Source organism: Crocodylus siamensis, chromosome 15 (genome assembly GCF_052110815.1).
Source record: "Crocodylus siamensis isolate JL-2025a chromosome 15, ASM5211081v1, whole genome shotgun sequence".
Lineage (NCBI taxonomy): Eukaryota > Metazoa > Chordata > Crocodylia > Crocodylidae > Crocodylus > Crocodylus siamensis.
The window spans coordinates 49,875,102-49,937,517 of record NC_143409.1 but is presented as its reverse complement, the minus strand read 5'-3'; the positions used below and the strand labels follow the sequence as shown (position 1 = coordinate 49,937,517).

The 62,416-nt window shown below is 48.6% G+C and overlaps 1 protein-coding gene across 4 annotated transcripts; it reads right to left on the bottom strand.

Moving 5' to 3' along the window:
• Nucleotides 1-4,741: 4,741 nt before the first annotated feature.
• Nucleotides 4,742-47,897, bottom strand: LOC149852695 (uncharacterized). Of its 4 annotated transcripts, none has more exons than XM_090029789.1 (5): nt 47,531-47,897; nt 46,885-47,023; nt 35,140-35,235; nt 9,013-9,107; nt 4,742-7,419 (listed from the first exon to the last, which is right to left on the bottom strand). In XM_090029789.1, the coding sequence occupies exons 4-5, from the start codon at nt 9,013-9,015 to the stop codon at nt 6,139-6,141; spliced, it is 1,284 nt and encodes a 427-aa protein (XP_089885915.1). In that variant the 5' UTR covers nt 9,016-9,107; nt 35,140-35,235; nt 46,885-47,023; nt 47,531-47,897; the 3' UTR covers nt 4,742-6,138. The 4 variants fall into 4 exon arrangements, with proteins under 4 accessions (XP_089885915.1, XP_089885914.1, XP_089885916.1 ...); XM_090029788.1 differs by having other exon boundaries at nt 35,167-35,235; XM_090029790.1 differs by lacking the exon at nt 35,140-35,235.
• Nucleotides 47,898-62,416: the final 14,519 nt, after the last annotated feature.

Genomic DNA, 62,416 nt, shown 5'->3' with positions numbered 1-62,416 from the left:
TCAATTTAGTTGCAGACTGACTGAGCACTGCAACTTTATTAGCCACTGGGCTTTTTGGTTCGGGATCGAGGAGGTGATGTTGGAAAGGAATGCAATGACAAGTTTCACTTACAAAAAAGAATGAATTTTACTTATGACAACAAAAGATATAGTTTGCACATTTAGTAGTTAATAAAAATGTTAAGCTAATAAACAGACAACATAACAATTCAGATTAAAATTGACAGTGATAATAAAACAGATAAAGAAATTAACCAGGAGTTCCCACTTGGTTAGTAATTTATCGATAGTCCCTTGGTTAGAAGATGCACGTCAAGTTGAATCAGCGAAGTCAGACGTCTCTGAACTGGGCTGCCCGAAGGATACCGGGGGAGGCCCCTCAGTCAGGATCTGGTCCTCGCTCTCACAGGGAGTAAGGCAGATCCGTGGGGTACGGGACAGCAATGACCCTCCTGTTCCGTCCTTCCCCAGGGTTACTTTGACATGCAGGTTCTTTTACATCCTAATTATGCTAATTTTTGAGTTATATTAAAAAATTCATTCATAATATTATTTTACAGCTGTTATCCTATGGGGTTAAAAGGTGTTAGAAATCATTATAGTAAGTGACTGCCCAAGCTTGGGTTTATCCAATAAGCAAATTGCAACACAGCATCTTCAGGTTTGAAATGAACATTACCCCACCTAAATCCAGCCCCTTCAAACTCTCTGACTGTGCTTTTTTGAGATGTCAATTCTTGAAATGTATGGGATAAGCTGGGCAGCTGAATCCAGTTTTTATCATCATCAAGGCTAAATTCTGAGCGAGAAAGAACTGCTAGGTCGGCTAATTTCACAGCTAGAGCTTTGTCTTTGATGCCTAGTCAGTTCCACAAGCAGTTACAAGTTACATTTGTGGGTTACAAAAATACAAGCGTCATATTAGACAAAAGTTCCAAATGCCTCCAAGAAGCACATCTTTATTGCTTATTATTTCTTTTGGTTCTGGCCATCACAGAGGAGAGGCAGGAATTGAGGAGCTCTGCCTGCCTGATTAACTGCCCACCTCAGACAAAGAGAAGTTGCACACAGCTCTCAGAGACTTTGAGACAGTGCTCTACAACAAACCAGGTAAAACAAACCTGGCAATGCACACTATAGACTTGGGCAGCCATCGCCCTATGCGTACCATGCTTTACCTAGTCAACGGGTAAGTGCTGCAGGAGACAGAACGTGAGCTCGCTGACAGGCTAAGGCTGGAGGTAATAAAGCCACGGGCCAGTCCTGTGGTACTTGTCTGGAGGCACGATGGGACCATCAGGTGCTGTGTAGACTACTGGAAGCTGAATGCTGTTACCACCCCCAACACTTACCCGGTGCTCAGGATGGGCTCTCTGCTCTATACCCTGGGCTGAACCAAGTTCCTCTCCACCCTCAGTCTGTCCAAGGGGTTCTGGAAGATGGCACTGGATCTGGACGCTATAGCCAAGTCTGCTTTTACCATGCCTTTGGGACCTTATGAGTTTACCGGTTTACCTTTTGGTATGCACAATTCTCTCGCTCTTTTCAAAGACTGATTAATAACTTGCTGCATGGATGTGAGCAGTTTGCAGTGGCCTACATTGATGACATCACCACCTTCAGTCAAGACTTGGAATCACACCCGATTCATTTAACCACTGTGTTAGACAAAATAAAGCAAGCTGGACTTACAGTGAAAGCAAAGACGTGCCACTTAGCATCACCTGATGTGGTGTGTTTAGGACACCTTGTGGGTGGGGGCAAGATTGCTCCCCTGTGGGATAAGATCGAGGGCATTAGAGACTGGCCAACCCCACAAAAGAAAAAGCAGATCAGAGCCTTCCTTGGTGTGGCTGGATACTACAGAAGGGTTGGCCTTGGGTTTGGAGCAATGGCAGCTCCTCTGCACGAGCTAACAAAGAAAGGAAACACTGATCCGGTAGGCTTGAAAGAGGGGAGTCAAGAGGCGTTTGGCACATTGAAGGCTGCCCTGATCAACCAGCTGATTCTGGGGGCACTGGACTATGATAAGCCCTTTCGTGTTGCTACGGGTACTTCAGACACAGGACTGTGAGCTGTGCTCCTGCAGGAGCGTGGAGGGACATGACACCCCGTGGCTTATTTAAGCTAGAAGTTGATTCCCCATGGGTGCAACCTGTCTATTGAAAAGGAGCGTTTGGCAGTTGTCTGGGCACTACATAAATTGAGGCCCTATCTGTGGGGACAGCAATTCACCATCCTATCTCACCATGCCCCACTTCAATGGCTGCAGATAATGCAGAACACCAATGCCAAACTTCAAAAGTGGGCCTGGCAGCTTCAGGAGTTCAACTTCACTTTCAACCACATCAAGGGAAGCCAAAATGAAAACGCAGATTTGCTGTCATGGAAAAACTCTGGGTAACAGGCCAGATGGACTCAGGCCTAAAGCGCTCTGGCACTGGGACACCCCAGCTAGACTCGATGTTCATGGGTAGTGTCGGCTTTTTTCCTTTTAAGTATAGGAAATAACTTTTCCATACAAGGAACGCCAGTGCCCACAACTTGGTCAAGCAATGGGCACAGGCGCTAGAAGGGGGTGGGAGGTGGGAAGGCGAGGTGGGGCTGCAGCCTCAACCCCTCCCCCCTCTGGTTGCAAACTCTGACTACTGGATTCACCTGGTCTCCTAGGTAACGGTGTAAATTCCATAGGGAGGGGGGAGATTTCACGCTCTCTTTGTGTAGGAGTTCCCACGACTCCAGGTCAGGTGACTAGTCTCCTCACCTGATCAAGGTGATGTCATTTGGAAGCACCAGATTACAGCCAATGGATCTGCTTTTGGGGGGAACTTACACGATGAGGTCACAACAGGGATATAAACCCACCCCTCAATGACGGGTGTGGGCAGGTGACTTTTATAGATTCATAGAAGTCGGGTCGGAAGGGACATAAGTAGATCTTCAAGTCTGACCCCTGCCCTGGGGAGGAGTGTATACTGGGCTCATATGACCTCAGCCAGGTAACTATCCAGCCTCGTCTTAAAGACCGCCAGGGCAGGAGCCAGCACCACTTCTCTTGGAAGTTGGTTCCAGATCCTAGCCGCCCTGACCGTGAAGTAGCACCTCCTGATGTCTAGTCGGAATCTACTCTCAATCAACTTGTGGCCTTTATTTCTTGTTACTCTGGGAAGTGCTTGGGGAACAGGGTCTCACCCATTCCCCTCTAGTCCCCCCTGGTAAGTTTATAGACAGCCACCAGATCCCCCTCAGCCTTCTCTTGTGGAGGCTGAACAGGTTCAGGTCCCGTAGCCTCTTCTTGTAGGGTTTGCCCTGCTGTCCCCTGATCATGCGAGTGGCCCTGTGGACCCTCTTGATGCTCGCCACATCCCTCCTGAAGTGCAGCGCCCAGAACTGGACGCAGGACTCCAGCTGCGGCATGACCAGGGCCGCATAGAGGGGGAGGATCACCTCCCTGGACCTGCTCGAGATGCATCTGTGGATGCAGGACAAGGTGCGGTTAGTTTTTCTGACTGTGTCCCCACACTGCCGGCCCATGTTCATTTTGGAATTGATAATGATTCCAAGATCTCTTTCTGCTACAGTCTTTCGCGAAGGGAGTTCCCCAGCCTGTAGGTCGGCTGCTGGTTCTTCCTCCCCAGGTGCAGCACCTTGCACTTGTCAGTATTGAATCCCATCCTATTCTCATTCGCCCACCCCTGTAACCTGTCCAGGTCCAGATGTATCCTGTCCCTCCCTTCTAGCATGCCCACCTCACCCTAAATCTTGGTGTTGTCAGAATTTGAACAGGGTGCTTATCATCACCTTGCCCAAGTTGCTAATAAAGAAATTGAACAGTGCGGGCCCGAGGACCGAGCCCTGGGGCACTCCACTGCCCACATCCCTCCAGGTTGAATATGACCCATCTACCTCCACTCTGTGGGTGTGGCTCCTCAGCCAATTTGCAACCCACCTGACTGTGTAGGCATCAATGCCACAGTCATCTAGCTTTTTAATGAGAATGGGGTAGAAGACAGTGTCAAAGGCCTTCCTGAAGTCCAGAAAGACTACATTCACTGTGACACCTGCGTCCCATAATTTTGTGACCTGATCGTAGAAAGCTACCAGGCTGGTCTGACAGGACATAGCAACTTGGACTTCCGCCACTTTCTCTCTTTCTCCCAGCATCTGGAAGTGAGTAAATTACTAGAAACTCAACTAAAAATGTAGCTTACTGTATTCTAGAAGCATATCAAAGGCTACCAAATTGGTACTGTTTGCTTTGGGTTATTCTTTTGATACTTCTCAAACCTGTACCGTTTCTCAAGTCTACCCTCTTTAAACAATAAGGCTCTCACTATAACAAGCTTGGTGGTACATGCTTGAGAGGGATGGGGCATGCCTCTATGCTCCCTTTGCTTGGCTGACTAAGGGAGGCTACTTTCTGTGTTTCAGGCTAAAGGAAGCACCCCAAGTTCTCTCAGTGGGTCAAGCACCCTCAAGGTCTACGAGGCCTGGCAGGCACATGGCTTGAAAAAAGACTGATCCCGGGTGGTGGCAACAGTTACCCCAGGTTTGCGGGCGTGCTTCAGGAAGGGGGTCGGCCAGATGTGAGGCACCCAGGGGAGGCACTTGGAGCTTGGTGTTTGGTTGGGTGCAGTGAGGTGGGTGGCTCAGTGCAGGAGCACCCCCTACTGGCCCACCATAGACCACACTTGAGTTAAGGTTTTGAGCTTGTGCTAAAAAGAGTCCGCAGGGCTGTGAAATAGAAGAGGGACATTACCAAGAAGGGTAATGGGACACCCCAGCTACAATGCTAACAACAGCAGCATTGTAAAAGCAAGGATGGTTTGAATAGTGGAAGACTGTTAAGAAGGAAAGAGGGTTGTTCACACCTGTGGAGTGGAGAGGGATTAGTAGGAATCAACCAGGAAGTCAGCTGACCCTCTTAGCACTGCCTGGGTAGAACACCAGTGGTCCCATATTTTGTTGAGAAGAAGTGAATGAAATGATAAGATCATGTGCGGATCAAGGTTTTTGAAAAGTGGGGTGCTGATGGCATGGTGCATTATCACATATAATATAAAGCATATTTTCCTCCAGTTAAAAAGAAACTAGAAGCTTTACTACTATGTGAAGCACTATATCAGCTGTATAAGCAAAAAAAGTATGTTTTATTGACATGTGCACTGATTTGCTAAATTATACATTTGATAGAGATTTTGAGAACTCAGAAACTAAGCAAAAGAATAGAGTAGTAAAAAAAAAATTGCTTCATTCATATATGTAAGTTAGATAGTACAAAGAACTAGGCAAAAATAGTGCAAAGATAGCATTTAATTAATCCTGTAGTCATTATAGTTAAATGTGCAACTCTTATTCAGATTTGTAAAACAGTATCTAGCTTTCTTGAGTTTATTGTCAGTGCCTCCAATACTTCACTATCAGTCACTTTTATCTACCCCTGAGTTCATAGGATCACATCTGAGTCAAGCTTTTAGCTAGAGCTAAAAAAGCTTTGCAGGGCTGTGAAATAGAAGGACATTACCAGGAATACCCAACAGACAGAAACATTGCAGAAGAAAGGATAGCTGGAATTGTGGAAGATCAAGACCCTTCCAAGGGAGAGAGTGTTATTAACATCTGAATTGGAACTGGTGATCCAAAAAAAGCTCCTGCTCTTCAGCTGCCTCTGAAGGGGGTGGGGAAGTAATGGGGCTCAGCACCACTAAATGCAGGGCAGCAGGTATGGACCCAGGGCAGCCTGGCTGCAGGCTGCTGTGGCAGGGGTGAGGGGCACACACACTCACATGCCCTGTGCAGCCAGGATTGCAGCAGGCCCAGCAAAGGGGTGTGTGTGTGTGTGTGTGTGACAGTGAGGGCTGGTTCCTCAGTCCTCCTGATCTCACACCTGAGATCCCACAGTGGGGAGAGAACCCAGGAGTCCTACCCAATGGCCACTCCTGGGTTCTCTTCCTACAGTGGGATCTCAGGTGTGAGATCAGGAGGACTGAGGAACCAGGACATCTGGGTTCTCTCCTACCTCTGGAAGGACTGTGGGGATTAGTGGGTTCAAGTTCGGGGAGGGGGAGCTGGGAGCCATACTCTGGATTGGCACTTCATTGCTTTGGAGCCACCTTACTGACTTGCTGTTGGCTTTTGTTACATACATTTTCCAATTATTGGAATCAATCTAAGCAACTCAGGAAGGGCTTTGAACAGCCAGTTAATAAATTTCTCCTCAAAAGCTGAGATTATGTCCCTTAATTTCTTAACGAATTTCACTTTTTTTGTCTGCTGCAGATTTTTGTAGTAAACCTTTCCATCACTGAGGTACACGTCCACTATGTTCTCTCCTTTCCCAGAGACAAAGACAATCTCCCCAACATCACACTTCATGACCAGTCTTGCATTATCCTGTAGGATCTGTGGCTCAGCGAAGAACTTCTCTATGGCCATGTTGAAAACATCCTCAACCTTGTCAGGCACTCCTTGCAGATTCCTTATCTTCTGGCGCACCATCAGGAGGTTCTCCTTACTTAGGGGTTGTTTACTTGACTTGAGCATCTCTTGATACATCGCCCAGGTCTTTACTTGAACTTTGTAGGAAACTTTGTCATTCAGCCATGTGACAGTGACCGTGAGATCTCTCTCGTGGAACTGCAGCTTTGTCTGATCCCAGGTCATGTTCATGGTGGGGATTTCTTGGATGCACGCTGGCTCATTGTGAAACTCCTCCAGAAAGAGGTTGAAACAGGCTCTCAGCCCTGTGGGTATCTCTGTCCAGGATGCCAGCCCTCTGCGGATTCTCTGGAGGTTCTCTGTGCTCAGCCTTTGGGGCCGGGAGAACAACCTTTCCAGGAACACTTCTGCCGTGGGTTCCTTGACTTTGTATAGGGGTTCACTACTGCACACAACAATCTCACATTCCCCTTCTCCTGAAACAAATCTCAGCTCCCTCCCATCACAGTGGATCACCAGATGAGCATTGCTCCTCACACACAAGGGTTCTTGAGGGAACTCCTTGAGGACCTCCTTGAAACACAGCTTCATCTCCTCGCTCAGAGAACCCCAGGTCTCCAGTGTTTTCTTGGTGTTCTTAAGGTTTTCAATAGTCAGCGGTTGAGACTGATGGCAGAGCCTGGCCAGGTACGTAGATATTGTGGATTCCCTCACTTTGTACTGGGGACAGCCTTCAGCATCGGACACCTCGATCTTACAGTTCCCTTTTCCAGAGACAAACTCCACGTCCATCATCTGGCTTGCAATGACCATCTGGGCATTGTCCTGTACACACTGGGGCTCCTGAGGGAATTGATTTAGGGCCAGCTCAAAGCAGCTCCTTAACATTGGAATCATCATCCTCTTGGACTCCAGCTGGGCCTGAACTTCCCTCAGGTTCTCAATGCTCAGCTTCAATGGTTCCTTCTGTGGTCCGAAACACTGGATGAAAAGATACAAGCAAGATGGTAATTTTCCCACCATAAAAATGGCCAACCAGTTACAAAGATTGTGCTTGAAAATGTGGAAAAATCTTAGTGCTGGTTTATAGCCAGTTTTAATTCAAATGTGTGGCAGGTCTCTTAAATGCTGAACATTGATATAAATAAGGAAGGCAAGTGCCTCTGCAGGCTGAAACAGCCTGTACTTCCCCAGTGAAAATATAAGAGAATTACATGACTGTGTGGGTGAAAGGGAATGCCTTCTGCCTTCTGCTTCCTGCCTGATTGGAGGCTCTGCTTTCTGCTCCCTGCCTCATCTGTTTTCACGCTGCCTGTCCCCTCCATTGCAATCTGCCATATGGCACACACACATGCTGCTTGTATCCTTGTGGCACGTCAACCACAGGTCAGCTACCCCTGGTCTACGAGGTGCACCTCATCCTGTTTTCTTGCCAGCTGTCACTAGAGCACCATTATTTTGAGAAGCAAGACTTTTGAGGTAGCATGTTTTATTGGATGGGACAAATTCTTTTGCAAACACAACTACAGCTGATAACTTTGCTTTCCTCCACAGTTTTACAGCCTTTTCCCACTTCTTGAAGTGTCTTTAATTAGGGCCTTATTTAAATAGCAACTCTACAGTTTTTGTGAAAATCACAAGATTAAGTGTTTTTTATGAAAAATGTGATTTGCAATGAAATGCCCAATGGGGTTAGTTGCTGCATGTTTCACTTTAACAAGATGGCTGCTAAGAGTGTTGGACAGAGGAGGGGGTGATTTAAAGAGACAGGAGCAGCACAGCTGGCTGGGGGAGCAGTGACAGTGGCAGAGCAGAGGAGAAGAATAGCTTTCCCCTCCCCCGACTCCATGAGGTGGTGGCATCGGTACCAGGCACGTTCCCAGCCACATCTTTGTGCCCTGTTCAGCCTGCTCTGTCTGGCTTGGCACCACAGTTTGTTTGGCACTGTGGTGATGGTGGGGGGGGGGGGCGGGAAGCTGCTGCCTGCCCAGCTCCTCCACAGCCCATGGATGTGACATGGTGTGAGGGGGTCAGAACCCCTGAGGTGGCAGTGGCTCAAGGAGGTAGCAGCCAGCAGGAAGGAGCTGGCTCGCTCGCCACCTAGCCTGGCCCAGAGTTGGCCCTGGCCCCAGCCTGGCTGAGACCAGGAAAGCAAGGATATTTTCATCCTGCAGCAAAGCTGTTTCCAGCTGGAGAAACCTTACACCACATTGACCAAGCTCACCAGGACTGACCCAGCTTCAGCTTCCTGTTGTATGCCAGCATTTTCCCTTCTCCCACACCCTTTCTTTTTACTTCCCCATATCCTCCACAAGACCCTGTGCATATACAACAGCAGACATGAAAGGACAGACAACTCCTCTGTTTTTCCTTATAGGAACCTCTGTAGACAATACAGAGCAGAGAGCAATGCAGTCCAGGGAGCCGTGTCAATGCCTCTCAGAGGCATAGGCCCTCCCAAGAAAGGGTCACTTCCTAATGTCTGCTCCTCCACCTGGAGACCACCTGAGGGACATGGACCCTGAGCTGAGAGGGCTTTCAAACAAACCAAATTGAAGGGCATGAGGAACTCACCATGATGTATTGATGAGAGCTGGTTCAGTCGGAGTTAGATGGAGTGCTTCTGCCTCTCACTATTAGGAAATGCACTCTGGGAGCTAGAAGAAAACCTGTAGCAGGACAACAGAAAGGAGCCAGACTCAGTACCCCTCTCTCAGCCCCATCCATTTCTCACTGTGAGGAAGCTAATGTTGGATGATAATGGGAAATGTGGTAGAGGAAAGAAGTGCAAGACTGCATAACTGAGAGAATTCTTCTCACTGGACTGGGGAGAAAACCCATCCTGAAGAACTCAATGCATAATTGATGACAGTGCTGCTGCTCGCCACCCCCTTAGCTACTGGGCCTTGGGTGGAGTGGGGATGCAGCCCCATGCCCTGCCATCAGTGCTGAAATCACAACCCCGCCACCCCCACTGCAGCTGGAGCTGTTCTGGGAAACCCTGTGGGTAGCACGGAAGCAGGAAGGGATCTTGGAGTCCTAGTGGACTCCAAGATGAAAAGGAGTCATCAGTGTGACGAAGTCATCAGCAAAGCTAACTGCATGACAAACAGAACCAAGGAGGGGATACTTCCCCTCTATCAGGTACCGGTCAGACTGCAGTTGGGGTACTGTGTGCATTTTTGGGTGCCACACTTCAAGAGGGATGTGGATAACCTGGAGAGGGTCCAGAGAAGGGCCACTCGTATGGTTAAGGGCTTGCAGGCCAAGCCCTACGAGGACAGACTAAGACACCTGGACTTCTTCAGCCTCTACAAGAGAAGGTTGAGAGATGACCTTTTGGCTGCCTATAAATTCATCATGGGGGTGCAGAAGGGAATTGGTGAGGCACATCTCACCAAGGCACCCCTGGGGGTCACAAGAAATAATGGCCATAAGCTAGCAGAGAGAAGATTTTAGGAGGAACTTCTTCAGTTAGAGTGGCCAAGGTCTGGAATGGTTGGTGCCCTCCCCTACCTGGGGGTCTTCAAAAGGAGGTTGGATGGGCATCTGGCTGGGGTCATCTGAACGTAGCACTCTTTCCTGCCTATGCAGGGGGTTGGACTTGATTATCTATTGAGGTCCCTTCCAACCCTAACATCTATGAATCTATGGATGGCAACAGTGGTTGGGAGGGACAGAGGCAAATTGGCCTACCAACTTGGTCTATTTCTGATGGGTAAAGCCCAGGAAACTTATAGGGATCTGTCTCAGCAAGAAGCCAGGGACTCCTGGAACATGAAAGCAGAAATTCTGTACTGGCATGGAGAATTATAGGTTGAGATTTAGGGAGAGACAGATGCTAGAAGAGAAACAACCCTGAATCTTACAGTTACTAAAGGACCTGGCTAGAAAGTGCCTGGATCCTGAAAAATGTAACTGGGAAGAAATACTAGGCCTGATAGTGCTGGAACAGTTTATTGGAAACTTAGATGAAGGAACCCAACAATGTGTGTGCCAACACCAACAGCAGTCCGGGTTGGAGGCCCTGAAAATAGCAGAGGCCCATGCCAAAATGGAGAAAAGTGCATAGTGAGACAAGGGGATAAAGCCCTATTCAGCCGTAAGTAGAAGAATAGCTGGAGCACTGGGAGAATAAGAGAAGAAAGAAGGGGTGGCATTGAGAGGCATGATAAATGTTGTAATTGTGGGGAAAGTGGCCACAGAGCAAACTACTAATCCCAGGAAAAAAGGGAAACTTGTCCATGAAAGAGACACCATATGTTAATTGAGATGGCAAAGAGAATATCAATATCCCAGAGAAGATGGACTGTAGTTACAGTAGGAAAGTGGATCAAAATCTAGTAAAGCCTACTGTGGAAGTAAAACTAGAAGATCTGAGGCTTTGTGTTGTGGTAGACACTGGTTGCACCCACACCATGGTGCAAACCTCACTAGTCCCAGCCAGTGTGAGGAAACCAAGTGGGGCAATAATGGTGATATGTCTGCATGGGCATGCCAGAACATACAGTAGCGGAATGATACTTTAATGATACTTGGGAAAATGCCTGCCGGTGGGATTATCCATGAATTTACCAAATGCTATGATACTAGGCTGTGACTGGCCTCATATTAAGTAGGTACTGTGAGAAGTAACCTCAGAACTGGAGGTGCTGAGAAGCCCACGGGACTTTAGCGGGCTGAATGAGGGACAGAGAGGACAAGATGAAGAAGAAGGGACTTTACGGGAGGATGAAGACAAGCTGCTGGATATGCAATGACTGATCAGACAAGGACAATTCTGTGCTGACCAGTGGCAGGAATTTGCTTCTTGGAACATTTATGAGAGTAACATGGTCAACTGGAATGGGGAGATCCTGTGGCCAGGGCTGATGGATCAGAAACTACAGTTTGAGGTAAAGGACAACACTCTTTATTAGATTGACAAGGGGATGGCGGAAGAAAAAGAGACTCAGATATTAGTAACCTGTAACTATAGAAAGCCCTTACTACTGGTGGTCCACATCCTGCCTCTGGGACACCCCCACCCCATAGGCCTGTGTGAACAGGAAATTATTCGATTTGGATTCAGCCAATTTGGAGGACAGTGATTCAATTCAAAGATTTGGATCCCTGTCCCAACTTGATTCAGATGAATTGGTTTCACAAGATTCAGTGCTAATTCAGAAAGATCCAGTGATTCATCCATAGACTATAACGGGGAATCACTGAAATACCTATAACTTTGTCATTTTTTGTCAGATTTGAATGAAAAGAGCAGGGATGGTAGGCCCTTATCTGGGCATGAAGCCTACCAAGTTTCAAGGAGGCAGATGCAGTTTTCTGGGAAATTGTATCTTAAACTATTCAAAGCAAAACTCATGACGTGTGACTTCGCATGTGTGTTAAGGCACAGCGGGATGAAAACAGCAGATATGGTATCCCCTTATGAGGCCATGATGCTTGCAAAGTTTCAAGGAGATAGGTGCAGGGGGTTCTGGGAAACTGCGCCTCAAACTGATCAAAGCAAACTTGTATCATGTGTGAATGTTATAGCAGGGCAGGGTAAAAGGAGCAGGAATGGTAGCCCCTTCTGAGGGCATGAGAACTACCTAGTTTCAAGGAGATAGGTTCAGGGGTTTTTGTGAAACTGCACCTCAAACTGTTCAAAGCAAAACTCATGTCGTGTGTTCATGTTAAGGGGTGTAGGTTGTAGCCGTGTTGGTCTAAGGACATTGCAGACAAAGTGCTTTGGGTGAATCTCATATCTTTTATTAGATCAACTAGTTGGAGAAATACATGTCAGCAAGGTTTTGGGTTTAAAAAACCCTTTGTCAGGCTGCGGGAGCATCTGCAGTTGGTGTGTGCTCTTCCTGGATGGAAAGAAGAGTAAAGAAGTCAGAAGCCAGTCTACATGCAAGACAGGCAGTCCGTGAAAATGTAAATTGAGGTGCCAGGGGGTGAGAGACAGGTTGGGGGTGGGGAAGAGGGATGTAGCAGGTAAAGGTGGAGAAGTACTTGGGGAGTCAGATGTCAGGCAGGTTATAGTGTGTCATAAATCCAATGTCTATATTGAGTCCATGAAGTTTTGTATCTAGGAGGTGGATGTAGTGAAGTATTGTTGTTTCTACATCCCTTCCCCAGAGCACTGTGACTGGAGGAGAACTCAGGGAAAGATCACAGTCACTGGCCAGCTACAGATGTCAGTCCTCCTCCTTCCCCGCCCCTTCTTCCCCCCCTGCTCTCTCTCCCTTTCTCAGTTTCTGTTTCCCTGCAAGGCTGCCTTCCAAATCACTGAATCTCCAAATCTTTTTCCAAAACTTTTCCAAATCAATTTGGATGCTTCAAATCAATTCAGAGGTTTCTATGGGTCTCTCGATACAGTTTGGATTTGATGATTCAGCTTCTGAATCAGACTGAATCGTCTCTGAATCAAATTGACAACTGAAGCTTCACCCCTGCCCCCCGCCACTATGCATCAGCCTGGGAAGGGATAAGATGGTGGCCCATATGGTTAAACCTTTTTCTGCCTGAGCATATATAGGGAAATATAACAGTTCTGTGGGGGTTGCCCATCCTGCCTAAAATTATCGACTATACAAGCCCTTGAGCCCTGTTCATACCTGTGCTGATAATTAAAACCTGTTTCAAAGAATCACACAAAGCATCACAGGACCATTCCCCAAATGCACTGCAGAGTATCAATATGTTTTCATCATTATGGATTATGCTGCAAGATACTCAGAAACTATACCTCTGTGGTGGTAACAGCTCCCAAAGTAGCATTGGAATGGATGAAATAGTTCTCCCAGATGGGACTGCCCTGAGAAATTTTAATACATAAGGGGAACAGTTTTTTGTCCAGTGTAATGTGGGGGTCTATGACTCCAACAACTATGTACCATCATATATCATCCCTAGATGGGTGGCCTAGTTTCATAGATTTCATAGACATTTGGGCTGGGAGGGACTCTGGAGGATCATCGAGTCCAGCCCGCTGCCCCGGGGGCAGGAACTCAGCAAGGATCATAGGATCCCAGCAAGATAAACATCCAAATGTGTCTTGAAGGTGTTCAAAGTGGGTGCTAACAAATGTAATGACTGAATGCTGTGAAAGCTTGGCTAGTCCTACACATAACATGTAAATCACCACATTAAAATAACAGTGCATCTTGCACAAAAATGCAAGATCATAGCTGGAACCAGGCAAAGTAAAGCAATCCCAATTGATTTACTCTTCTGGGCTACTTGCAAACGTACCCAATGTTTTCTTATGCCACATCATCATAGTGTTTGTAATCACCTGGAAGTTTTAATAGCTACGAAAAAACCCTCCTGCACAAAAGACAGTAGCTGGGGCAAGACTGGATTGTGGTGACAAGACTTCCACAAAGAAGATCAGCCTCCACTAATGGTTGCATCCCACTAGACACCGAGAAATTGGAGCTTGCAGCACCCAACACCAGACCCATACCATAAGATGATAGCAGTCATAATGAAGGATGGAGCAGGAGTGGATGAAGAGAGTGCTATCAAGAAGAACAAACAGTTGCTCTGCTAGTGATTGCCATCCACTAGGCATTGAGTTAGATAGACCTCAACGCTTACCATCCCAAGCCAAAAAATAAAAATAAAAGTGATGGTTCTTTTAAAAGGAGAATTTTTGGCAGAGACCTGACACACTCATCACATCTGTATAACAAAGCTGAGCGAGCAAGAGAGGGGCCCAGACTGTTTGAGCTAGTGTAACTAAAGAAAGCAGGAAACTACATACACATTTCAACTGAGCTAGTATGACCAAAGAAAACAAAGGATTAAATATATATTTCAAAGCAAGACCTGTAAGAGGTGAAAGGTTGAAACCCACTGAAGGCAGGACATGAGGAACATGATTCAGAAGGAATGACTTGGTGACAAACATGCCTCAGTTACTTGACGGGCAGTCATTGGGCCATTCCTGCCTCGCCTGCTGCCAGAGCTGACCCAAGCAGGGTGCGGGGCCTGGGGTAAATCAGCCCGTGTGGGGGCCCCACCCCCACCCCAATCCCACATGCCCCAGACTCAAGCTGCTGCCGCCATCACCACCAGTGGCGGGGTGGGGGTGGGTGGGCAGCAAGTGTCTGGATGTGAAGCTGGCAGCATGGAGTCACCGTGGCCCCTCTGCCCAGCTCCATAGGGTCCCCCGAAGTGTGAGGCCTGGGGCGGTCACCCCAATTCACTCCCCATCAGCCCTGCTTGCTGCAGACAGGGAATGCTACAAGTGACTGCTAGACAACGTCCACATGAAACCTCTGATCGGTGACCAGGAGAGCTGGGTCATGTCACTGAAGGAGGTTCCCATGTTAATTATTGTTCTACTCCAGTTTGGGTGAAACCTAAGAATGGATCTAGGCTCTTTTCCAGGAATCTTCTTTGAAATGGAAGTCAGGAAAGTTTCCTTTGATATGCATCCATCTCCATTGCTTTCCTTTTCGAAGGGTCAAGACAGGGGAGCTAGAACTCTGACCATTATCTATATTAGGGCACCCCCCAACTTGTAGTTCTCCAGTTCAAGAAAAGGAGATTTTGAAATTTAAATTGGCCAAGCTTTTTAAATGGCAACCTCTTGGGCTGTGATACAGGATATTGGAGCATGCAGTGCAAGGATCTCTGGTGAGGGAAGTAGCACAGAGCACTTGTTTCCTTCTTATCAGTCTGTAAAGTCTTTTCACATCCAGTTCTAGGCACCGCACTTCGGGAGGGATGTAGACAGCATGGAGAGGGTCCAGAGGAGGCCACTTGCATGATCAGGGGGCAGCAGGGCAGGCCCTATGAGGAGAGGTTATGGGACCTGAACCTGTTCAGCTTCCACAAGAGAAGGCTGAGGGGGGGTCTAGTGGCTGTCTATAAACTTACCAGGGGGAACCACTTACCAGGAGAGTCCCTGTTCCCCTGAGAACTACTAGGAGTAACAAGGAATAACGGCTACAAGTTGATGGAAAGTAGATTCAGGCTAGACATCAGGAGGTGCGACTTCACGGTCAGGGGGGCTAGGAGCTGGAAAGAACTTCCTAGGGAAGTGGTGCTGGCTCCTACCCTGGGGGTCTTCAGAAGGAGGTGAGATAATAACCTTGCTGGGGTCGTTTGACCTCAGTACTCTTTCCTGCCCATGGCAGGAGGTCAGACTTGATGATCTGCTCAGGTCCCTTCTGACCCGACCAACTATGAAACACTGCAGCAGCCAGCAGAAAGAGGTTGACTCACTGCCCACCTGACCTGGCCTGAGAAGTGGATCCGTCAAACGTTACAGCAGTGACCTCTAGTGGAATCAGCCTCGTATCCTCTTCTGGGTGTGTGGATATCTGTTTCTAGATTTCCCATTGTTCAGAGAATTTCATGCTTGGCCCTGACTCCCCAGGGTGGCACTGCAAAAACGCACTGTTCCTTTGCTTGTCCATCGCTTTTGTAACCTTCTTAACCTAAATTGTCCAATCATCATGTTTCTTACCCATAGGCAGAGGGAGAAAAAATTATTTGGGGGGGCTGAATGCACGTGCACATTCACTCCCCAATCCATCCAGCAGATAAGTCTGTGAGGGAGGTGATGAGGAGAGTGGGAAGGGCCATGTGGGGTGCAGATTGAGGCCCCTGCCACGTGCATCCTGCCACCAGTTAGGCAGGAGGCACAGCACAGCCCAGTGGCAAAATGCAGATGGTGTTGCATCACTCCTGGGGCAGTGGCAGTGAGGCACACAGCCCATCACACAGCGGCAGCCCACTTCCACCCCACACACAGATTGTGGGGGCATGTGTCCCCTGGGCCTCCACCAGGGTGCGCACAGTGTGGGGACCCACCCATGCCCCTGGATAAGCCACCCAGCTGGTCAGGGTCCCATTCACCCCTGCCCCTGCATCTGCCCCACTCCCTCCCTTAATGTGCGGGCCTTAATCTGCCCCCCAAGTCCCTCCCCTTCACAGAATAGACTGATACTTGCCTGGTGTGCTGGGCAGGCAGTGATCCACATGCTGGGTTGCAATCCTGGCTGCATGGGTGCCCCTCCCTACTCCTGCTGCAGCTTCCAGAGCTGGGCTGCCTTGTGGCCCTACCTGCTGCCCCACTTTTGGAGGGGCTAAGCCCTGTTAGCCTTGGCCTTCCACTGCCTATTTAGATAAGGTACTCCATGAGTCCTATTCTGTTCTTGGTTTTCTTTCCTTTTAGGAAAATTGCTGTATCTGAGTTGTCCAACTACAGCACTTGCTATTCTGCATTGCCTTGTAAGGCACTCTACAATAATTGCATAATTCTGGGAAGTCCTAACTCCTTCCCAGAAGCATTAGCTTAACTCAGTTTTCCCATTACCATCTGTTCTCCACAGTGCAGATCTGTTGCTTGATGATAACAAAAAACATTGGGTCAGGGAGGGAACTGAAAGACGGCTCTTTGCCAAAACTGGCTTGGGGGAAATCCTGAAGAATATAACATGTAAGTGCTGACCATATGACTGCGCCCTGTCACTGTTGGGCCTTGGGTCTAGCCAGGCTACAGCCTCACACACTGCTATGGGTATTGAAATCACCACCACCACCCTCATTGCTGCTAGGCTGTTGGTATGGCCGGGCTGCAGGCTATGCCCTGTGCCCCACTGTCAATGCAGAAATCTGGGGGGAGGGACACATATCAACACAAATAAATATTTACATTTTATTTTATTATGGTGCTAGAGACACTGGTAGGCTTCCAAATTGCTTTAACTTTGTAAACATATCAACAAAACCTGGCCCAACTGATCAATCTCCTCCCCCCATCTCTCTCTCTCTCTTTCTCTCTCTCTCTCTATATATATATTCACACACATAGTGGTCTTTTGTTCTAATTGTGGAAGAATGTGGATTTTGGGGTATTTTTAAAAAGTGGATTTGGGATGCTGCTGCAGCAGTCCAACTGGCACAAGGGACTAATGTCCCCAGATACCACTTGGGCAGGCCTCAGAAGCTTCTTTATATGTGTCCATTCACTTACCATGGGCTAAGGCCCACCCAGCTAACTAGTAGCTCCTTTTCACAGGGGCTACCACAGAAGTTCCTGAGAGAAAGTATCTTAGAGCTGCTGGGCAGGGCAGGTTTTTATACTTCTGGGGACAACACAAGTGCTCTCCCCAACCTCTAGCTCCCTCTGGCTGCAGATCCAAGAGGAGCCAGGCAGGGTTATTTTGCCCCAGATAGCACAGTTTGCCCCACACCAAAGTGCATGTCTGGGCAGGTGTACTGAGGCAAAAAAACCTAAGCTCAAATTTGCGTCATTTTATTTGAACTGCTGCAAGCGCACGTGCCTGCATGTGTGGAGGCACCCCATGGGACTTATCCAAATTTCAGAGACTGCCACTTGGCCTCAGAGGAACTGCCATGATGTTTCAGTGTTTTATGGACCAGATCCTCACCTCTCACAAATCTAGGGTTTTGGTGAACATTGATAATATTGTTATATTCTTGATTCATTGTCAGCAACATTTAGAAAAACTAGGCGACTGTGGCACTGATGCCTACACAGTCAGATGGATTGCAGATTGGCTGAAGGGTTGTACTCAGAGGGTGGTGGTGGATGGGTCATATTCAGCCTGGGGGGAAGTGGGCAGCGGAGTCCCCCAGGACTCGGTACTTGGGCCTGCGCTGTTCAATTTCTTCATCAGTGATTTAGACAATGGGGTGAAAGGCAACCTGTTTAAATTCACTGATGATACCAAAATTTGGGGTGAGGTGAGCACGCTAGAAAGGAGGGAAAGATTGCAGCAAGATCTGGATAAGTTACAGGAGTGGGCTAACATAAACAGGATGTGTTTCAATACTGGCAAGTGCAGGGTGATGCACTTAGGCAGTAGAAACCAGCAGCACACTTACAGAATGGGAAACTTGCTTCTTGAGAGCACGGAGGCAGAAAGGTATCTTGGAGTCATTATTGACTCCAAGATGAACATGGGCCGACAATGCGAGGTCACGGTTGGCAGGGCTAACCAGACCTTGTCATGCATCCAGAGGTGCATCTCAAGTAGAGCCAGGGAGGCGATCCTCCCCCTCTATGCAATGCTGGTCAGGCCACAGCTGGAGTACTGCATCCAGTTCTGAGCGCCCCATTTCAGGAGGGATGTGGACAACATGGAGAGGGTCCAGAGGAGGGCCACCTGCATGATCTGGGGACAACAGGTTAGACTCTACATTGAAAGACTGCGGGACCTGAACCTGTTCAGCCTTCACAAGAGAAGGCTGAGGGGGGACCTGGTGACTGCCTATAAACTCACTAGGGGGGACCAGAAGGGTTTGGGGGAGACACTGTTTCCCCTAGCGCCTCCTGGCATGACAAGGAACAATGGACATAAATTATTGGAGAGTAGGATTAGGTTAGATACCCGAAAGATGTACTTCACAGTTAGGGTGGCTAGGAGCTGGAACCAACTTCCAAGGGAAGTGGTGCTGGCTCCTACCCTGGGGATCTTTAAGAAGAGGCTTGATGCCTACCTGGCTGGACTCATTTGAGTCCAGTTTTTTAATCCTGCCCAGGCAGGGGGTTGGACCTGAAGATCTACAGGTCCCTTCCAACCTGACTTCTGTGATTCTATGATTCTATGAAAGGAGCCTGGGTGTAGGGGAGGCAGAGCCCTGCAGAAGATGCGTGGAGATCTAGACTTACAATATCTCAACCTGTCAGCCAGATGTCACAGAGGGTGCATCTGTCAGTGCAACTGGGCCAAGCATTCTCAGGCCACAGACACAGCCACAGGAAACAATATTGCAGTTTCTGAAAGAGTTGGTTCTGGCTCAGGCAAGCAATATGGGGAGCCCTAGATGACACAAATCTCCAAGGAACGATGACCCTGAAGTATATTTAGAATAATCTGAGTGAACCTCCATGGCAGCAAGGTAGGACATGGGTATCCACCTAGGACATGTGCTTAAAGCCCAAGCCCAAGCTACGTATTGGGCCCTATCATGGGCTAATGTGTTAGATTATGGGAAAGTCAAGTAAGCCATCTTATATCTTCTTCAGGCTTGTCCTGAGCATTATCATCTACAGTTCTGGGCAAAAAAGAATAAAGGGCGCTGTCCTGGAGTGAATGATGATTCCAGGTGAGTCAGCAGAATTCAGCTGAGAGGAGTGACTCGAGGAAAATCCTTAGCCAGGGAAAAAAGCCAGCATCTCTGAGCTGGGGAGAGTGCGATAAAGATAAGATTGGAAATGCATGGAGCCAGCACGAGATCACACCAAGCTGAGGGAGTAGTGGGTACAGAGCTACAGCAAGAGAAAGCACCACAGCTGGAGAAAAAAAAAAAATCAAAGAAGCAGCTGAGCTGGGAGGAGCCAGAATCAGCTCTCACACTGACATGGTTATGGTTTATGGTTGTGTGCTGGCACTGATTTTTCAGCCAGCCCATGGAACCAGGGATCAAATCCCCGATGAGCATGAAGGCTGGGGGACTGGAATTGAGTTTCCCTGCAGGCACTCAGTGTCACAGGGCTGAATCATGCCCCACAGAGGGTAAATTGTGGCAGCCCCGAGAGGGGGTTTGAGAGACAGTTTAGTCCAGAAGAGCAACATAGCAGAAGCAGACTCGTAGATTCCAGACATCTTCCAGGCAGATTGGGCTGTCTCAGAGCCTGCAGAGAGAAGGAGAGACAGCTGTCCATGGCACAGCGATGACAAGCCAAAAGTATTGAGACCGACACTGGGAGACCAGGTAAACAGGGACAGACAGAAGCTAAGTCAGTACCACTGAGGCAAGTACTGAGTGAGGCAAACTGACATCCATATACAGCTTACCATTTTGAATGGTCAAGAATTGTACCAAGACCATGAGCAAACCCAGAAGACCAGGATAAGACATCATTGGTTGGTGCTAGGTGTGGTGTAGGGGAGGCAGAGCTTCAAAATGGGAAGACCGATAGACGGATCGAAGGAGAGGACCAGGTGGGATGGAACATACATCTTCCATCCTACTAAACATATTTATTTCAGCAAAGTCATGGCGGGCAAAAACCACTGAGGACCCTCTGGACCTGCCTCAATCATTGACTATCCCTGCTGTGGACAACGGTGACATCCTATATACCGGCACACACCAGGCGCTCTGGTGAATGGCACGGTCACTTACAGAGAGACACTGGAAAGAGTGGTGAAGGAGGGAACGCCCCGAGTGTGTGGCCAGAAAAAAATAACAGACTGGTGCTGGAGCCCAGGAGGAAGAGGAGGGAGCAGTCATGCCCTGGAGAGGAGGAGCATGAAGAACAGCCGGGAAGCAGGCTGTGGAAGAGTCCCAGGGAGCAGAGGGATGAAGGAGGGATGAGCATGGAGGCTACAGTTGGCTGAGGCTAGTGGCTGAGAGGAGGCCCACAGTCAGGTAAGAGACACACCAGAGGCTAGCCAGAAGGAGTGGCAGCCCGGTGGCAATGACTGGGACACAGAAAGAAATAGCAATATAGGTTCAACATAAGAAGAGCCACAGGCAGTGGTTAAAACAGGACATAATTTTGTTTGCTTATATTTTGGTCCAGACTGGACCTGATTTTGTTTGCTTAGTGTTTTTGAATTGTTTTATTTTTACATGAACACCCTGAAAGGAATCCTGGGTGGCAGGTGGGGTGAGGCTGGGGTACAGGGGATGGAGTCCTAACTTTTGCAGCAGGTATTTTTCACATTCATAAAAATCTTCTTCTGCCCTGTGTCATGGTGAACATCCTCCCATCATGGAAAGTGTGTACACAACCCTATAATAAATAAGAAGCAGAATACTTACCATGAAAGTCATGTCAGGCGAATTTTGTATGAACAAGGAAGGGTAAGGGTGATATAAGACCCCTTACCCGTTACAGCAGAAGAAAAGATGTCATCTTGGAAGGGGCACAAGCCCTACATTACCAACCATTGACAACAGGTCAATGAGATACCCAGAGGGATCTCTGATGACCTCCCATTTCCTATGATAGTTGGGTGAGATTGGTTGTATTTTCAAGAGATTCTGAGGAATTTCTTAAAACAGGTGGAGGCAGCTAACTATGAAATGTCAGCAATGAGCTGGCAGGCAGAAGGATTGGCAGAGGATACAGCGCCTGAAAAAGGCAATGATGTAGATAAATAACAAATGGATATTGTGGAAGTGATAGGGTCTGGCTCATTCTGGAGACCAAATGGATGAGTTGGTCTTTCAACATGCGTACAGCAAAGACCTGGTCTGGTTTAATGAAGACCTACTACAGCCAGAGAAAGAAACTCAGGTTCCTTAATTTGAGGTAAGAAGCAATATTCTTTATAGAATAGATAAGGGGAGCAAAGATGAAAGAAAGACTGCCCAGCTCCTAGTGCCCCAGAGGTACCAGAAATGGTTAATATGGATAGCCCATGATGGGCCTCTGAGGGGACATCTTGGATATGATAAAAATGAGGCACAACTAATTCATAGATTTTATTGGCCAGGGTTACTCAAAGAAATCAGGCAGTATTATGAGATCTGCCCGATCTGTCAGAAAGCCTTGGCAGAGAAACCACTGGTAGCCACCTTGGTAGGAATGCCTATTACCGAAAAGCCAGTTGAAAGCATAGTCTTAGGTATTGCATGACTCCTTCCCAAAAGCAGCGTGGGCTATCAATACAGGCAGTTCTCAGACATATGACACAATTGGTTCCTGAAAACCGCGTCTTAAGTTGAAACTTTATAGGAACTGATTTTCCATTATGAAACAATGTTATAAATAGGGGATTGGTTCCTGAACGAAGGCCCGATACCCTATTTTCACCAAAAATACTCCAGAATTTTTACAGTACTCAATCAATTATAGATGAGTAATATAGCTACATTTATTTATTTTATACTGTACTGGGATGTATCTTTTTTCAGTACAGGTAGTGCTGCAGTGGTAGTAGCGGTGATGAGCAAGCACCAGATGAGCTGCCCCAAAAATGGCTCCCAGACAAGCGGCGTGCTGATGCTCTGGCCATCTGTCTGGAAGGGCATGGGTGGGAGCGTGTGCCCCTGAATCTGCCCCAAGCACAGCTTGTTCCATCCCGACCAGCTTGGGGGGCACATATTCCCCCTCCCTATGCCCTCCCAGACAAGTGGTGGGAGCCGCTGAACAAGCTGCAGCTTCTCCCACACCCGCCCATAGCCCCGCTCCCAGCACTGCTGTGGGAAACTGGGCAGGGAGGCACAGAGGGGCCATACCACCACTGGGGGCTTAAGCCTCCAAAAATATGCCTCCCCAGAGCTTTAGTCTCCCTGGTTTCCACCCTCCCCTTTCCCAATTCCTCTTCACCCTGCTAGTGGTTATAGACACTGGTCTGCCCCCTCTCCGTACTTCTCATGGGGCAAGCCAGCTTCTTCCTTGCTGGCCAGAAGGGCCTGCTTCCAGGAGAAACGGTGGAGGATCTGATCCTTGCTGTGCTAAGCCTTTCCTCCTGCCCTGGGGCTGGGGGGCAGCCTGCCAGTGGGCTGCCAGGCCTCTGCCATGTCGGGGGGCCTGGGCTTTCCCTTTGAGGCGGCAGTGTCTTCTGGGGCCAGCCATGGGAGGGGGAGGGTGCAGTCAGGCTCTTGCTGCCCCAAGCCTCAGGCACCTGATTCAACTTTGGAGGGAGCCTTCCCTGGCTTCCAGGCCCTCATGCTGGGTCCCTGCTAGATCCTGCCACCCCCAACAGTCCTGGGTCCCCCCCCTGCATGGCCCCCAGGTTGGGCAGGCCCTTTCCTGATGGCCCCCAGGCTTCTTGCAGAGGCAGGAGCCTTTGGAATGCCAAAGTGGCCACAGACCTGATCCAAATCTCCAGCCCGCTTTGCCCTGGCAGGAGCAGCAGCAGCAGCTGCATGGGTCACGGCCACCCATAGCTCCCCCTCCTAGTGCCACCAGAGCGGGGGCTGTGGGCAGCTGTGGGAGAAGCCCGGCACTACTCGCCTCACCGCAGGGGGAGCAGCAGGGGAGCAGCTGGACAAGCCATGGATTGCACTCTGGGGGCTATGGATGACTGTGGGAGAAGCCACAGCTTGTCTGGCTGCTCTCCCACTGCTCCCCCCATGGTGAAGGGGAAGGGGCTGGGAGTTGGGGCTTTGCCTCCCTCTGAGAGCTCAGCTGGGGCAGGGGGGTGTAGGGTAGAGAGGCTGTACTGCCTTGGACAAGAGCCGCAGAGCAGCAGAGCCACTTCAGCCTCCCCGCGCCTCCTGGATGAGCTGTGGTTTCACTCCACCCCAGCAGCTGCAGGGTACGGGGGGCTGCATGGCCTGATATGCATGGGGCACCCAGGACTGGGGCTGTGCCAGGCTCTGCTCCAGGTGAAAGGCACTGGGAACAGTGGCTGTGCCTCTCACCGCTCATCCAGCCAGGGTGGGGGAGTGCAGGGTAGAGGTGCAGCTTGGTATGGGTGGGTGCAGTGGCACTGGTTGTAGTGGCTCTACCCTGCTGCTGTCTGTCCAGTGGGGTGGGGTGGGGGGTTGTCCCAGCCACCAGCAGAGGGTTTGGGATTGAGAGAGTGTTTGGGGTAAAAAGGTAAGAAAGGCTTATTGACTTAACAAACACACAACTACAGGTAGTATAATAAAACAATGACAGACAAGAACAATTCGTGTCGGCATCTTATCGGCAGTCCCCTCTGATGCCTGATGTATGACAAGATCTTCTTCTACAAAGCTCAGCGAAGTCAGGCGTCCCTGATCAGTGCTGTCTGAGGGGTACTGGGAAGGACTCTGGCATTCGGTCCTCAGGCTCCTCGAGATCCACGGGCCCACCGAATCCAGGTCAGCAGCTAATCTTAAATCAGTAGCTTCTTTCACAGAGCTGCATCTTCCTTCTAATGATTTCTGGATGTGCTACCCAATTTATAACTTCTGAGCTATGCTGATAACTTACAGCCATCCAGATTCTCCCATTATATTTATTCTTAGGACTGACCAATAGCAGTACAAGCCTTGCATTCTTCTGATAAGATTAATTTTAACTATGACATGAGGCCTACTACTACTTCTACAAGGCCTTGCTATATTTACTAAGTCTCACTACATACAAGGCCTCACTAATCTTTGACTTTAATTAGGCTTTTAGTAGCAACATACAGATTATAATACATGAACAAATGACAAGAAACACCTGGTCTAATCCTCACAGCATTCAGCAAGCACCTTAGACACAATTTTTAGCTGTCATGGGCTGGGCACACAGCAGAGGCGCAGTTCACTCAGGGCGGTGGGGCAGCACTGGGAGTGGGAGCTCTGCCTCCCACCACTAGCCCAGCTGGGGTGGAGGCGGCACGGGATGGAGGCATTGTACTGCCTCCGACAAGTGGTGTGCAGCAGTAGAGCCGCTCCAACTGCTGTGCAACTCCCAGATGAGCTGCAGTTTTGCTCTATATCGGCAAATGGCAGCAGCTGCAGGGTATGGTGGGGGCATGTGTCCCAGATCTGCATGGGGCAGCTGGGGCTGCATTGGGCTACACTCCAGGTGGGTGGCAGGGGCTATGTGAAATTTTAGGGTGGCTGCAGCCTCCCATAGCCCCAACTCCACCACCTGCCCTGTGCAGATCTGGGGGTACATGCTCCCACCATGCCTTGCAGCTGCCACTGCTTGCCAGGGTGGAGCAAAACCACAGCTCATCCAGGAGGCACAGGGAGGCTGTAGTGCCTCTGCTGCTGCACGCCGCTTGTCAGAGGCAGTGCAGTACCTCTACCCTGTAACCACCCCACCCTGGCTGGGCTAGCGGTGGGAGGCAGAGCCCCCAGTCCCACTGATGCCATGCCTGCATCCTGTGCCCCCTCACTGTGGATGGACAAGTGGTGTCAGGGCATAGCCACCGCTCCCAGAGCTGTCGTGCCTGCTGAAAATGAGCCACATCTGCAGTGCACCTCCCGCAGCCTCGGCTGGACAAGCGGTGGCAGGGTAGAACCCCTGCTCCCAGTGCTGCAGTGCCCACCTGCATTTGCAAAGCTGTTGATTCAGTCTCCCACAACATTGTTGCAGGCAAGTTAAGGAAGTATGGGTTGGATGAATGGACTTCAAGGTGGAGAGAAAACTGGCCAAAGCACTGGGCTCATAAGGGTAATAATCAATGGCTCCATGTCTAGTTGGCAGTGGGTATCAAGTGGAGTGCCACAGGAATTGGTCCTGACTTCATCAATGACCTGGAAGATGGTATAGCGAGCACCCTCAGCAGGTATGAAGATAATATGAAGCTGGGAGGAGTAGTAGATATGCTGGAGGCTAGGGCTAGGATTCAGGGTGAGCTAGACAAATTGGAGAATTTGGCCAAAAGGAATCTCATGAGGTTCAACAAGGACAAGTGCAAAGTCCTGCATGTAGGACAAAACAATCCCATGTACTGGTACAGGCTGGGGGCTGACTGGCTAGGCAGCAGCTCTGCAGAAAAGGAACTGGGCGTGACAGTGGACAATAAGCTGAATAGGAGTCAACAGTGTGCCCTTGTTGCCAAGAAGGCTAATGGCATCTTGGGCTGTATTGTGCAGCCATTTGGCTTTGTTTTTTTGAAAATCAGAACTTCCCCTGTCCCCTACTGGGACGGTCCACCTGCGGCTGTTCCTCCATCCCCCTGTGATGCTGAGCAGCCCTGATATGCCAGTGTCCTGCCCCTGCTGTTGCCACATGCTTCTGAACCACAGGTCCCCTAGCTGTACCAGCACCCCTCACTTCTGACCTAGAGCCCCCCCAACCCTGCTGGTACCTCTCATTCCTGACCCACTGCCTCCTGTTCTGAGGACCCAGCCCGCCACTGTGGTTGCAACAGGGTGGGTATGTGGAAAATGGGGACAGTTGTGGGCACAGACAGCACATGAGGGTGGAAGGGAGCCCAGGAAACACATCAAGGTGGTGTACATGCCTCGCCACAGATTTCTGCACCTACAGTGAGGGCTGGGGCTGTTGCCAGTCTGGACCAGCTCCAGGCAGAAGAAACCTCTGCAGCCAGTGGGCAGGACCCAGTGTGGGAGGAAGTGCTGTGCTGCCATGGCCACCAAGTTCAGGCGTAGTGGCACAGGTGACTGGTCCCACCCACTACCTGGGGCTGGTCTGAACTGACTGCAGTCCTCCATCCTAGGCACAGAAATCTTGTGGGGCATGTGCCCTGCCACATTGCCCATCCCCCCCTCCATTCTGTCCCACCTGTGTGCCCCCTGGCCTCCAGCCCCATCTCCCCTGCTCACCCTGCATATACTTACCTGGAGGGAGCTGTGGTAGATACTCTCCACTGCGGCCTGGCTGCCATGTGCCATCCCTAACCCCTGTGTCCCACTCCCCCAGCCTCAAGCAGACTCTTGCAGACTGGAACTTTGCAAGCCTGCAAGGGGAAACCTGGCTTTTCCCACATTTTTCTCCTTTAAAAGGAGAAAATCTGTATTTTTCTGTGGCAAACAGAAAACATGGACCCACTCCTCCCCAGACCAGTTGCCCAGTCTGCAAATACTGTGTCTCACTAGGACACTGTTTTTTTATCCTGCTTTCTAGGGCTTAGAGTAAGAGCTTTCCCCTTCATTCCTATTGACTGCCAGCTGGCTGTCAGCCCCCAGCTGGTTTATCATCTTGGCCACTTCCATTACAGCTCATCAGAAGGCGGTGCCGTATCACAAAATGCCAGTCTTCCTCAAAAGGGTTTTGTTTCAGTGTCTCTCTGGTTCTCCACCCTCATTACACCCCTTGTTAGACCTGACACCATTTATTTGACCCCTCTTTAGACATAAAGACCCTCCTTAGACTCAATCCCCGTTTTTTGACTTATAATACCAATCATTAGACTCAAGGAGTCCTTGCTAGATCCCAAACACCCTTCATTAGTTTCAAACTGCCCTCATTATATTCAAGGCATCCTCATTAGACCCAAGTGGTCCTTGTTTGAGTCAGGGCCCCATCATTAGGCCCAAGATACTCTTCATTGGGTCCAAGTGCCTCTCATTAGACTGAAGGTCCCTTCTTCAGTCCCCTCCCCTCGTTAGAGCTAACCTCCCTTTGTTAGACATGAAATCCCTTTGTTAGACCGAGGGCATCCCTTAACCAATACCTCCTCATTAGACTCAAGGCCCCCTCATCAGATCCAAGCCCAACCTTGGTAGACCCTTGCACTCTTTATTAGGCTCAAGCCTGCCTCATTAGATTTTGGGTAGCCTTATTAGACAACCTCCCTTTGTTCAATCTCATTCAGCCCTCATTAGATTCAAGACAGCCTGTGTTAGACCCAGGCATCCCCTCATTAGACATAAGCCCCCCTTTGTTGGACACAAGATACCAGTTGTTATTTATATAGTCACAGAGACATTGGGCTGGAAGGGACCTCTAAACCAACCCCCTGCTTGAGGCAGGATCAGCTCTATCCAAACCATCCCCTACACATCCACTTTCCAATCTCTTAGCAAAAACTACCAACAACCCTAACACAACACAATACATCACAACTGACTCTGCCAGAGAGAAATCATGGGGACCATGACAGTAAAGGACATTCCCTCTGCTACAGAGGAAGGCCAGCCCCCCTACAATCTGACCATGGGGTCAAGTTCCTTGCCAAATGGTGTGCCTTTGAGCAGTGACAAGATCCTTTAGACAGAACCATCTGGTTTGGAGTTCCAGGAGAAGCATTAGCAGATACCAGTCACTACACTTAGCCTTGGCTTTGCTCAACCCTCAATGTCTCAGAGAGAGGTTATAACCACCCCCCAACACCTATAACAGCAAGAGAAGAAATTTCTTTTCAGCCCCATGTGGCAACCAGCAAAGATCAGAAACATGGGAAATCTCTATGGTGGAACAAAGGCACCACTATGCCTAGATCATTCCTTCTCCACTGCCTTCTTTAACACATCCAAGCAAGGGTGGATCCAAGGCAGGGGCGAAGTGGTGCACTCACCCCCCCCCCCATTTTCATTCCAATAATAACATAAGACCATAAGAATCTCCATAGTGGGTCAGACCAGTGGTCCATATAGCCCAGTATATGGTTGTCAACAGGGACAGGGGTGGGTGCTATAACAGGAGAGTGTTGAACTGAGTAACTCTATAGTGATCTGTCTATTCAATACTCTCCTTGGCTTCCACCAAGATTGGGTTAGAGACACCAGAGGAAAAATCTCTAACCGTTCTGTTCAACAGCTATGGATAGATCTATCCTCCATGAATTTATCTAGTCATTTTTTAACCTGGCTATGCTATCTGCCTCCATCACTTCCTATGGGAGTTAATTCCATATGTGAACAATTCATTGTGTCAAAGACTTTCCCTTGTTAGTTTTACACTTGTCTCTTGCTCATGTCTCCTTGGTTCTAGTTTTCTGGGACCTGGGCCCCTGACACACATTGCATCTATTGTGCCATTACTGAATTAATTGTACAAGGAATGTAGATGGGTGATGTATGCAAAGTAATTGAGGCACAATAAAATTGGTCAACCAGCCATAAAAATGGCCAACCAACTATAAAAGTGGCCAAACATGTGTTACTCTAAAAATGTCAAACATTTTTAAACCTGGTTTTTATCCAGCTCCAGTTTGAATGTGTGGCATGTCACCCACAGGATGATAGTATTTAGCCACACCTTCCAGTAACCCAGGAGTGAGTTCTCATTATCTCTTTTTCTAGAGATCATCCTTCCTGCTGATTCTACCAGTCCTTCCCTCTGGTTACTCTATTAGTAAAGGAGGGCCAGTGACCCTCCCTCCCCAGCCCTGAAGCTTGATATTCAACCTGTATGACCAGCATGTAAGAAGTCTAAGACTGTCCCCTTCATCAGAATGATGCTAATTACCAAGGAGAGACCACAACCTTCTCAGAAGCTTCTGGCTATCAAAGGTGGACAATGCACTGGGGTGTTCATCCCACCAGTGGCTGCTTCTGCCTGCTATTATTAAATTATCCTATCCCTAGAACAGAGTGACAAGGGATAATTGCCCATTCCACCAGATCCCTTAGTTCTCTGGCTAAATCATATCCAAAACAAAAGATTGACATAGCCAGCATAACATAATTCATACAGTGATAGCAATAGCATACATGGATACGATATGACTTGGACTTTCCAACACGACCACATGTACAATATCAGTACAATAAAACACAAGAAAGCAAACATGACATCCTATGAAACCCAAAACATAACTGGGCCTGTCACTCTCAGTCTTTCAGTTGATTCTCCCAGACCTGAATGGTGGGGACTTGGACCTTTCTTGAGCCTGAGAAAAATCCAAAGACCAGGCATATTGTACAGCTAGCATGTAAATGCCTGCAACCTACTCCTCCCTACCCCCATAAGCTTTGTCACCATTTTCATAAGTCACAGAATCCTACAGATATTTATTTACTGGGGACATCTAGCCTTCCTTCTAGCTCTGGGAAGGGGGTGGGGTCTACTGGATTATCATGGGGGATCCTGGGATCCAGGACACAGGTTGTCTTCCCAGCTCAGTTTGAAGTGGACAGTAGGATTTGGGGGTGGTGAGAACAGGGTGGGTTGGAAGGAGGACTCCTGGGTTCTCTCCTGTCTCTGGGAGGGTAGTAGGGGTTTACTGGATTAAAACATGTTGGGAGGGGTGATGGGAGACTGGACAACTGAGTTCTCACTCAGGTCTAGGAGAGGAGCAGGGTCTACAACCTTAGAACAGAGAAGTCTAGGAACCTGGAGTTGATTTCCCCATTTCAGGCAGAAAAAGCCTTTTGCCCAACCCAATAATATCTCCTGCCTAGGTCTGAGACTGGCAGTTCTTTCCCTAGTGACATAATCAGCAGAAATATTTAGAAGTTCTTCCCCCACCCCTTTTTATTAAGTAGGCATACCTCAGTTCCTTTTTGAAACCATGTCCCAAATAATAAAGATAAATACACATGCTGTAACATAATGTATATTGACAGCAGTTACATAATGGATCCAGCATCACATGGGGTTTTCAACAAGACCACACATGCCCTACCAAGGAAACAAATGCACACAGACATTTAAGGCGAGATTGGAAAGAGGCCAGCAGAAGGGAAAAAATGAATAGAGATCTGGAAAACAAAACTGAGGAGGAAAGGCCTACGGGGTCAAGTAAACAGTTGTTTCTGCTCTTTTACATATAGAATCTGGGGCTGGTTGGGGAGCCAGCAGGCTGGGGTTGTCTTCCCAGCTCTGACTAGACAGTGGGATCTGGGGGTGGTGAGACAGGAGGGGTGAGAGGCAGGACTCCTGGGTTCTCTCCCAGCACTGGAAGGGGACAGGATTCCATTGGGTTAGAGCACAGAGGGGATGGGAACCTGGACACTTGGGCTCTGTCCCAGCTGTGGAAGGGGAGTGAGGTCTACTGGATTACAATGGGCGGCTCTGGGAGCCAGATTCTGAGGGTCCTCCTCCCCATTCTGAGTGGACACTGGGATTTGGGGGTGGTGAGAACTGGGATGACTCCGGGGTTCTCTCCTAGCTCTGGAAGTGGAATGGGGACTACCAGGTAAGAAAGAGTTTGGGGGGGGGGCGGGGGGTCCTAGGAGCCAGGATAGCTGGGATATTTTCAAGTCTGGGAAAGGTAATGTGGTATACTGGGACACAAAGAGGGTAGGGACTATGAACCAGGACACCTGGATTGTCTTCCACCTCTGAGAAAGGAGTAGGGTCATTCTGCTTGGTTACAATGGGGGTACTTGGAGCCAGGACACCTGGCTTCTCTTCCATCTCTGGGAGGTCTGTGGGATGGGGGTAAGAGAGAGGGCAAGAGCAAGAGGGGCTGGCAGGCAGGACTTCTGGGCTCTCTCTCCACTGTGGGTGGATTGTTGGACCTCAGGGGTGAGAGGAGGAAGGCTGAAGAGCCAGGACACCTGGACTTTCTCCTACCTTTAGTGAGTTTTCATGGGTCAGAGCTGGAGGGCCAAGAAGCCAGGAGTCCTGTGTTCTCTCCCACCTCTGGGAGGACTGTGGAGCCTGTGGCAGGCCAGTAGGGGGCACTCCTGCGTTGAGCCGCCCACCTCCCTGCACCTGACCACCTTCCAGGCTCCAAATGCCTCCCTAGGGGCACCTTACGCTTGGCCAACCCCTCTCCTGGAGCACACTCGCTAGTCTGGGGGTAACATCGCCCCCACCACCCCGAGAAGGGACTGTCTCGGCCCTGTGTCCTCGGGGAAACACAGGCCTAATAGTCTGACGGGTACTCGACCCGGTACAGGCACTTGGGGCACTTCCCCAAGTCAGGGGGCAAAAAGCAAAGGCTCCCTTAGTCGGCAGACCTAAGGGGTCTCTTAGGCATAATTTAGACCCACCCCTCAATAAGTCTCCCACACCAGTCACAAAGGAGAACTTTATTGATTACAAGGCGTAGGGGAAACTAGGGTACAGGATTGAGCAATATCTTAGAAATCCTAAAGCGCAAACAGAGTGGCTGTGGTAGCCTTTTGATCACGCATCTGTGTTACTGCCAGCTAGATATCTAATCAGATTGAGTAGCTTGCTCACAGGCATCTTCCAGAGGCTGGTTGAGTTTCCCCTCTGGAGTCTTGGGGTGAGAGAGAGCTAGGTCCCGATGGTAAGGCTTCTCTGTCTCCCCTGCTTTGCTGCTGCTTCACCTCATGGCCAAAGAGAGAGAGCCTCCTCCCCTCCCCCCAAACTATATAGCTCCTGTGACCTCATTCACCTGGTCCAGTGGAGGTCAGCCCCAGTTGGCTGTCAGCCAATCAATATGAAATACATCACCTGTTACCAGGCAGATTCCAGCTCACCAGGTAGATGCCCCTCACCCAGGTACCAGTCACGTAGGCAGAGGGAGCAGGTTTCCCCCCTCCCTCAGGAATGCAGTCAGCTCAGGTTACCTAAAGAGACAGGCTGAGGTGTGACTCCTCTGTGCTGGCCCATCTAATCACATTGACACAGGGCAGAGATTTTAGGGAGAAACCAAGGTGGCTCTCTGCCACAGAGCCTAGTGGGTTTAACCTCAGGGAAAGGGAGCTCAGAATCCTTCTCTGGACTGGTTACCTTAGTGCTATGAAGCCAGCTTACTAACTTGCTGTAAAACATGGGAGACCTGGCAGAAAACATTTCAGAAGCAAGGAAGTTCACCCCTCAAAAATCTGTAGAAGTGCCCAGGGAATTTTCATGAGATCCTTATAGATCATCACTTGTTTGGTCACCTTCACATTGTAGCAGACCTTCCTGTCAGTGAAGCACAGATCCATTGTGTTCTCTCCTTTTCTGGAGACAAAGACGATCTTCCCATCATCACACTCCATGACCAGACTTGCATTCTTCTGAAGGCATTTTGGCTCATTGGAGATCTTCTCTATGGCCATGTTCAAAGCTTCTTTGATGTTGTATGGTGCCCCTTGAAGCCTCCTCACCTTTGACTGCACCTCCTCGAGGTCCTTCTCACTCAAAGTTTGCTCTTGGAGCTGGAGTATCTCCTGATACATTGCCTCTCTGTCCCCTGGCTTTCAATGACCATTTGGGTATTGGCCTGCACATGCTGGGGATTTTGGGGGGAATTCCTTTAGGGCCAGATCAAAACATCTTTTTAACTACAAAGTCATCTGCCCATGGGATTCCAGCTGGGTCTAAACTTTCCTCAGGCCCTTAATACTCAGTTTCCTTGGTCCTTTCTTCCATGGGACGCCCATGCCCGCTACAGGACAGGGAGGTCCGGGTGAGGGAGATCCCCTGCCCTCCATTAATGCTGACCTCATGAAGGAACACCTTGAGAAGCTGGATACCTTCAAGTCAGCCGGCCCTGACAATCGACACCCCAGGGTACTCAAGGATCTGCGGAGCATCATAGCTCAGCCCCTGGCATGGATCTTTGAGAACTCTTGGTGCTCTGGTGTAGTGCCGGAAGACTAGAAGAAGGCCAATGTGGTGCCAATCTTCAAGAAAGGGAGGAAAGTGGATCCAGCTAACTATAGGCCTATCAGCCTGACTTCTATCCCAGTAAAGATCTTAGAAAAGTTTATTAAAGAGGCCATCCTTAATGGACTGGCCGACGCCAACATCCTAAGGGATAGCCAGCATGTGTTTGTTGCGGGTAGGTCTTGCTTGACCAATCTCATTTCCTTCTATGACCAGGTGACCTATCACCTGGACAACGGAGAAGAGATCGATGTCATATATCTTGACTTCAAAAAAGCCTTCAGTCTGGTATCCCAGGATCACCTCTTTGTGAAACTGGCCAATTGTGGTCGTGGGTCCACCATGATCCTCTGGCTGGAAAATTGGCTCCATGGTCAGACCTAGAGGGTTGTAATTGATGGCAGTCACTCATCATGGTGTCCTGTGACCAGTGGGGTCCCCCAAGGCTCTGTCCTTGGACCATACTGTTCAACATCTTCATTAAAGATGTGGACATTGGAGTCAGAAGCGGACTGGCCAAGTTTGCCTATGACACCAAACTTTGGGGCAAAGCATCCACACGAGAATATAGGTGGGTGATCCAGGTTGACCTGGACAGGCTCAGCAAATGGGCGGACAAGAACCTGATGGTGTTTAATGCTGAAAAATGCCAGGTTTTCCACCTTGGGAAGAAAAACCTACAGCATCCTTATAGGCTCAGCAGTTCTATACTGGCTAGCACTACGGAAGAAAGAGACATGGGGGTCATCATTGACCACAAGATGAACAGGAGTCTGCAATGCGATGCTGCAGCTATTAAAATGATGAAAACGCTGGCTTGCATCCATAGATGCTTTTCAAGCAAATCCTGGGACGTCATTCTCCCCTTGTACTCAGCCTTGGTGAGACCGTAGCTGGAGCACTGCATCCAGTTTGGGGCTCCACAATTCAAAAAGGATGTGGAGAAGCTTGAGACAGTGCAGAGAAGAGCACGTGCATGATCAGAGGTCAGGAAGACAGACCTTATGATGACAGGCTGCAAGCCATGGGGCTCTTTAGCTTAAAAAAGCGCAGGCTCAGGGGTGATCTGATGGCCACCTATAAGTTTATCAGAGGTGACCACCAGGATCTGGGGGAACGTTTGTTCACCAGAGTGCCCCAAGGGATGACAAGGTTGAACGGTCATAAACTGCAAGAAAGTTTCAGGCTGGACATAAGGAAGAATTTCTTTACTGTCCGAGCCCCCAAGGTCTGGAACAGTCTGCCATTGGAGGTGGTTCAAGCACCTACATTGAACACCTTCAAAAGCAAATTGGATGCTTAACTTCCTGCCCTTTGGGTGGGGGCTGGACTTGATGATCTTCCGAGGTCCCTGCCAGCCCTAATGCCTATGAAACATCTATGAAATCTCCACCACTGGATGAATGGAAACAAGCAAAATAGTAATTATCATACCATAAAAATGGACAACCAGCTTCAAAGATAGTGCTTCAAGATGTGGCACAACTTTAGACCTGGTTCCTTCTACAACTTTAAGCAACTATTGTAATTTATGTGATTTACATACAGAAGTTGTTTTATAACCTGGTATTTAGCTGAGGCTGTATCTGCTTATGTAATGTAGTCCAGGGATCCCTGCCATTGCCACCCAGAAGTTCAGGTCCTCCCAAGAGCATATTCCTGTCCACTCTCTGCTCTTCCAGCAGGAGATTTGAGTTAAGGGACATGGCCCCTGAACTAACAGGGCTTACAGACAAGGCAAATTGAAGGGCTGAGGAGGTCAGCATGGAGGCTGATGAGAGCTAATTTAATCAGAATTAGGCAGAGTGTTTCTGCCTCTTACTATAATGGAATGCATTCAGGCAGCCAGAGAGATTTCTCTGAGTTTCACATTCTTGACATAAACCCTGCCCAGTGCCCAATCCCAACCCCCACTCTCCAACAATTTGACTTACCAGAAGTATTGCTTAACCTGACCTCACCTCTTTATTGTAGTTCAGACTTGTTTGTCTCCTAGCACAGAGTTGTTGAGGAAGTTGATAGAACACGAGCTGAAGGGAATAAACATCATGTTTGAACAGCAAGGCAATGGCATAGATAGGGAAGCTGTGGCCCTCCATCGCTGGAGGTGTTCAAGAAGAGGCTGGATAGCCATCAGCCAGGGATGATCTAGGCATAACAATGCTGAAACTCTACTATGGGGATTTCCCAGCTTTCTGAGCTTTGCTAGTTGACCACGCACCCTACTTTTTGCAACATGTGTCAGGGTGTTTTTAAACCTTCTTCAGAGACATCAGCCACAGCCAAGGCTGGGAATGTTGACTGGACTGTGGCATGGTCCTGCTGGGACTAGAAACCACAAGTTTTTCACAAGATGGTCCTGCCCATTCACTCAGGGTCAGATCAGTAGCCACACTGGGGGTCAGAAGAGTTTTACTCCATGGTCAGATTGGTACAGACCCAGAGAAGGGTGGGGTTTAACTTTCCTCTGAAGCAGGAGGCAAGACCCTTGGATAGTACAAGTGTATTTTGACAGCCCTTCCAGCAGCCAGACACTGACTGCTGTTGTCCCCTGCTTCATTGCTGGAGAGTTAGGCTGTGTGACAGGGTTGATTGTCTAGTTTTAGTAATAGGCTAGAGAAGGATTTGTATGAGATGCATGGATGATTCTGCTTCAGGCAGGGGATGGATTAAATGACCCCTGAAGGTTCCTTCCAACCTGACTTTTTGATCATTCTATTTATTTGTCTTCTGTTCCCTCATCAAGCACTTCAGTGAAATCCTGTTTTATATTTCCCATGTCTAGAAAAGAACAGGGATTCTGTCATAGATCTGCCACACGTTCAATGAGAGCTGGATAGAAATCAGCTGTCAAGTTGTTGCACATTTTCAGGCAGTAACTTTGTAGCCGGTTAGCTCTTTTTGTAGCTGGATGGCCATTTTCATAGCTTGATCATTACTTTGCTTGTGTGGCCAGTCTGAGTTTACTGTGTGATTCACCAGTGAACTGCATGATGTATGTAATGTGCGGCAAGGGTCTCAGTGTCAGCTTGGGTGAAATTCAGTAAAGCTCATGGATCAAGGAACTGCCTCACTCTGGGGTCTGTGGCTCTTGCTCTGGTCTGTGCTGGTGCCCAAGACCTCTCCCATTGCCATTTCTTCTGAGACACACCCCCACCAGTTCTCCCTGCTCTTTTACCTGAGGACATGTGCTAAGCTGAAGCCTAAATTGAAAAGCTCTGGCCAATAGTTGCTGCACTGCTAGAATTTATAATCTACAGGAGAATGATGGAACTTGGAATTGGAAGATGATCCCTCATTTAGGTAGTAGCAATTGCTTAGTTGGAGAGAGAGAGAGACCAAGGGTCTTCAGAGGCTACCTATTGCTCCACAATAAACTTGTCTCATTCTTTGCATTCCTGTAGGCCCAGATTTATTACAATACTTTTTCCTGTAACACACTGTATTAGACAAACTCCCTGATACATTTGCTTTACACCACAGCTTTACAGCCTCTTTCAATCCTTTAAGCAACTATATTCTTTTACATAATGGTATTATAGAGATGTCAGTGTATTACCTGGTATCCATTTCTAAGCACTTGGAGGAGAAATAGATGACTAGGAAGAGTAAGCATGGATTCATCAGGGGCAAATCAAGCCTGACCAACCTGATTGCCTTCTATGATGAGATGACTGGCTCTGTGGATGAGGGGAAACCGGTGGATGTGGTGTACCTTGATTTTAGCAAGGCTTTTGATACAGTTTCTCACAACATTCTTGCAGGCAAGCTAAGGAAGAACAGGCTGGATGAATGGACTGTAAGATGAATAGAAAATTGGCTAGAGCATCGAGCTCAGAGAGCAGTAATCAGTGGTTTGATGTCTAGTTAGCAGCCAGTGTCAAGGGAAGTGCCCCAGGGGTCAGTCCTGGAGCTGGTTTTGTTCAATGTCTTCATCAACCACCTGAAAGATGGCATGGAGAGCACTTTCAACAAGTTAGCAGATGACACAAAGCTGGGGGTAGGGCTGGGATTCAGAGTGACCTAGACAAATTGGAGGATTGGGCAAAAAGAAATCTCATGAGGTTCAACAAGGGCAATGCACCAGTAAAAGCTAGGGGCTAACTGGCTGGGCATCAGGTCTTCAGAAAAGGACCTAGAGGTGACAGTGGACAGTAAGCTGAATATGGTCCATCAGTGTGCCCTTGTTGCCAAGAAGGCTATCGACATACTGGGCTGCATTGGTAGGTGTGTTGCCAGCAGATGAAAGGAAATGCTTCTTCCTCTCTATTTAGCCCTGGTGAGGCCACATCTGGAGTCCTGTGTCCAGTTTTGGGCCCCCCCCACTACAGAAAGGATGTGGACAAGTTGGAGGGAGTCCAGTAGATCAGTGGCCTCCAAACTTTTTTGTTCACACACCCCTATCAGTAAAAAAATTTTGAGACACACCCCCAATATATGTATATATATTCATTGATAAATTATATACATGTACTACTGTACTAATATATTATGTACATTATAAAACTTACACAAAAATAGAAATTAAAAAGGATGAGATAAAGATGAAATAAACAGTATTTTTAAAATTTTAAAAAATTTATTAATGGTACAAAAAACCTTTTTTCACTAAAATAAATATTATTATTAATAATAATATTTTTTAGTGAGAGCAATGTGATTGAATATGCTTCATTACTTTTGAAAATCTTGGTTTAACACTTTGCGATTCAGCGATTCGAAGGCCTGGTTCTAAGTTCAGTTTATTTCGATACTTGGTTTTAATGGCTGTCATAGCTGAAAAAGATACCTCACAAAGATACGTAGATCCAAATGGAAGAAGTGCATCGTTGGCTGCGCTTACTAAATCATGATACTCATTTTTCAATCCCATCCACCAATTATGCAAAGGTTCTTGTTGATATTCGGCTAGTGAATGTCCATCTTCCCTGATGTCAATCACTTGTTCTGGTAAACTAATCAGAAGGTGTTGCATTTTTATATCGTTAACAAATGTGTTCAAACCCACTGAAACTCTTCTTTTGGAAGATTTTTAAACAGGTTAGAAAATTCTGTTTCCAAGTTTTTTAAGTGTGCAGATATAAGAGTTTTTATAGGTGACACACATTGTTTTCGGCAACAAAATCACATAATGATGGAAACATTTCCAAACATCCATTTTCAAAATGCTCTCTCTGTAGCCTGAATTTCTTTCGCAAAGCAGTTACTTTCTCATTCATTGTTAAAACGTCACCTTTACCTTGAAGGGACAGATTAAGTGTGTTTATTTTTTTGAAAATATCTGCTAGGTAGCATACTACTGACAGCCACGTGTCATCACAGTAAAGGTCAGCAACTTTGAAACACTTCTCTTTTTGTAAAAGAAAAATGTGTAACTCATCTTTCAGTTCGACAACTCTTTTAAGCACTTTGCCAGGAGATAACCAGCGAACCTCTGTGTGGTACAAAAGATTGTCATGGTCACTCTCCATCTCATCACAAAGTATTGCAAAGATTCTACTATTTAAAGGTCTTGTTTTTATAAAATTAACCACATTGATGACATCCTGTAGCACTTTGTGCACTTCTGGCTCCAACTTCCTTGCTGCAATAGCTTGCCTATGAATGATGCAGTGAATGAATGTCACGTGTGGTGCTATCTCTGTAACCGTACCCCAGAATCCTTTTCTTTTTCCAGTCAAAGCAGCTACTCCATCAGTGGCTACACTTACACAGTTTTCCCATAAAACATTGTTTTTATTAAAGAAGTCATTTCCTGTTGAGAATATTTCTTCTCTGCTACATCTTTCCTTTAGTGGCTCACAAAAAAGTAGTTCTTTGTGTCTTTCATTAGTGAAACAGCATCTAGCAAATACCATAAGCTGAGATGTGTTAGGAACATCTGTACTTTCATCCAGCTGTATAGCAAACCTCCCACACCGCGTAACTTGTTCTAATACTTGTTTCTTCAAATCTGCAGCAATGTTTTCTATGCATCTTCCAACAGTATTTGCTGACAAAGGAATGCATTTTAGTTTGTCGTCATGTTTTCCGTGTATTCTTTCAGCCATTTTGACCGGGGCAGGAAGAACAAGTGTTTCCCCAATGGTATGTGGCTTTTTGTCTTTCACTATTAAGTAAGGAACCTCAAAAGAGGCTTCTAAACATTTATCATTAAGTTTAGTGACATTTTGTAAAGTACAGGATTGAGTATTGCATGACTTTAAATATTGCTGAAAAAATTGTAGAGGTTTGTCTTCATGTTCTGGCTGCTTAGTTTTAAACGTCTTGCTAATCGTGATGGCATCATACTATCATTAGCTAATATCTCAAGGCACAATATACACTTAGGGCGAGGTTCATCGTTAACGATAGTGGATGTAAATCCATATTTCAAATAGTCTTCTTGATAATTTCAATTTTTTTTTGGCCAACTAGTCAGATACGATTAGATCGTCATTGTTTTTACCTTGTAATGTGCCTGAAGAAGAGCTCGTACTAGAAGTAGGAGAAATGTCAGCTCTGCCATTTTCTTGTTGTTCGCTTGTGCTCGCATGATTAATATTATCTTCAATCCGCGGTTTCTTTGCAGAAATCTTTTTAAGCCACTTGTCCATTTTGTGAGGGTTAGTTGAGTTAAAACTAGATAATAAAATCCGTAAATCCACTTAACCGGGCACATGTAAACTGCGATACGTCATAATACACTGAAAGTGAACGAACGAGTGAGGGTGCCACTGGCAACCCCTCCGCGTTGTGGCACTCCCACTCTTCCCTTGGGATACCTTGCGTACCGGATGTGACTCGTGACCGTCTGACATACGGACCAAGTGAGGGTGCCAGTGTCAATCCGTATATTAAATATTAGTAAAGCTTAATTTCTTTCTTATTTTTTCAGATAAAAAATAAATAGAAATAGAAGTTCTGCTCTGCTCCCTGGCATGGCCTCAGGGGCATGTCCCGCAGTGTCCTGGAGCCGGCGGAGTCTCACTGGGCAGGCAGCGGCTGCTCCCCGAGGTGAGGCAAGGCAGGGGTGGAGGCTGGGGTGGGGGTTGGCACGAGCTCCACCGCCTCCGGGGAAGTGCTCCACGCCCCAGCCCTGATGTGGGGGAGCAGAGCACTTCCCCGGAGCCAGCGGGGCTCGTGCCAGGCTACTGCCTCAGCCTGTCCTGGTGCGCAGCCTTGAAAAGGCTGTGCGTGACCACACTTTTACTTGTGCGCAGCCGCACATGCGTGCACCTTAAAGGGAACCTTGCCCCCACCGCCTCTTCCTCACTTCTAAAAGCCCAGCCCTGGTGCCTTAGGACCAGCTGCCAGGGCCTGTCCCAGGGCCCAACTTAGCCGCTGCCCAGGGGCTGTGGTCTGTGGAGGGCCAGCTAGGCACTGCTCCTCTGCTTCTCTGAGAGTCTGGGGTGATTGGTCTCTCCAAGGGCTACAGATGGGCTCAGCACAACCAGGACCCAATACCGACCTTCCTCAGCCAGGATGCAGCCTCCAGCATGCACGCTTCAGCTCAGAGCAGCTAGCCCTGTGAACATCAGTAACCCAGGGCATTTGCAGACTGCCCTGGCTGCATTCCCCACCCCCCCCCCAGCCCCACTGGTTCTCTTTCTCTGTCATCAGTGCTGTGACTGGGAGCCTCTGGCATGTTGGGCCACCCCAGACCTCTGTCCCACAAAGGGAGGGGCTGTCTAAGTTACCTCTAATGTACACTGTGGGGTCAGTGCATTTGTGCTGGGACTTTTGCACATTGGTGACTCTGAGGCTCTGATGCCAAGCTTTCCTGCATAGCAGCACACCCGCTGTCTGTCCAAGGAAGCAGAATCTGGCCGGCAGAATCCCAGGACTCCAGGGGCTGCAGCTTTCCTGAGGACACCAGAGGCCACAAGCTTGGCAGCAGCTACAGGAGCTGGCAGTGGGGAAGGGAGATGCTTGGTGCCTGCCTTTAAGTGCTGTGTCAGAGCCCAGGGATGGGGCTGTGACTCACCTACCACCCCAGGGTGGATGCCATGGCTGGTTCTGCCCATCTCTCCAAAGAGGTGCCTAAGGCCTGTGGGGGCCACTGGACCAGTCTAGTCTGGGCAGAAAGTTGCACCCATCTTGAGCCCCACTCCACTGTCCCACAGGAGGGCTCTGTGCTGGGCTGAAGGAGTTCCTGCCCCAGCTCAGCCCGCTGTGGGGTGAGGCAGTCATGCCCAGTGCTGCCTGGCATTGCTGCGCTGGGTGATGGCACATAGAGACGCAGGCACTGAGAGGGAAAGGAGAGACTGGCTACAAGGCAGCAAGTATGTGAACAGAAGCCAGGGGTCATAGACCCTCACCTATGTCTCCCCAGACCTCACCCCCCAGAGCCAAGGGAGAACCCAGGCCTCCGGGCTCCTCCTCCCCAGCCCCACGCAGGGGCCAGCAAAGCAAGGGTGACTGATTCTGCACTTTCTTTGTCAGCACAAGCTGCTCTCCAGCTTGCATCGCTTTTGGGAACTATTTTTATTTCCTTTGCCCTTCAGAGGAGCAGGGGAGCTGGAGACCTTTGCTGTTTGCTAGGCTGGGGCACAGCCACAGGGAACCATCAGTGCTGGCCCATGTGGGGCCCCAGAGCTGCTGTTGGAGGGGATTGGGCTTGAAGCAGGAGATGGTCCATGGTCACTTCCCGTGTAGTATCCCTGGCCCACAGGTGCATTCACTCCTGCTGCACCACAATGGTGGCTTGGACAGAGGTCAGCATCAGCCCCTACCACTGTGCCCTGGCCTGAGACCTGGCCCTGCTTGGAGCCCTCTCCCCTTCCTACATGGGCAAAGCTGGTTCAAGAAGCCCCAGTTGATCCTCTCAATGCCCCAACACAGCCCTGTCCTGGCCCTGAGATACTGGAACCGATCCTTGAGGTAGGTGGCCACAGTTCTGCTCTGGTACCATCGGCTATTTTGTACCCCAAGGCCTGCATGGGACAGGACACAAAATGGCCACATTAGGGGGACACCCCCCACCACCGGTGATGGACTATTAGGGACAGGCCATGGGGCTGTGGTTGAAAAGCAGGGCCACAAGCCCTTGCTCCTTCCACCTCCCTCTGAGAAGCTGGGCTCAGCAGTACCTGCTGGCTCCCCAGGGCACCCCACAGGCCTGTGGCTCTGCCTCTGCTCCAGGGGCTCTGCTGGAGCAGATGTCCAAGAAACACCCAGAGGGTAGTAAGCACTCAGAGGGGTTTCCAGGGGGAACTGGGGTGGAGAAATCCCCCTGCCAGGCCTAGAGAGCACATGAGGTCTGGTGACACTGGATCCAGAGTCCAGATCAGCTCCCAGCCTCCCTGTTCCCAACCAGGCTGGGGTCTGAGAGCAAAGTGGCCAGGCATGCAGGCACTCTGTCTTTTGGGGGAGCGGCTGGGGGCATTATGGGGTTGTAGCAAAAGCCCCCTTTGTAGATTTCCCTTTTGGACATGGATAGAACCAATGCCCCTTCTTGCCTGAATCCCCACCCCCACCCCTGTTTTATGCATTTCTTTTCCTTCTAAGTTGGCAGAGACCTAGCACACATTACATGGGTGTGGCAAAGCTCAGAGCAAGCCAAAAAGCTGAAGTAGCTTTCTGTAGGAGAAACCCAGAAACTACATCTACATTGCAATTAAGCTCAGTGTCACTAAAGAAAACAAAAGAACTAAAATATCCACAGGCTACACCAGTGGTCTCCAAAGTGGGGTGCGCAAGATGGTTCATTGGGGTGTGGGAAGAAAATATTAGAACTTCTTTTTATATTTAGTTTTTGTCTAAAAAAAATAAGAAAGAAATTAAGCTTTACTAATATTTAATGTATGGATTGACACTGGGGCCCTCACTCGGTCCGTATGTCAGACGGTCAGGTGTCGTGTCCAGTACGTGAGGTATCCCAAGGGAAGCACTACAGCAGCCACTACGCACTATACTACATGGGTTTGAATGACATGGGTTTGAATGGCTGAGTGTGTGTGTGTGTGTGTGTGTGTGTGTTCACTAAGGTGTCCAGTACCACCCATAACTTAAAGTTTGTGTTTATAACTTCACATCCCATCCAGGCAACAGGGTGACCCCATATTGGAGCCCCTCAGAAAGCTCTCGGGCTCTGTGCTGGGATGTGGCCTCTTCTGGGGGTGTGACTATGGCCCTTCATTATACTGCAGGGGGGTTTAACAATTTCCCCAAAGCAGTTCCTCTAAGTAATCCTGGCCCCCTAAGGAAGAGGATGTCTCTGGAAAATCAAGGGAAATGATTCTCCCAACCTATTCAGCTCTGGGGAGGCCTCCCCTGGAGTCCTGGGTCCAGTTTTGGGCTCCACACATCAAGAAGGATGTGGAGACATTGGAAAGAGTCCAGTACAGAGCAATAACAATGATTAGGGGTGTGGGAAGCAAGCCTGATGAAGAAAGGCTGAAACAACTAGGGTTATTTATTGTGGAGAAGAGAAGACTGAAGGAGGGGTTTGATCGCAGCCTTCAAATCCCTGAAGGACAATGACAGAGAGGATGGAGCTGGGCTTTTTTTTTCTGTGGCCATAGTGGACAGGACTAGGAGGAATGGCTTCAAGTTGCACCAGGGGAAATTGAGGTTGGAGACGAGGAGGGAATTTGTGACTCTGGGAGGAAAAGTGGAGGTGGGGGGGTCAAGCATTGCAACAGGCTGCACAGAGAGGTGATGGAGTCTCCATCCCTGGCAGTGTCCAAGAGCAAGTTGGACAGACCCTTGTTTGGGCTGGTTGGGTCGGAGTCAGTCCTGCCTTGAGTAGATGTGCCCTCGTGAGGACTCTTCCAGCCCACCTTTCCTATGCATCTAAGACCTCTCATGATACTGCCACATGGCTGCTGTGCTGGGGTGGTGTTTTTTTGCATTCAGAGGGGAAATCCGATACTGTGAGAGAAGCAGGAAGGTAGGGCAGGAAGGGAGGTGGTTTGTTTTCAGTCAGTGCAAAGAACTGAAAGCAGGATGTGGGGGAGGGATCCTCTGAGCTAGCTGGCGTGAGTCCAACATCTAAGGGAGGCATTTTAAGAGCACAAAATTGTACTTTCCCTAAGGTTAGGAAGGGAACCTGGAGAAGAGAAAATTTAGGGGAACTTAATAGCGGCCTTCAACTCCCTGCAGGGGGTTGTGAAGAGGCCAGAGCTGGCCTGTTCTCAGTGGGGGCAGATGGCAGAACAAGGAGCAATGGTCTTAGGCTCCAGCAAGGGAAGTTGAAGTTCGATATTAGGAAAAAACTCTCTCACAAGGAGGGTAGTAAAGCAGTGAAACAAGCTACCCTGAGAGGTGGTGGAGTCTCCATCCTTAGAGGTTTTGAAGACCTAGGTAGACAAAACCTTGGCTGGGATGAGATAATTGGGGCTGGTCCTGCTTTGAGCAGGGGGTTGGACTACATGACCTCCTGAAGTCCTTTCCAACCCTCATTTTCTATGATTCTGTGAAGAAAGAGGATTAAAAGAGCACTCCCAGAATGGGTGGAGAAGGGGAGATACAGCAGATTATTTAAAGCAAGTATTCCACTTCTTCCTACAGCTGGAAACAAAGGCAGCGGTCCTCACAGAGCACACAGATCTCTCCATACTCACCGCCACACGTGTTAATGACCCTCTTTTCTCTTCTAATGGTCTTGAACTTCCACTAATAGAGCTAGCCTTTCTTCTGCAGCTCTGCCTTTAGCAGCTCATGTTTACACAGTTCCTATTTCATAGCCTTGGAGACTGTTTCTAACTCTAACTAAAAACATTAATTCAGGTGTGGAAATACCTTTCAGGGAAGCATTGGATGCACTGTTCAAGAAGGCTAGATTTGATGAACCTGAAAGAGCAGTCCATTTAATTCTGATGGCTACAGGACTAAAGAAACAACATCTCTTGACTATTTTTTGCCCAGTTCATTGTGGGCTTTTAATAATGCACGATATAGCAAATGAATGCATATCTCAATCAATTAATGTGTGTTGACCAGCACTACAAATGAAAGAGACCTGGGGGTAATAATAGGCCACAGCAAGCATATGAACTGGCAGTGCGACTCTGTTGACTGTGGAATAAGCTCCCTCCAGAGGTGTGCAATCATCTACCCTGGAAATCCTCAAGAGGAGACTGGATAGTCATCTTGCTGGGGTCGCCTGACTCCATCTGTCTTTTCTGTCTGGGGCAGAGACCTGGACCCAATGATCTTCTGAGGTCCCTTCCAGCCTTACAATCTATGAATTTATTAATCTCAATATATTGAAAGATCTATCTCTTTCAATATATATCCACAGATGTCTCTATATATTTATAGAGCTATCTATTTACATACGTCTGTATATATTTATAGATATCTCTCTCTCATATATAAAAATCTATAAATTGTTACAGATCCCTATACATATATTTATAGATTTCTTTCTCTATGTATTTATAGATATCTTATTCTCTACATATTTAAAGATCTCTTTCCATCCCCCTCTATATATTTACAGATACCCCTCTTTCTATATATATTTATAGATCCTTATTTATAGCTTTCTCTCTCTCTGAATTTATAGATCTCTTATTCCCTTCACATTTATAATTCTGTTTTCCTGCTGCTATACATTTACACATCTCTATAGATTTACAGATTTCTCTCCATCCATCCATCCATCCATCCATCCATCCAATACACCCACCAATAAATAAAGAAAGCTATCTATCTACCTGTCTAGATATATATATCTAGATATATAAAATGTTATGTTAAACATATGTGTGTTCGTATTACGTTAAACATAACATAACATAACCACCAGCCTGTAAGAGAGTGTATTGTGCTAGGTGGCCTGAATATTAATGTACATAAACTTTATAGTGAGATAAGTTATAAGACTCATTGCATATTATTTTCTTTGCCAATATAGAATAACTCCAACCTGATGCATTTCCTGCAGGTTAGTGCCATATTGAAGATTTATTTCTGTGTTTGAATATTAAAAAAAATAGTAAAAATGAACCCAATATAAGAATTCTGACAAAAAAGTCACATTGGCAGGACTGTCAGGAGACCACATCTCAGCCAGCCCCCTGCTACAGACAGGACGGTTCCCCATCCAAATCATCCCAGTCATGTGCTTGTCGAATCTAATTCTAAAACAACACAGCAACCCCATCACACATCTACAAGGTCCATTGACCAAAGATACCCCGAGTCCCCTGGGCCTGACTCTCAGAAAGCAAGCAGACAAGGGCTGGCAGTGTCTCACCCCCACAGGGGTTAAAGTACACTCAAGAGATTCAAGAAGGAGTCCATGCCCCTGCCCTAGAAGCACATAAATCCCCCCCCAGCCTACTACCCCATATCAATCTGCGCATGGGGGGCAATTCTTTTCTGCCCCCAAATGCAGCAATTGGGCTGAGCCTGAGCAGAGGGACAAGACCTCTAGCCTGGTCGCTCCAGCCTTGAGTCCCAGCGGGAGCACTGGCACAATTCATCACCACCCAACGACTGCAGCCAACACCCAAAGTTTCTGAGTTGACCAGACCCTCAAGCTACTTCAGGAAAGTGGGGGGGGAGGCTGTGAGAGGCCTAAAATCCTAACACTTCCATAAATATGAGAGTATTCACACTTATAGAAGTCCCTGATCTCTGAAGGAACTAAAGCATGAAGTGAGCAGTGGGAGGTGTGTGTGGGGGGAGGGGGAAGTGGGGAGGGGGAGATTAGGAAGAGAAAGACATTAGAATTGTCCTTGACTTACCAGCATGGGGTCAGGAGCTTTGTGGATTCCTCCCTGTTTTTCAGGTGGCAATAACAGACTCCAAAGAGAAACTGTTTGCTGCTGGGCTTCTGGTTTCAAAATGACTTCTGTTCACTGCACACTGCTTTAAGATAGTGTCCTGAAAGCAGGAAGCTTCAGATTTTAACTTCTGTAATGCTGTTGTGATATAAACCTGAAGGGATCTCTATGCAAAGGGCTGAGTTTTGCCCAGGGTCCCATCTCAGTGACATTAGGTGTAGGTCTGGACAATGGGTGGACCTACCATTTTAAAAAGGCAGGCACAAATGGTGAGATCTATATATAGTAAGATAGATAGATCTATCAATAGATGGCTATTGGATATGTCTATACATATATCTAGAAATATAGGTGTATAGATCTCTATATAAATCGTTCTACATCTATATAGAATCACAGAATCAAATGAATCAGGAGGGACCTAGACAGATCACCGAGTCCGACCCTCTGCCATGGGCAGGAAGGAGCACTGGGGGACTCCACTGCCCACACCCCCCCAGGTCGACATCGACCCATCCACCACCATGCTCTGGGCGCACCCCTGGAGCCAGTTTGCCACCCATGTGACCGTGCATTCGTCCATGCCGCAGTCCCTCAGCTTGCTCACCAGAATTGGGTGGGACGCTGTGTTGAAGCCTTCTGGAAGTCCAAGAAAACGACATCGACTTCCTCCTTCACATCTAAGCTCTTTGTTACCTGGTCATAGAAAGAGACCAGGTTAGTCAGGCAGGATCAGCCTGGCACAAACCCATGCTGGTTACCCCTCAACATCACTTCCCCTGCAGGGCTCTCACAACAGTGGCCCTTCATAATTTTTTCAAAGACCTTCCCCAGGATAGAAGTGAGGCTGACTGGCCTGTAGTTGCCAGGCTCTTCCTTCCTCCCCTTCTTGAAAATAGGGACATTGGCCCTTTTCCAGCCTCCCTTGTACTGGCACATCCCCCACCAGGTTGTCCCCAGAGGCTAACACCAGATCCAGTATGGCATTTTCCCTAGTGGTGACAAGTACCTCCTGCATGAGGTGTAGGTCCTGTACACACATCAGGAACCTTCGTGAGTGGTTAGACCTGGCTGATTGCTCCTCCCCAGTTGATGTCAGGGTAATTCATATCACCCATGACCACAACATCCTTTGCACGCACGGCCTCCCCCAGCCTCCTGGAGAATTCAAGATCCAGCTCTTCCTCCTGATGTGGTGGCCTGTAGTAAACCCCTACCACCACATCCCTCTCCCCCTGCCCTCCTTGAAGTTTGAGCCACAGCATCTCAGTTAAGCCTCCCTCTGGTCCCATTTGGAAGGTAGAACTGGTATACTGTTCCCTAACATAGAGCACAACCCCCACCTTTTTTCCCCTTCCTATCTCTTCTAAACAACCTATAGCTCTCTAGTACCTATAGCCCTCTAGTATGCCTACTGCCCAGTCAAACGTTTCATCCCACCATGTCTCCACTAGGCCAACCAGGACGATTTTACTACTTGCAAGCAGGAGAGCGAGCTCCTTCTGCTTGTTCCCCATGCTTCTTGCATTAGTGAAGAAGCATGGGGAACAAGCAGGAGGAGCTTGCTCTCCTCCTATCAATATAAATAGATATATATAGAGAGAGATGGTTCTAGTTCTATTTAAATAGATCTATATATAGATAGTTGTAGATCTTTATAAATAGATCTATATAAATAGAACTTGACAGATAGACAGATCTGTCTATATACTTGCTGAAACCTGTAAAACATTTGTGATAAACTTTTATTGCAAAAGTATTTCTTTAAATACAGGATTTTTAGTTATCCTTTGAATACTTTAATGGAATCAAAACTTCTCATCCTGAAAAATGCGACATAAAGTTGTCCATGCGTAAACACAGGCTTAGGAATATTTTAATATAATAAAAGTCTTAGTCTGTCTGTCTGTGTGGCTGTCTTTGTGACTGTCTGTCCGTAATGCTTTTAGTCAAGTGTGTATATGCCGCCAAGAGGGCGGGCAGTGATTGGCTGCACGGCCACATGGGCCCGAGTTTGTGCAACTGCTGAGGAAGTTTGTGGTGGCAGCGAACAACCCCTGCTTGCCCGAACAGCAGGGCTTCCCCTCCACCTCCCTGCCTGAAGGTGAAGAGGGGGATCATGGTGCCAGTGCCACCACCCAGCCAGCCCTGATGCTCCCCAGAATAGTCAGTAGGGAGGGGGAGGGGGAGGTGGCAGGCAGGGAGGGATGGGGACGGATGTGGGCCAGGCAGATGCAAAACGGTGGTGGGGGGAGTGGGGCCAGACCTGGAGTGATGGTGAGGAGGGGGTAGAACAGGGCCAGACCTGGAGTGGCAGGGGGCTGGAGCAGGGCCACATCTGGAGCGGTGGGGGGTGGAGTGGGGCCAGACCCAGAGCGGTGGCAGGGGTGGAGCAGGGTGGGACCCAGAGTGGCAGGGAGGGAGGGGAGAGCAGAACTGGACCCCAAGTGGTGGGGTGGGAGGTAAAGTGGAGCTGGACCCAGAGTGGCGCAGGCGGGGGGGGGTAGGGACTAGACTGGGGCCAGACCTGGAGCGACAGGGGGTGGGGGAGGAGTGGGGCCAGACCTGGAGCTGTGGCGGAGGGGAGGGGAGATGCGGGACCCGGTGTGGGGCTCTGTCCCCCATTCTTGACTGGCAGTTTGCTAGGAAATACATATGTTGTCAAAAGTCTCACCTTGAGACTTGTTTATAGTCCTGGAATAAGAGGGCCCTTGTACACGTGAGAAAATTGCCCCTTTTAGTGGTTTAATTGCCCTTTTTAATGATTTAATTGCGTAGCAGTATATACATGTTTAGCAGCATGTTATGATCAAATTTCATAACAGTGTACATGTTCAGTGGTGTACTATGATTTAAATGACTTTTTACGCAGCAAACTAAAACACATCCCATGTATTTCAGTTTGCTACATAATAAATTACAGTGATAATCCTCATGTGTGCAAGGGCCCTATGTGGAGAAGGCGGTAGAGATGCTGCATGGGGCGCTGGAAACCCGCCAAGCCCAAGCTTCCCTAAGCACACACAGGCTTCCAGTGCTTCGTGCACTGTTGGATCTGGGGGGTGCGTGCCTGCGAGCTGGGGCTGCACCCATGCTGCCCTGGCGGGGAGGGCATTGCCACCATGGAAGGAAGCACTGCAGCTCAAAGCTGCGTGACTTGGTGGTAGCTTGTGTGACCAGGCTCCACCGAGAACCCCCCCACCCCCCCAAAAAAAACCCAACAAGGAGCCTGATCTTTTTTCTTTTTTGTCCTGGAGCCTTCCTGGGTCTCCCGTGTCTGGGGAGCAAGCTGCCAGCAGGTTGTGCAGCCCCTGAGCTGTGGGGGACCCTGGTGCTTCCCTTTGCGGTGGCAGTGCTCCGTGGGCAGCTCCCACCCACCGGCACCCCAGCCAGGCCGTCCCCATCGACACCGCTGCTGTGAAGGAAAGCACTGGGGGCCCCTACAGCTCTGGCTCTGGTGGGGGATAAAAAGGATCAGGCCCCTGATTGTGGTCTCCTGACAGGATCAGGCCCCTCACCTCTTTTTTTTCCCTTCAGTGGAGCCTGCCCACTCAGTGGCGGGGGCAGGGGGGTGGGGGGCCCAGTGCTTCATTCTGGCCCTGACTTGCCTGCATGTCCGCTTGAAATGCCTCAGGATCTATAATAATAACATGCTTAAGTCTGTGTCCGGAGCACACATCCTCATCCTCAACACCCTAGACCTGCCCATGGGCGTGCTCCTTCTCGCTGCTGGACTTTGGCCATGATTGCTCCGCTTTCAGTTCTTTCCTGCTATGTCTGTGACTATTCTCTAGATGGCAATCATGCATTGAAAATATTTTAGTCTTGCTTGGTGGTGCAGGTTTTTGTTTCATTGGTTCATTCTCTGTCAATCTCAGGTGTTGATTCTTTTCATAGGATCACAGAATTGAAGAGAAGCAGGGCTGGAAGGGACCTCCAGATGTCATAGAGTAATAGTCATAGAGATGTGGTCTCTTCCAGCCCCACAGCCCCTTCCAGTCTACTCTAATCCTCTGCCTAACACAGAATCATCCCTATTTTACTGTCCACGCTGATGGCTCATGTTCATGCAGTGGTCAGTCATTGCCCCTAGGTCCCTTTCAGCCACGGTGCAAGTCAGGCTGTCACCTTTGAGCCTGTATGTATGTCGAGGGTAATTTGCCCCCAGATGGATCACCTTACATTTGGAAGTGTTAAACTTCATCCGATTCCAGTCTGTTCAACTCTCGAGCCTGTCCAGGTCTGCTTGTATCTGCACCCTATCTTCTGGTGTGACCACACTGCCACATAACTTGGTGTCATCCGTAAACTTGGCCAGTGAGCTTTTCACTCCCCCCTCCAAAACATTGATAAAGATGTTGAAAAGCACCGGTCCAAGCACAGATCCCTGAGGGACACCACTGGCTTCTTTGTGCCAAGATGACACGGATCTACTCATGAGACCTCTCTGGGTCCTCCCCAGTAGCCAGTTTCCCACCCACTGAACCGTCGAGTAGCTGAGCCCACAGTCTTCCAGTTTTCCCACTAGGATATCGTGGGATACTAGATCAAAAGCCTTTGGAAGTCTAGGTGTATCATGTTTACCTTGTCTCCCATGTCCAGGTGGCAAGATGCCTGGTTGTAGAAGGAGATGAGGTTGGTAAAACAAGACTTACCCGTGACAAAGCTATGCTGGCTGCCATTCAGAATCCTAACTTCCACAAGCCTACTGCACTGATTCTTTACTGAGCTTTTCCAGGATTATCCCTGGGATAGAGGTTAGATTGCTTGGTCTATAGTTGCCTGGATCCTCCCTCTTCCCCTTCTTAAAGAAGGGCACAATGTTGGCCCTCTTTCAATCCTCAGGGATCTCCCCAGTGCACCATGAATTATGTGTTTTGCCAGGGGTCCAGCGATGACCTCAGCCAGCTCCTTCAGCACTCTCGGATGGAGTCCGTCCAGTCCCACTGACTTACAAATGTCTAGCTTTTCTAGTTGGTATTGCACCCACTTAGCATCCACAGCAGGGAAGCTGACAGTCCCAGCATGCCTCCATGTGCCTTGTCTTGCTTGACTTTCCCCATGGTCCGGTGAAATACCAAAGCAAAGTGGGCATTCATTGGCTCAGTTTTTTCCTGAATGCCAGTTACCAGCTGTGCCGAGGTGTTGAGCAGAGGCCCCGCACTTTCGGTTGTTTTCCTTCTACTGCCTACATACTTAAAGAAGGGCGTTTTATTGTCCTTGACTCCCGTGGCTAACCTAAACTCAGTCACCGCCTCAGCTTTCCAGATTATTTCTCTACAAGTGCTGGCCACTGAAGTACAGTCCTCCTTGAGGACCGTCCCTAGCTTCCACTGTACAGATACCTCTTTTTTCTTTTTTTAAGAGGACTGCAGTGTCCCATTAAGCCAGAAGAGCTTACCAGCCCTTCTGCTGCCTTTCCTCTTTTCAGGTCTGGTGTGCTTTTGTGCTTCAAGCAGAGTGTCCTTCAGCAACGACCACTCTTCGTGCACCCCATTTGACTTCCCTTCCTGTTCCCTCATCGACTCCCCTACTAATGCTTGGTTTTCACCCGGTGCTCACTGGGTGCTGCCAGGCGGGGGGGGGGGGGGGGGGGAGAAGGTGGTAATCCCCACTGGCCTCCACTGCCCCATGCTGCATGGGGGGGCTCTACCATGAGCCCCTGACCCACCCAACCCCACTCCCCCAGACTCCTCACAGGTGTCCTGCCTGGGCCAGCTCTGACCCTTAAAGAAATAAAAACCCCTAGAAAAGCCCTGGGACTCAGGGCTTCGGGGGCTCATGCAGAGCCCCCCATGTGGCATCAGGCAATGGGGGGCAGTGAGGATCGCCCCCTGCCAGCAGAAGCAGTGAATCTGGGTTTTTTTTGTTATTTTTCTCTTAAAGGACCAGAGCTGGCCCAGGCGGGGCACCCATGGGGGGGGCTAGGGGAGTGAGGGGGGAGTTGGGGGGCTCGTACAGAGCCCCTCATGCAGCATGGGGCATTGGGCCAGTGGGCATCACCCCCTGCCTGGCAGCACTCGGTGAGCTGGGGTGGGTGGGGCAGCCATTGCAGGGTTGAGACGGGGTGGGGGACGGGCCTGGCCTGGCCTGGCTGACTTGGAGATTCAGCAGCAGTTGAATCCCCGAATCAGATTTGTCTGAAATGAATTGGGACAGAGATTTGAATCACCAAATCAAATCACTGTCTCCCAAATCAGCTGAATCCGAAGCAAATACTAGCTGCTTCATACAGGCCTACCCCCTCCATCCCCCACCCATTCCTATACACCTCTCTATGCATGCATCCATCCATCTATCTCCCCCACCTTCCTTCTCCCATTCTTCTATTCATCCATGTGTCCCCACATGCCACATCTGTTCATCCATGCATCCGTCCCCACCTACCACCTTTCATCCCAGCTTGTCAGGTCTTCTCAGCTTCAGGCAGTCTAGCAGCCAGGACACAGGTGAGTATGTGCAGTGTCAGGATACTGATGGACACCTTCCCACCCATACCCACAGCTCTGCAGTGAATTAAGCAGCCCTCACACACTTAAATACACAGTCCCTCCTCCTTCCCTGACCACATCTCTCACCTGTTTCTGAAGCAAATGTAGTGGCACCAACCATGGGGGGGTGGGGGTGGGGGGTGGTGATGCCTACTGGGGAAGTAGATGTTCAAGCTAAGGGCCTCTGGAGAGCTGCTCAGAGAACAGAGACCATGGGGCTTCTCCCAGCACCAGGTTCTGTCCTCCTCATCACCCTTTTTCTACCTGCCTGGGGAGAAGGTCAGTTGGGAAAATTCAGACACTGCTTTGGGCAGTATTCAGTTGGCTTCTAGGATCTGCTTCATCCACCTAAAGTCTCTCATCCCTCCTTGACCACAGCCAGCTCATCCGTTCATGTATAACACCCTCTACCTCTACTCGTCCACCTCTATTCTATGAGGTGAGGGCTGATAGGAGCAATATGTTGAGGCCACCATCCCTTCTTCTTCAATGCCAACATGCCCCCTCCTTCCAGCCACCTCCACATGCCCCACTACCCACCCCCACATGCCCAACCACATCCATCTCACCCTTCCCATCCATCCGCCCTTCCCCAACAACCCCCTTTATCCATTCATCCCTATAAACCTCATTTATTCACCCATACGTTGAATCATCGATCCACCATCACCATATACCCACTCCATCCACCCACACATTCCTACACTCTTCTCTTGCTAGGCATATATGCATCCATCCCCATATGCTCCATCCATCTATGCATCCCCCACCCACTTCCTTCCATCCATCCATGGATCCCCACATGCCACATCTGTCCATCCATACATCTATCCCCACTTACAGTTTAGAATCCAAACTCATAAGTCCTTCTCAGCTGCAGGGAGTCTGGGGACCAGGACACATAGGTGAGTATGTGCAGTGGCAGGATACAGATAGACACCTCCCACCAATACCCACAGCTCTGCAATCATGGAAACAACCCCTTATACCCTTCAATACATAGTATCTCCTCCTTCTCTGGCCACATCTATTGCCTGTTTCTGAAGCAAACACAAAGGATCCATCCAGACAACTTTCCACAGGCCCCTGGTTGGGGGATGATGTTTCCAGTGAAGGAGGAAGCTGAATTGAGTGGCCCTGCAGCACCGCTCAGAGAGTGAGGAGCATGGAGCTGCTGTCAGCACAGGTTTTTATCCTCCACTGCATCACCCTTTTGCTACCTACCAGGGGATCAGGTCAAGAAGGACATTTAACTCCTGTTCAGATTGATACAGACTGGGGATGAGTTGCCTTCCTCTGTAGTGGGGCAGTGGCATCTCCCTGGGATCTTTTGAGTGTTGAAAGCAGCAGGACGTTGGCTGCTGTGGTTCCTCTGCTTTCCCTGTGGCAGATTTGGACATGATGTCTTGTTCTATTTTGGGGATGACATTGCTTGACAAAGATGATGGGTTTGCTTGGGATGGTTTGAACAGGGATGACCAAGATCAACCATAACTTCTCTACTGTTCTATGATTCTCTTTGGGCTACAGGGTGCTAATCCGAGCCTCTCTCTCCTTCAGAGCTCGCTTCAGAGGGCGGCTCCCGATGTCCCAACCTAGGTCCCCTCTACTATCAGGCTGTCATCTCCCTGCTCTTCACTGTCCTGCTCTCCCTGGCCATCATCTTCAGCCTCCTGCCACAAAGAAGTAACATGTCAGCATGCGGCTTCCCTGCCCAGCTTGCCATGATCTCTCAGACAACATTGCCATGTGGAACAACTGTTTTTGGCTCTGCTCCACCCAAGAGGAAGCCACATCTCACAGTTGGGGAAGGGCACCCTGTTTAACCCCTGGAGCAAGACACATCCCACTGCTGCTACAGGGAGCCCATATTGCCCTTGTATCCCCAGCCCCGATGCCCCAGCATAGAGCCAGCCATATCTCAGTGTCAGGCAAAGGATCCTGTATTCCCAGCCCCGATGCCTCATCCTACTACCAGCCACATCCCAGAACAGGGCACCAATCATGCATTTTGCACATGTGACTACATTAAAGCTGGAATGATAAACACCACTTTGGCATCCAGCCCATTTTTCCCCCCTTGTATATGGACAAGCAGGTCTGCAAAGCAAACTTCTCTGTGTGGAAAAGTCTAAAGATGAAGTGTGGGCCCTTGAGGATGAATGGAGGGGATAAGGTGGGATGGCTGGAAGGGCCAAATCGGGATGAATTGAAGGACAGATGGATTGAAGAAGCAATGGATGGAAGAACAAATGGACGGATAGGACAAATGGGGCTGGATGGATATAAGGATGGAGGGGATAAGTATAAATGGTTGGAGACATGAATGGAAGGATTTTCTTGGGAAGGTGATGGGGTGTGTATGGGATGGATGGGGTGTAGACCTACAGTTGTTATAGTGAAATGTTGATCCCTTATTCAGTTTCATAAAACAAAATCCCACTTTCTTGACCACCTTGACAATGCTTCCCATATTTTGCTGCTAGTCATTCCTACACCTTTCTCTATGTAACCACTGCTGCATGCAGGTTTTTAGCTAGAACTAAACCAGCCTTCAGGGCTGGCAATGAAAAGAGAGAGACGATCAGGCGTGGGTAAGAGAGCAGCATTGCAAGAAGAAGGATAGTTTGAACAGTAAAAGATTAAGGCCCTTCAGAATGAGAGAGACACAGTCAACCTGATTGAGTGGCAAGAGATTACCAGGAAACAGGGAGAGGAGAATGAGTCATGGGTCTTTTTAAACCTTCTACAGAGGCATTGGGTATTGGCAGCAGCCAACACAGGGATGGTAACTGGGCTGCACCATTGCTCCTGCTGGGACTCAAAACAGAGATTTGGGTCAGACTAGTAGTGCATAGAACCCAATATCATGTCTCCAATGGTGGCAGAAATGCATGCTATACAGAGAGAGTATTGAACTGGATATCTCACCATTCATTGGGTTAGAGATGCTAGAGGAAACATTTCCATCCATTTTGTTAAACAGCCATTAATAGATCTATCATTCATGAATTTATCCAGCCTCTTGTTGAACCTGGATGTGCTCCCTCTCTCCACCACCTCCTATGGCAATGCGTACACAAGTTGACTATGAAGTGCACAATGAATTTTTCTTCTTGGTTAGTTTTAAACTCATCACCTGCTAATTTAAGTAGGCACCCTGAATATTCTTGGACTTGGTGAACAATAGATCCCTGTTTGCTTGGTGCAGTGATTTCAGAGACTTCTATCATGTCCCCCCGCCTCAGTCTTCTCTGTGTTGACCCCATGGTGTAACCAGTCACACTCTTATATCACCAAGGGACTGTGTGGGAGTCCACGTCCATCACTGACTCCAAGCAACTCAAGGATCTGGAGAAAATGAAATGTAGAAAATGGCCTAAAGTCCTCAGCACCTTTTGTTCACCATCTCCACACCTGGTGGAAGTTTGGGGAGACCATGGATGCTTTTCTTGTTAGGTTTGGCACATCTCCTCCCAGATGGTGTTAATCAGCTCCGCTGCTTTCAGTGGGGCTACTCGATGCCAGTTGGGTATCTGGTCCGCACTCTTCCCTTTGCTTATTCAGAAACTGAAGGCTCCAAAAATATACTGGTTAGGAAAATTGTTGTAATAAATGGTGTTTTCCAACCTGGGGACCAAAAGAGGACAAATATATTTATGGAATGGCCTGTCCGGGAGAGGCACTTTCAAAAAGAAGAAAGGTCACTTGTTTCAAGGGAAAGGCTCTGGCACACCAGACATAGCTCGTTCTCAACACACACGCGCGCGCGCACACACACACACACACACACAGAATTCTTTTGACAAAGGTTTGTGTTTGGGAGAAATGGTATAGTAAAGACTTGAGGAGTGCTGTTCTCATTGTGATTTTTAGGTATATATAAAATAGGTATATATATTAAAAATAACAGTGGTTGACAGCCATATATGACAAAAATGGCCTTTGTATCTTTATCTTTGTGCGCTTTGTCATTTTTGTCAATTCGGGAAATCTTAGCCATCAGAGACGTTACCAAGGAGCACTATGTAAAAGTGGCTTTCATGGATCCCCATAATTGCATCTCACCAAGAGGGAGAAAGGTACTTATGGGGTATTATCCATACTCCCAAAAAAGAAAGCCTTGCCAGAAGCAGCTGATGACAAGAAGAAATTCCCAGATGAGGGCAGATTTTGAGAAAAGTACTGACTCGGACACGGGCAAATCTTGGATTTTGAAAAGGGGGGTGTTGATGGTGTAGTTCCTGCTGTAGTGCAGCACAACACACAGTTCTCTCCAATTAAAAATTAACTGGGAGCATTACTAATACACTGCGGGCCTATGGCCGTATTACTTAATTTAAGAGGAAAGCAAGACCAAATATAATTTCCTTGATATTAATTGATGTTCCTTTTTAAATCCATGCTGCATCCATAGCTTGAAGACTGTGCCCAGTTCTGGTCTGCACACCTCCAAAAGAATTTAGGAGAACTAGAGAAGTCCCGGGAAGGGCAACAAGGATATTGAGTGCTATGGATGGCTTCCATTTCAAGAGAGACTAATGAGGCCAGGCCCTATTCAGTTTAGGGGAATAGACACTTGAGGGAGGAAAATGAGAAAGGCAGACCAAATATTGAACAGTGAAGAGCAAGTCAGTAGGGATTTATTCTTTACTGTCTCTTCCAATACAAGAAGTAGGGGTCCCACCATGGAACTGCTCGGTTGTAGGTTTAAAATGAACACAAGGAAATTAATTTTCACCAGTGTGTCCTTAACGTGGGGGTCTCGTTGTCACTAAATGTAGAGGAAGCTGAGAGTCTAGTGAGATTGAGAGAGGGATTGGGCACATTCTTGGTAAAAAAGGCACCTGTACCCATTGAGCACAGGAGTTAGGGAAACTGCCTCTGAATGAGAACTTCCTAGACCTTAAATGCTGGAAGCTCTCAAGTGACAGGAAGTGTCAGCAAATCCTGGTCAAACCCAGTTCACTTTTACTTCCATCATCCGCTGTCCCCTGTGACACAAACTTATTTGACGCGTCATGGGGTCATGGGCTTAGGCCCATCACAAAAAAAGTATAAAGTTCCTTTAATAAGTGCAACCACTGGGGACACATTAACTGATTTTCTGGGGACAATTAGAAATAAAACAGGAGCTGGATTGAAGTCGTAGGCGGGTGTGGTCCAGTATGATGCTTTGCTGACAGTCCAGGCCCAGATCAGTCCTGGAACGAGCCCATTGGAGCGGTCGAAGATGCAGGTAAGGGTGATGCTGGCTCCTGCCTTGGTGGTGAGCATGGCAGGAAGCTGCTGGATAATGAAGGGGAGGAGAGAGGGGGAAGTTAGAGTCACGGGGCTAGGTTGACGGGGAAACCATCAGCTATAAGGTGAGAGCCTACAGGAGCAACTTGTTGGTGGGGCCGTCCATTGTCCTAGAATCCCAACATGCCTCCGTCCTCCTCCAGCTATTTCCATATGCCCCGCTCCCTTGCTTCTTCTCTTCCTGCATCCAGGCCTAACTACTTTCATCCCCATACTTCCCATCCATCCACCCATCCTTATTCCTCCTTTCCTCCCATCCACTTCTCCATGCTGTACTTATACACTCTAGGCACCATTTCTCTATTTTCGTAGTCCCTCTGAAGCCTGTCTAGCTGCAGTCGCTCTATCCCCCTGTCTAGTTTTCCTCTCAAGGGAAATGTGCTACGTATCTCATCCCTTCCATCCTTCCCTTCTGACACACCCCATCCAGCCCTCCATTCATCCCCACTCTTCCTCCCTACTCACCCACCCACCCACCCAGATTGCTATTCTCTAGTATCAGTTCAATTCCCTTTCCCTCCATATCTTCAAGTCCATTATAGACCAACCTGATTCCTTCCATTACTCATCTCATGGCAGTGTCCATCTGCCATTTGGTATTCTGGTCCTCTTTCCCCATGAGCTCATCTATTAATCCTCTTTTCCTCTTCACATGCGTCTCCCTCAATTCCTCCACAAATTCTCTATTCTCCATGCAGTTTCTCCCCACATGCCTTTCCAGCAGGTTGAGAAATGATAATACATGGACAGACTAATCTAGACTGCATTTCAGCTCAGAATGGCTTGCCTGGGTGCCTGTGATGACTGAATTGTTCCTTGCCATTATGGAGTTCACTTAGTAACCTGTGGTTTCTCCCCCTCCACTTAAACACACCTGGTTCAGGAATCCAAGTCAGGTGCCACACAGCTTTGGCCCTGGACAGAACTACCTGGAGGCAGCAAGGAGGCAAGTTTGCTGCTGACCTGGGGGGGGTAATGTATTCATTAGTGCCGTCACCTTCAGCCTAAATTTCCCCCACTACCGCTTGAGACCATTGCTCCTAGCCTGTCCTCTGGATGCAGAGGAAACCCCTTTGCCATCCTCTCTAACATCACCCATCAGAGATTGGAAGAGTGCTGTGCAATCCGCACTCAGTGCTCTCTGCTCTAGATGAAAGAAAACTCATTCTTTCAGCCTTTCCCAGGGCCCTCGTCATTTTGTCATTCTCTGATGGACTCTTTCCAATCTGTCCACGTCTTTCTTACAGGATGGGGCCTCAAACTGGATACAGGCCTCTAGGAGAGGCCTCCCATTGATGAATAGAAAGGAAGAATCACTTCCCTTTATTGCTATGACATGCAATCCCTGCAGTATTGTGTAGGATCATAGGAAAGTTGGGCTGGAACTGACCTCACAACGTCACATGCAGTCCAGTCCCCTACTCAAGGCAGGATCATCCTGAGTCCTGTCCTCTCCAGTTCTTTTAGCCTGTCCTTAGTGCAGGGAAAAAGAGACAAAGAAATTGAGGAGAGAAAGACAGATTTCTCTAAAAGCCCAAGTAGCTAGTAATGAAAGTGAAAAGGAGAGGCAGCCAGAAAGAGATGGAAGACAGCTGGATTAAGGTGATGGAAGGGGAAGAGGGAGGCTGTTGTTCAATCAGGAGAGGTGGGCAATTAACTGGGCACACTGGATTTCTGTGGGAGAGAAAACCTTGTACATTACGAAGCCGTACCTACCCGGTTCCCATGAGGTCTTCCGCTGCCTCTCTGTCATTCCCCCAAAGGTTTCCATCTCCCAGCAGCCCCAATCTGTCAAAGTGGCAGATGGAGAGAACATGACCCTGAGATGTAGCTTCCCGATCCGCAGCAGGAGCACAGCAAGTGTGATCTGGCTCTTGGGGAATGGGGGTGTAACACTGGGATTTCACCACCCATTCTACAAGGGGTGGATAAAGACGTCCAACCTGGAGCAGCAGAAGCGCGGGGAGGCCAGACTAACAATCTCAGGCCTAGAGAAACATGACTCTGGCCTTTCCCACTCCTGTGTCGAACTGGAGGATCAGATTGGGCTGGGAGAGGGCATGTTGGTCTCAAAGCTGTCTCCTGTCTGGTCACTGCCTGGAGCTAAGGTGGTTAGATGCATGGTCCCTGCACTTCCTCTCTGCATGGAGGCAGGAAACAGGCCTCCCTCCATTCATCTATCTTGCTGGTGTCAGATGGAAACTTTGAGTTCTCCAGAAGGGAGATCTCACGCACGCCAGGGGATCACTGTGGGGAGAGCCAGGGCAGGGACCTGGGGCTTGGCTGGGCACTGGGGTGGACGGAAGAGAAATCCAAAGTTTTGCTGATGTGTGAGTGGAGCAGGACGTTGGCTGGAGAATTCAGGATAGAGAGGGAGAAAAAGAGAGAGTTATTTGTGAGCGTTGGAGAAAAGTGTGAAAGAAAAATGCTATAAGTACTCAGAGAGGCAAGAAATAAATGCACATCCAGAGACCAGAGCCCCAGGCAAGACTTGCGCAAAGATACATGGACCCAATACAGATACATGCACACACATGTACATACCCATGGACCCAGACCCCAAATCACACTGTGGCAGTACTTGGCTTTATAGCTGGGCTGCAAAAGGGGCAACCCCACTACTTTGGATCAAAGTCAATATTGGATCATTGAACCAAACCTGGAAGACGGAGGGGTGGAGGGGCAGGGAGGAGAGGAGGAGTTATCTTGTTTTAGGCAGTTGATTTTATTTTTTTTCCCAATATAGTTTAAGTAATATTAAAATCAAGCTGGGTGAGCCCATTTGATTAGAAAAGTGCTTTGGAAACATGGCAATGTACTTGTAGTGATCTTCCCTGGGGCCCTTAACCCCACACGACTCTCCACTGGGGCTCAAGAGATTCCAGGTAGAATCCCTGCCCCGCTCCCCCCCACTACGCATTTAATTTTCTGAATTAAAATTCAACTTGTAAAAGCATCTGATGGCCTCCAAAACAGCAGCCTTCAAACTAACTCTCTGTCTGGAAAGTTTCCTGGCATCTCCTATAGCCCACCTGCAACTTCAAGCCTAGAGGATCCTGGCTGGAGGGTCTTGCCCCTCTGCTGAGGGTCACAGCACAGCACTCTTTGGGGTCAGGAAGGAATTTGCCCCCCGGTCAGACTGGTGCAGACTTGGGGGGGAAGGTTTGCCTCCTCTGTAGTTGGGAGGGGCATGGGCTCTGCCTGTCTTGAAGATATATTAACAGACTTTTACAGCGGCAGGACATTTTCTGCTATGGTTCCCCAGCTTTCTCTGTGGAAAGTCTGGGTGTGATTTTCTGTGTTGTGTCAGAGCTGACAGTAGTTTTTAAATGTTAAAATTTTAGCAAACCAGCACACCTTTTAATAAGTACGTTGATTTCCTGCTTTGATCTTCAGCTGAATACTATAATGTTGCATCCCAGGCGGGCCCATAATAGTAAAGCATCCAGTTTCTCTTGAACTAGCATAAAATGTGTTGTGTTATATGTGAGGATGCAAAACACCATATACTCCTCTTGCTCAAAATCCATGACCTACCCATGTGCGTGTCATACTCACACGGTTGCAGGCTGTTGTTGTGTTTGAAGTAAATATATGCTTGGTTAGGCTGACGTAGTGTTTTCTGCTCTTTTCCTACATTTTGCTCTTGCGGCTGTTTCATGTCCGGCCACTGCCTGCAGCTGAGAAAGGTGGTCACAGGC